The following is a 72,089-nucleotide window of genomic DNA, read 5'->3' on the forward strand; positions in this document are numbered from 1 at the left end:
ATAATTTATCATAATTCTAGTTTTGAATGGAAAGAGAAGCCTGATCGAAGGAGAAAAGAAAATCAAAGTAAGAGCTCACCTGGAGCCAGGTATTTTGCATACATTTATACATTTAAATTTAGGAAATTATCACACAGAGGAAAATAATGCACAGTTTCATAGTTTAAACACTCACCCAGGGATTAGATTCCAAATAGGTCTGATTCATGAGTCTGTGATCATTTTACTCCATTCCAATGATTCTTCTTTTAAATTGGCATGTACTCATTGTTTATAGTGCTGAATCTCATAAAAATCATTCCTTTTAAATACACAATGTACTTTGACCACATCCAACCCTTCCTCTTCTTCCCTCCCTTCCCTTCTCCCAGTCTCTCTGTTGTGCTTTCATGTGGTGTGTGTGTGTGTGTTTGTGTACACACACACGTATAGCTTAATATAAGATCTAGTATCCATAAATCAGAGAAAATATGTGACACTTGTGTTTCTGAGTCTGGGGTACTTAATTCACCATGATTATCTCTAGTTGAATCACCTATTTTAGTTTACCCATGCATCTGTTGATGGATATCTAATCTGGTGCCATAATTAGACTTTTGTGATTAGTGCTGCAATAACATGGATGTGCAAGTATCTCTGTGGTATGTTGGCATTGAGTCAATTGGCTATACGCCTGAGAGAGGTATACCATATGGTAGTTCTAGTCTTAGATTTCTGAGGATCCTCCATGCTAACTTTCATAAGCCCTGAACCAATTTACATTCCTACCAGCCGTGGATAAGGGTCCCTTTGTCCCCACAGCCTACCAGAATTCGTTGTTTCTTGTTTTCTTAAAAGCAGCCATGTTGGCTGAGATGACACAGAGTCTGAGGATATACTAAATTGCATTTCGATGACAGCTAAGGAAGTTGAACATTTTTCAACTGTCTATTGGCTGTTTATACTTCATCTTCTGAGAGCTATTTGTTCATTAGCCTATTTGTTAATTGCATGCCTAGTTGTCTGTATTTGCTTTTTAGTTCCTTATATAGTCTGATATTTTCTGCTATCTATATATCATTAATAATTATTTAAAAAACAGAATAAATATCTCTTAAAATCTGTTTAATCAGATTTGCATTGGAAACTTAATCTCTTTCATATACAATTCTAAATTTCTCCACTGAATACACCAGTTAGGTGTGAATTTGGTCTCCCAAGACAATAAAGAAGCATGTCTTTCCCTGGGCCACATAAATACATTATATAGAAATAAAAAGTTCTAATAATGCTCCAGATTTAAATTCAATCCAGATATTGAATTTTGAAAAAGAAAAAGAATATTTTATAGTACATTAAATAACTAAAATTAAGGAAAATTATCAGAGTAAATTTCTCAACAATTACCTTCTTCCAATGTGAGGAGTAATTTATTATTCTTATTGTTGAGAATGACTGCCTTGTCTCAGTTCCATCTTTCAAATGTGCACACAGACATTGTTGAACATAAAATATGTACAGCACATAACCCCTTAGTATCATTCATCTTGGAAGTTGCAAAGTAAAATCACCCCTTCACAGATTCCTTTCTGGAAACTTAAGATATATTTTTTAAAGAAATAGAAGCATTTGCTATCTAATAGAACAGCTTTCTCTCTAAAGTATATTTTTCCTTAAATTATTTTTTACTTTTCAACCGTGAAAAAAATGAATATACCTTTGTGAATAAATATCTTGCAAAGGTCTTTGCTTCTTAATAAATCCTTCCAAATATTTCAGAGGTAAGTCTTCCTCCCTTTTATATCTTACCTTAGGGAAAATACAACAAAAATAGTTCAAAAAACAGTGCATGGCTGGCTTTCAAGCCTCTGAGATAGACAAATCAATGTCACCACTTGCAAGTCATGTAAACTCATGTGAGCTACATAATCCCTATGATGATCAAATGTTTTCATTAGAACCATCTACACAAAATAACTGTATCATATGTGTCAAATATCTATGATCATAACTATTTGCTGCCTATTAGTCAACAATGGCCATGATTAGTTCTTAAATTCTAGTAGATAAAATTTATTCATATGAAAACTTGGAAATTCTAGAAGTCAAAGCCACATAATTATTTTAATGTTATTATCAACACTAGAGTATAGGTTGAACAGCCTTTATCCAAAATAATTGGACTAGAAATTTTTCAGGTTTTAGATATCTTTTTTCCAGACTTCAGAATATTTATATATGCATAATAAGATTGTCTAGTGGTTGAGACCCAAAGCTAAGCATGAAATTCCTTCTAAAATACAATGATAGCCTGAAGGTAGTCTTACACATTCTTGGTTTATCTGCATTTGGATTTGACCACCAATTACATGGGACCTCAAGGGGGAATTTTCTGCTCAGAAAATTGTGTTGGTAATCAAAAAGTATCTGATTTGGGTATGTTTTGGATCTTATTTTGGTTAGGGACAGTCAACTTATATCATGACTTCTGTAGAAACAATATTTGGAGTAGTCTTTAGGGTTTTTGTTGACAGTCTGAGACCATGAACATCCCCCATCCACATAACATGAACTCAGGACATGAACAGCCCCCGTCCACATAACGTGAACTCAGGACATGAACAGCCCCCATCCATATAATGTAAAGTCAGGACATGAGCAGCCCCCATCCAAATAATGTGAACTCAGGACATGAGCAGCCCCCATCCATATAATGTAAACTCAGGACATGAACAGCCCCCATCCACATAACATGAACTCAGGACATGAGCAGCCCCCATCCATATAATGTAAACTCAGGACATGAACACCCCCCATCCAAATAATGTGAACTCAGGACATGAGCAGCCCCCATCCATATAATGTAAACTCAGGACATGAACAGCCCCCATCCACATAACATGAACTCAGGACATGAGCAGCCCCCATCCATATAATGTAAACTCAGGACATGAACAACCCCCATCCATACAATGTGAACTCAGGACATGGACAGCCCCCATCCATATAATGTGAACTCAGGACATGAACAGCCCCTATCCATATAATGTGAACTCAGGACATGAACAGCCCCCATCCATATAATGTGAACTCAGGACATGATCAGCCCCCATCCATATAATGTAAACTCAGGACATGAACACCCCCCATCCATATAATGTGAACTCAGGACATGAACAGCCCCCATCTATATAAACCCAGGACAGCACTGACTTTAATATTAGAAATCTCTCTGTTTTTACTCCATCTCATCACTTTTTGGTCAAATCATTATCTTTTCTTTCATCAACCAATTTATCACATTTACTGAGCACTAGGTTTGACGTTCTGAGAGTAGAAAAAATAAGACAACTTAGACCTGGTGCTAGAGGTTTTGGGAGTCTGTGGGAGAGTCCAGAACCCTGCCAAAGAAGCAGAGATTAGGGCTCAACACAGAGGATTATTTAGTGTGAATTGAAAGATATAAAAAAGTTCAAAGAACATAAATAACTCTAGGTCAAAAAACAACAGCAACAACAAAAACGACAAATTATTGATGTCACCTCCCACCAGACTGACTGTCTCTACCTTTCATAGGATGTGCTCTGGCAGTCAGCAATTTCCAGGAGGTGGGATTGCAATTTATTTTACTTGGGTCCCAGGAGACTGAAATTTAGGGAGGATGAGCAGACATGCTCTAGACAACTTTCAGAGACAAGGGAGAATCAGAAAGGTTGTGCCTTATCTCTCAACAAAATTGATATGCAAAGCCCAAATACTTGTATACACTATTCAGCATTCCCTCTCACTGCCGTCTTCATACTCAGTCAGGCAGAGCAGACAAAATGGATCTGCCGTACCACATAAATAGTGTCAGATTCACTTGAAAATAGCCTATGATAGTTTTAATCTCACATCAGAACACCATTTTGGGTCATTAAACATCATAAATATGTAACAACTCTTCTCTCCAGTTCCATTTCAAGTGTGTGTGTGTGTGTGTGTGTGTGTGTGTGTGTGTGTGTGTGATAATTCTCTGCAATCCACACTGGGCATCATTTGGTAGCCCAGGCAAGCACCTGACTAGTTCTCTACCTTCTGCAATAGTGGGGACCACCTATAGGGAGAAGAGAAGCAGAAGCTTTAGAAGAAGAGCAGGTGGCATCATTACAGTTGGACAGGGAAGCCTTTGGATTGGGCTTGTTCATAATGTATTGTTGTGATTCTTGGTGGAAATATCATTTTTAAGAATTATTTATTCAGTGTGTGTGAGAGAGAGGGGGGAGGGAGGGAAGGAGAAAGAGAGAGAGACAGAGACAAAGACAGAGAGATGCACATATGTATTGAGAAACAAAAGGCGGCACTGGGTACCCTCTTCTGTCACTCTCCATCTATTTCTCTGAGGCAGGGCCTCATCTCTGACTCTGGGGCTTGTGCTTTCCTGGCTAGGCTGGAAAAGCAAACTCTGGTGATCCTCCTAGCCATGCCTTCATTGGAGCTGGGTAGCGGGTGTTTATGGGACACCCATCCTATCCTCCTGATTTCAGCATCAAGCATTCTTAAGCCTTGAACTGTCTCTCCAGCTGCTTTGAGGAGATTTCCTACGCTTCAGTAGTCCAGTTACAAACTGTGCAATAGCTTTAGCTGCCATTTTAGCTACAAAATGGAAAGTCACTCCAAGAGTTATGTAATAGCCTAAGGACCAAGAAAGAAGGAAGAAACGGGAAGGGAAGGGAAGGGAAGGGAAGGGAAGGGAAGGGAAGGGAAGGGAAGGGAAGGGAAGGGAAGGGAAGGGAAGGGGAGAAGAAAAAGGCTGTTTGGCAAAATTGAGGAGGGACGTGACCAACAGAACTATAGAAGTCTTGACTTTTCGGTGAGAAAGGTATAATAATAACCACCACTGTCAAGTTGATTTCCATAATTCATTTCCTTATATTTCATAATCCTCCTAATAAAATACCCAATCTTTAAGCATTTCCAAACACTAACATAGAGGTAAGATGGGCTTTTTAGTGGTCAAAAATCTAAATACATGATACACAGAGAGAAGTCAACTGATACATTAGTCAAGGTTTGGTCACCATGACAAATAGTGGAGAGAAATGTATTAGGAGAGAGGATTTATTTTTGCTCCTGGTTAGAGAGGTACCAGTCCAAGGTCAGTTGGAGCTGAGCTTGAGGTGAGGCAGAATATTGTGGGCATGGGAGCAGATGGGATGGGAGGCTGCTTATCTCATGGCAGCCAGGAAGTGGAGTGACGGGAAGAGGCCAGAAACAAGGTACCGTTTTTTTTCCAGGATATGCCCTGAGTGCTTCCAAGTAGGTTTTACCCTCTGTTTGCCATACCTGCCAATAATACCATTACATTGCAAACCCATCAGGGAATTAATTAGACCCCTCAGAACCAACTCATTTCCTAAAACCCCATAAGGAGCAAGCCCCTGAAGCATGAGCCTGTAGGGAACTTTCGTATATAAACCATAACACCAAAGGTCAAAGAGAAGGATGAAGCCTAATGAGGAAAGTCAATGGCACTCAGACTAAGCCTTTAGGAAGACTCCCAGAATTTTAAAATAGGTCTGTAAGATGCCTAGTTACAATATACTAGAGTCCATATTTTTAAAAGGTGTGAAATCCCTACTTACAGAAAAACATACTTAAGAAAATTAAGATAAACACTGCCCCATACCTATTAAACTCATCTAACAAGTGTTTCCATTACTGTATGAGAAAACTAAGTTACGTCTGTAATAGCCATTTTAAGTGTAGGATAAGAGTGAGGAACAACCTGGACAGTATACTAACAGGAGAGCTAGTTTTACTATTGCAGAAGAGTGACTAGATTTTGTTTTTGCTTTGAATACAGTCAAGGGTTTCTATAATGGCAACATTTCAGGTTGTAGTTTTAGACCCTATCATTCAGTACTTAGTGAATTATTTATCCATATGTTCCTTTTGTTCATTTGCCAATGGCCACCATGTTCTGGTGTTTGAATCAGATGCCAAGGTCTTGGCTTCTGCCTCCATTAAGCTCCTCAAATAGCTGCATCCAGGAGATGGGGAGAAGGAGCTGTGCAGCAGTGGACTTCGTTCACAAGAACCTCTTTGCCCATTCTGCTTTCTTTGCAGCTGGATGCTAGTGGCCCCCAGCTCTTAGCTCTCCCAATCAAAGCCATCAGAAAAGTCCTACTCTTGCTGGTGTGTGTGTGTGTGTGTGTGTGTGTGTGTGTGTGTGTGTGTGAAGTAACAGACAGAAAGGACTCCTTAGAAATAAAGAACATACTGCTTATAAGATCATTCCACATTCAGAGTTCATGGCCATTTTTTCCTTTGATTCCTCTGTTATATTTCTCTATCCGTGTATCATCTCTGCACATAGTTAAAAGGTACAAAACTATAATGAGTCCTAATCTCTAATTAGCAGAAGTTGTCAATCATTCAACAAAAATGAATTAAACTGCTACTATTGCTACTTCACATTCTCTTCTACTACACTTTTATTTGGTTTTGTTTAAATATTAACCTACTACTAAGTCTGAGCTCAAATATTGATACCAGTTATGTCAATAATTATGTGTGCAACTGTGGTTAATTTCTCTCTGGATCCTAATTTCTTCCTGTTCAAAACATAGAGACTATGATACTATCATGGGCAGAACTGCCTTGAACTTCGATGTTGATATTCTAATTCCCAGCACCTGAAAGACAACTTAAAGACAGAACTTCTGATTAATACATGGTTCCTGATTCATTCTTACTAGTGTTCTAAGAAGAGGAGGTGAGGACTTGTGTATATAAAGATGGATGTGGTGACAGCCAGCAGCAAACCACAGAGAGTAACATCAGAAAAAAGCCAAGTCTGTAATACTTTGCTCTTAAACGTCTGGCCCCAAGACCTGTGAGAAAATAAGTTCCTAGTTTAAGTCATGCAGTTTGTGTTATTTTTATGGCAGCCACTTGTCAAATTGTTGTAGATGTTAACTAAGGCTGCTTTCAGTGTGGTCAGCATAGGACCAGCTTTTCCCCAAGGAAACAAAATATATAAAATATTTTGTGCATGTAAAAACATGGGTTTTTAAAATGTTTCATCACACATTGATCATTAAACAACATTATAAATAAGTCTTCTTGAGATTCCTTTTGAAGGTTTCATTTGTTCATGTTAAGACCAACTTTCAAGGGCATTTACTTAATAATAGTTTTCCATAGCCAACCACACTATAATAGAGTCTCTGAGTCTTTGTGTGACTCCATCTCTGACATGAAATTTAGCAGAGCAATGTGATTCTCTTCTATTTCAGGCCAGCAACTGAAGCAACATAAAGAAACCAGGTGCTACAGATGCCCTAGTGAGGTTCACATACCCTGAAATAATATAGAAACTATATTTAGTTGCTTTTTAAAAAACTTACCTTTCCTTATTTCCTAGTGGTCCCACCACCATTGCCTCAGGAATCTGAATTTTAGCAAGTGATTCCTCAGTTGTTGTATGGAGTGTCTACTGCAGCCTTCCGAACATTTCAACCCCTTGGTCTAACAAGCTGATGAATGTTTAACAAAGGTGAGAAAACTAACTCTAAGACAAAGGCTTTCACATCTAAAGGGATGGGAGGGTGGCCTGAGGAAGGTTATGGGGGTAGCATTTCTCATTTATTAACTGCTAGACAGGAAATGAGGCTTAGAGTATTGAAGGGACGAGGAGAGAGAGGGGAAGAGAGCACATAGATGGATTGCAGAGACAACACGGAGAGGGTAAAGGCTGCACGCTGGGATATTGATTTTAGTGCTAACTCTGTTACAAGTCAGAGAAGCCAGTCATCCAGCATCCTCTGATGGTCACTGGTCCTTTTCTTAATTTCTGCACGGCCTCGATCCAGTCCATCAGAGAACAGTCTTCCTCACACACATCTCATAACCTTTGAATTGACAAATTTAGGATTTGATGACCACTCCCCAAAAACATCTCTGTTCCTTGTTTTAAGACCTTCCCACACATTATGACTTCCCATCCCAGGGGCAAATGCTGCAAGGAACATCAGTGATGATGGAATAACTCAACAGTGTTTGCATCCTATTGTTATTGTGTGCCACATAACAAGACAGGAGCTTTCTAAGGAATGGTATTCACAGGAGGACCATTTGCATTAGGTTACTATGGTAACCGGACTGGCTCTGTTGACTGGTCATTTAATAACTTCCATAGCACTCGACTGCCTTCTAGTGAAATACTTCATTTCATTTGCCTATAATCCACCCCCTCTTCTGTCCATCACACCTTTAATAACCTCCCATCACATCCTCATTAATCTTTCTCCCTCTACATCATAGAGCCTTATATTTTAATATTAGAGCTGGCCATCTTGTTAGCTTGATTTATTGTTTTCCTCTTTTGGAAAGTTCGAACTCTGTTTCTATGTACTATAAATAACAAAGCCTGGCTTGGATGGAATAACAAAGCTGTAATTCAGGCTTGGGACTTTGCTGCCACTCCTAAGGCCTCAGCCACACCCCCAGGGATGTGTTGTCAGGAAAGGCTGGTGATTGAGTTACAGCCCTGCAGTCAATCAAGGCCTTACCCTATTCAAAGTATTTCCATAAATGACAAGTTATTAATGGTTCAAAATGAAAGTCAGAACTACAGCAGATCAAATTTTAGTTTAATGAGGATAGTTATTTCTCTTTCCTGCTTAATTGGGTAGGAACCTTTATTTTTCTACTTTCTAGAAAAATAAATTACAACTAATAAATAAGAAAAAATTGGGATATTCAAACTTTATTAATTATGGTCACTGTTACTGTTATTTCAAACATTGCATGGCATTCTCTACAAAATACACTCATTTTTGGTGTACTAAAAAGTAAAATAAAAACCAGAACAAAAGAAAAGAAGGAAGAAAGAAAGAAGAGAGATTGGAAGGGAGAGAGGTAGAAAGGGAGGGAAACGAGAGAAGAGGAGGAGGGAGAAGGGAGGAAGGAGGAAGGCAGAGGAAGGAGGGGGAGAAGGAAAGGAGAGAGAGAGAAATAGGGAGGAAAAGAAGTTGTTGGCATGCTATCCTGAAGCTATAACTACTACTTCATTACAGAATTCTAGACACTTAAATGGCTGTGGATGTGAAAACTTGGAAAATGACAAAGTAAAAATCAAACAAATTCTGAGACTTAAGCTATAAAGTCAAATGGAGTCACATACCTAAGTCACTCATGTCTCATGAAAACAAGTCATGGGTTTTATATTTGTATAAGACTAAAGAGCTCTCAAAAGTGCTAAAGTGCTTTCTTCTTAAATTTAATAGAATTGCTCATTTTAATTTCTCAAACATTTGATGTCTTAGGACAACAAGCATTAGAAAACACTCAGAAATATGACCAATCTGTTGTACTTACAGAAAAAGCTCCTTGAGAAACTGTCCTTATCCTAAGTAGGGGTCCTAAATCATAGCCTCTTTGAGAATGTGAGGAAAGTTGTGTGCCTTTGCCCAAGACAAAGGACAACATTAACAATGTCTTTCTCCCCCTCTCCCTCCCTCCCTCCCTCCCTTCTTCCCTCCCTCTCTCCCTTCCTCCCTTCTTCCCTCCCTCCCTCCCTCTGTCTATCTCTCCCCTTCTCAATTTTACACTTCAGAGAATTCATGATGTCAGGGTATGAACATTTGTCCAATGTAGTAAACTCTTTTTTTTTAAACCAAATAGCTCTTTCTCTATTTTCTATGGAGGTTACATTTCAGCCAGATAGAAGTGAATGCTGGTGCTCTGTTATACAAATGGGAATGTACAGTCAACAGTCTTAAATTATGTAAATCAAACTAGCTAGAAGAGAGATTTGAGATGTTCTCATCACAGTATAAATGTTTGACATGATGAGCATCAAAACATGGTGTTGAACATTATATTATGTAAAAGTACATAAAAAAATCACAGGGCTTCCCACAAAGATATACAATTATTATCTGTCACCATAAGCATCTAATAGTTTATTTGGAGGTTAGGAAAAATTCTATTTTCCATGAGGAGTTAAATTTTATTTAGTGTGTAATACCTTCTACGAGCAAATATATCCTATTTCAGAGCACACAATGCTTGTTGGAGTCTACTGAATGCAATTCCTGATCAATATTACAAACATGTTCTTGATAGGAACATTAACATAATCATATAATAACTAATATCTTTTGTGGCCAGTATAATAGTCAAAATAAATAAAAATAATAATTGTCATTTTCATAACAAAAATACATAATTAAAAGCAGTCTTTTTGTCCTTTGTGTAATCAGAAACTAGATGTACTCATTAGTCAACCTAATGTTAGTAATTTAGATATGTAATCTTTGAAAGAGTGCATAATATTATATAATGGCTATTGCTAACTAATTCACTCGTATTTGTATGCTCAGAGGCAATGGAATTAGCTGTGAGGCCATGGTTACCTTCCCCAGCTGTTCTTTCCCAGCTCTTGGTGAAAGTGCCCAGTTTTATTTCATCCCTTTACCCCACTCTCTCTCTCTCTCTCTCTCTCTTTTTTTTTTTTTTTTTTTGACACAAATCCATTTATATATTCAGCAGCCTCTTGGAAGTGCTTGTGCTGAGGGCTAGCATACTAGTCAGAGGCCATTCCCTTCCTTAGCCAAATTCCCTTAGTTTTGACAGACAGAAGCCCTTGGCTTCTTCTTTTGCTGTGACTCATGGGATAGCAGTAACTGACTTTTTTTCAAGTTTTCCTATTTCACTCAGGTGAGTTTTAATGGTCAATAGCTGCACCAACCATAGCATGAACTGAGTTCTCAGTTTAAAATAACTGGAAGACATTGCTGCAGCTGGAATTTTCCCACCGAGGAAATGTCAAAGATAATCTAGGACTGCCCTGAGTAAGACAAGTCTCAGCCTCTACAACTGATCAAACGCAGTGACATTCAAGGATATCTAGGATATGTGCCCAAATGACCCAAGGCCTTTCTCCTGCTCTTCCATAATTAGAACCCTGTAAAGAAATTTCTGTAGAGAAATGACTTGTATTTTTTTTTTAAAAATCAAATGAATTCAGGCAGGAAATCTAGACATCCAATCCTTGGTTATAAGATCAAAGAAGCATTACAAAATTTCCACTTGGAACCAGCAACTATTGAGAATAAAAAGCACCAGGATGATACACAAAATCTAGCAGAGTTGAAGTTTTTTAGTTATTCAAAGCTCCCTTGGAGCTTTCTTGGGAATTCATTGAGATCCTTATTAAAACAGCACCCATCAAAATAGTTTCTCCAATGTGATTCCCTGCCCCTGAATTGCCTTTTGTCATTTCATTTGATGGGGACTAATGCTTCATTTTGATCCTGTTATTTGCACAATGGCACTGACTGTGTCTCCAGGAAAATTCTAGGAAATACCCATTAAAGTCCTATAGGCTATGTAATCCAGTATTATCACTTCTGAGTGTGTCTAAATAAATTAAAATTAGTATATTAAGGAAACATCTGCAGTCACATGTTCATCACAGCCCTGTTCACAACACTCAAGACATGGAATCAACCTAAATCTCCCTCAGTTGGTGCATGGGCAAAGAAAATTCGCAATTATATGTAAATCTTATTACTTAGCCACAAAAAGAGTGGAATTCTGTAATTTGTGATAACATGATGGAACTGGAAGACAGTATACTAAGTGAACTCAGACACAGATGGCACTTGTGCTTGATTGAAAGCAAGTTGGTTCCACAAAAGTAGAGAACAGGAAAAATAATGCTTACCAGAGATTGGAAAGGATTTTGAAGGAGACAAGTTAACAAGTCTGGACACACAGAATAATATAGCATGCTCTAATAGACTAGCTTAGAGTGACTACTATTAATTATATATTTCAAAATAGCTAGTAAAGCAGATTTTCAATGTCTTTTTTTAACCAAGGATAAATGGTAAATATTTGAAATGATTATACCAGTCATCTTAACCTGGTCTATCTGGTCTTAACCTGTATACCCAGATTGAAAAGTTACAATGTACACAATAATATATGTATTTATGATACACTGATTAAAGACTTAAAATGTTTAAATCTCTTTAGATGTACTTATATTATTGTAAGTGTATAAATGTATGTATTGCATGTACATGCCTGATGCCCCCAGAAGTCAGAAGACAGCATTGGATCACCAGGAACTGGAGCCATGGATGGTCATGAGCCAACATGTAAGTTCTAAGAATTAAACCCTAGTCCTCTGCACAAAGCAACAAATGTTCTCAACCACAAAACAATCTCTGCAGCTCTTTTCAGTCCTAATAGGAGGCTCAAGGATAACTTTAGCCTACATTTATTTTATACTGTTCATAAAATCTCACATAGTGTATTTTATATGTTATCTCACTAAAGTTTCACAAATCTAGAAATTAGCAATATTTATTTTGTAATACATATAAAAAAGAACCCAGAGGCAAGAAGTAGAGATTTTTTACATTGGCTTGGCATACATAAAAATAGCTAATAATGAGAATTATTCTATCTTTTCTATTCTTTTTTCATTCATTTTTTTAACTACACGTGTTCCTCCCATACTCTGAAACAATCCAACTAAAGAACCAAATCCAGAGATTCTCACTTAAAATCGTATTTTTGTGCTGACTAACTTCTTTTGGTTTTCAAAGTATGTTATACATGTGTCTTTCCAACAACATTCACATTTCCTCCTAGTGTAACACAAATAAGAATATTAATTGAATTTAAAAATCATAATGTCAATAATGGGGAAGTGACCAAGAAAATAAGGTAAGTCTTCAAATACCAAAAGTAATAAAAATTCACAAATCATCAGGGTTAAAAAAAAAATGGGAGTCAGTACCTCCTCAGAGATGCATCCCAAGCTTTGGTACTCTGAGCAAAATAACATTCAATTATAGATAACAACTTAAAAACTGGGATTCTGGGGATCAATTTCCTCCATGAAAGGTAGCAAGAATATCAACACAAACCTCTTTCTGTCTCCATATTCCTAACCTAAAGCTACTCTCACTGATAACGGACATCAGGACCTAAATTCATACTGTGCATGTTGGCAAGGTGGAGCTTTGGGAGTCCAATCGGCGAGAGAGAGGAGGGATTGTATGAGCAAGAGACATTGAGACCATGATTGGAAAAAGCACAGGGACAAATAGCCAAACTAATGGAAACACATGAACTGTGAACCAATAGCTGAGGAGCCCCCATGGAACTGGAGCAGGCCCTCTGGATAAGCGAGACAGTTGATTAGCTTGAAGTGTTTGGGAGGCACCCAGGCAGTGGAGCTGGGACCTGTCCGTGGTGCATGTGCTGGCTTTTTGGAGCCTGGGGCTTATGCTGGGACACTTTGCTCAGCCTTGGTGCAGGGAGGAGGAGACTGGACCTGCCTAGGCTGAGTCTACAAGGCTGGGCTGACTTCCCAGGGGAAACCTTGCCTTGGAGGAGATGGAGGGGGTTGGGGAGTCGATTGAGGGGAGGGCTGGGGATGGGAGGAAGGAGAACGAGGGAATACGTGGCTGATATGTGAAATTATGTTAATTATAAAATAAAAATATTAAATAAAAAAAGGCAAGCAATCAAAAAAAAACCCTCTAAACCAAAATTCTAGCTTAAATGGTCATTAATAGCACTCCAATACCCAACAGAGGCAACAGAAAGCCTTCTCCAGAGGGTATCCTTTGTAAGAAGGACATGTAAAGGTCACATGGGTGTGCCCAATCAGAGGGCATTTGCCATTAGAGGAAACAAGTCACTATGAAAATGTGTCAACAGGAAGAAATAAACTCTTTAGGGTCTAGAATTGTGCAATCAAGATTATAGATAAAGAAACTATCAGGTACAAAATACTAAATATGTTTAACAAAAAAAAAAAGAAGGAGATGTAACAAGATCACCAAAATTCTAGCAAAACTGTCAAGGCAGATTTTAAAAGGAATTGGAAAGTCTTTTCCTAAAAGAGGTGTGTGTGTGTGTGTGTGTGTGTGTGTGTGTGTGTGTGTGTGTATACTATGAATTCCAGATGTTACGTACGCTGCATAAATACGCTTCAAAGGTTATATTCTATTGCAGTAAGTATACATATGAAATGAGAAACTCATCTAATGAGTTTTGTAGATTCAAATTAAACTGGAGTAAAGAGAAATATTTATAAACTGGAAGATAGATCTGAAGAAAGTTCATAGAATGTTGTATGATAATAGAAAGTTATATATATATATTTTTTTTTAAGAAATCAAGAGACAGAAGTTAGGGCTGTGAGTTTTAACACATCCCAACTCAGAATGCTGGGAAGAGAATAAGAGGAAAATGGCCTAGAGGACATTGCCTAGCTTTAACACATCATTCCTCGATGTTAATATTCTCATAACTCCTACTCAGTGTAAAGAAAACATTTATCATAGTCAAATGGATAGTGCTAAAAAAAAAGACAGATTAAAGAGTCAGAGAGAAAACCTAAGGAAGAAGCCTGTTGGTGCCTCAGTGCATGTGGAAATACCCACCACCAAAAGGACAGATGGAGTACAGTTGGAGAGAAGGATGGGCCTGTATATATACACACATGGCAAAGCAAATGTGGTAATATTAATGACAGAATCTAGCTGGCAGTACACAGTACTCACTGTTCACTGTGATGTTCTTTCCATTTATCTGCTTGAAAAAAATCATGGTATAATATTAGAAAAAAAGGAAAACAGCAAAATGAGAAGATTATCTGGACAGGAATCATAATCATTAACTCATCTTCATTATCTCAAAAGGATTTAAAGAACCCCAAATTGCCAGATGTTGGCTTCAGAATGTATACAGGGAATAACTGATGGTGTAGGAGTTAAGCCACATTGAACCCATACACAAACCAGCATGGTAATACTAAACACTTTTGGGGGGAAGGGGAAGAATTTTCTGTAGGAAATACTCTGGGGGGAAAAAACAATTTCTGTTTTATCTACGATATACTTTTCCAAAAAAATTCTAGATCCCACTATATTATAGCAGTTAGGTAAGCTGTGCTCTGGTCCTATAGCTACATGTGAGAGACACCAGTAGTTAAGTGGCAAGCCCTGTGGTTCAGATTAAGAAAGATATTTGGAAGCAAACCCCAGAAGAAATTCTGCAATTGATGACTTCAACAGAGTGAGAGAGACAGTGCCAGATGGTAGAAATTTCAGCAAAAATGCTGTTGATTTTAATGTGTTGTTTAAAGGCTGTGGTTCTGCATAAAAATCCTGCAATCCCAGACACAGTAAACAATGTGACAAGGGCTTGAGGAATATGGTGAAGAGAGAGGGCCTTTTGTCCTGGCCTTGAAGGAATCTGCCCTGTGTGAGCAAATCAGAAACAGCAGTTGTATTTGTTGCAGAGGTACAGCTGGTCAAGACACTTTAAAAGTATGGCTTGTGATCAGTCACAGAAGTGACAGTGAGAATGGACACAATTAGGATACTCACGTCATTATGAGGATGTGACCACTGAAATGGGATGCAAAGTGTCATGGGATGCTGAAGACCAGAAGTTATGCCAGAGGAGAGGATGAAAGAAGAGGGTGGCCTGAACAGAAGCCAGGCACGCACCACTCTCTGAGACACACCTGGCCACACAACGCCCCCAGATGAAGGGATGAGGAGTTAGAAGCAATGCCAGAAGCAGCACTCATAGCAACATGAATGTGTTAAATGTGTTTTCTCCTAAGTAATTTTTTTTATCATTTTATAAGTTGCAGAGGAGAAATAGCCTGCCATTTTCAAACCCTGTGTTGTATTCACAAAATTCTGTGTAAAGAAAATGCTTCTGTGATTTCTACCAAAAGTACCTGCATTGTGTAGATCCAACCAAGGTTTTGGTTAAAGCTGTAGATGTTGACAATAGGTAGGGCAGGACTAGCCCAAACTTCTTCCTGTCTATGCAAAATGGTATATTATTGCCTTTTAAATAACAGCTTCTGCGCCCCGGTAACTAATTCCTTGACTGTTCTTTCTGCTTTTCTACCAACGCCCACTAAAATTTTACAAAGTCAACATTTTGAAAGCAATCCAATTCTTTAACTAGGTCCTACATTTTATTTTCTTAATAGAATAAGAATGTCCAGATGTAGACCATTTATTTAAATGACATATCATCCCTTTGAATTGACATGCAGCCAACTTATTATCTCCAATATTAGAGACTAGATAGAGCAGGTTTAATCAAATCTTACTGGTGATGAGGAAAGCTCACTTCCCTTACTCCATTACCAAACTTCAGAGTTATCAGCCAGCAACTGAAGGGAATAGTTCAGGTTTCTCCGTCTTCTTTTTTATCTTTCCATTGACCCAGTGAGAAGTTCTAATGAGTGACCAGAGTCAGGCTCTGGTGAAACATGTTCTGAGCTGTCTCTCTAGCCCTGGACCTTCTTTCCCTAGTGTTTGTATTGTAGTCATCTTGTCTTGTCCAAAAGACATTGTTTCCCTCTGGTCCTTCCTGACCTCTCCTCTGACTTTGACGTCTTTCCACCCCCTCTTCTTGATGGTTCATGAGCCTCTCTGGGTGTGATGTGGTCTGTCTCATCGTTCCTGTTTCGAGGCTGTAATTTTGGTCAGCTTTCTATTGCTGTGACAAAATACCTGAGAAAAACAAAGAAGAAGAAAATATTTATATCGTCTCATGGTTTCACAGGTTTTGGTCCATGGTCTCTCTGTCCTGTTGCTTTGTGCTTTTGCAAAGTAAGCATATCTGGGCAGAAATGCATGGTGGTAGAAACATGTCCACCTCATGACAGGGGAGAAGGAGAAAGTGACCAAAGAAGGAAAGGGAGAGGAGAAGAGAAAGGGGGAAGGAACACATGAGAAAGCCAGAATCCCAATAGTCTCTTCAGGAACATGGCTTCCAATGACTGAACTTCCTCCTGCGAGCCGCCCCCCCCTCCCAAAAAGCTCCAATTCCCAACAGTAGCACAGGCTGGCATCCAAGCGTTCAGCATGGGGGCTTTGTAGGGCTTCCACAAAGTAGTCCTCTAACCTCCACACGTGTGTCACAGCACACATGTGTGTGCTCACATGCATACTGTTGTAAGAATAATAAATAATGAAAGAGGCAGAGCCTTCTACTGAGTCAGTGAAGTCAGTAGTGCATTGCCCTCAGGAGCATAATTAGTGGCCCTTAAAAAAGAGGTGTATTCTAGTGGAAGCCCATGAACTGTGGACTGGTGGCTGAGGAGCCCCCATGGGACTGGACTAGGCCCTCTAGATACAGAAGACGGTTGTTTGGCTCAAACTGTTTGGGGGGCACCTAGGCAGGGGGATCGGAATCTGTCCCTGGTCTATGGGCAGACTTCTGGAATCCAGTGCCTGTGGTGTGACACCTTGCACAGCCTGGTGCAGTGGGAAGGGGCTTGGACCTGCCTAGACTCGGTGTGCTGGGCTCTGCTGACTCCCCATGGGAGTCTTCCATTTGGGGGATGTAGGGATGTGGGGTGGCTTGGGAAAGAGGGCTAGGGGTGGGAGGAGGGAGGAGGGGAATCTGTGGATAGTATGTGGAGTGAGTAGAAAATTTCTTAATAAAGAAAAATGAAAGAAGAGGTGTGTTTTCATTTTCCATCTTATGAGGAATAGCCTCCTCCAGACACCAATCTGCCGGCACTTTGTCTTATATTTTTCTTTCTTCAGAACTGACACCCATACATGCTCATTACTTGTAAATTACTTATTGAAGGCATTCTGTTTTACCTGTCAGAAAGGATTAAGTCAGTGAGACCCTCAAAGTGAAAAGTAAATTTAACTGGATTAAATGATGACCAACAAATAAATAAATAAATACTATCATCAGTGAGAACTCTTAATTGACATAAACAGTTGTGGGCTAGGTATCTGTGGTGTTTGAAAGAAAATGTCCCCCATAGGGAGTAGCACTATTAGAAGGTGTGGCCTTGTTGGAGTAGGTGTGGTACTCCTGGAGGATGTGTGTTATTGTTGGAGTGGGCTTTGAGGTCTCATATGCTCAAGCTGTGCCCAATGTGGGACACCGTTCATTTCCTGTTGCCTGCAGATCACTGCCTGCATGCTGCTATGCTTCTTACCATAATGATAATGGACTAAAGTTCTAAATTGTAAGCCAGCCCCACTTAAAAGTTTTCCTCTAAAAGAGTTGCCATGGTCATGGTGTCTCTTCACTACAATAGAAACCCTAAGACAGTGCCAAAGAGAAAGAAAATTATTAACAACTAACTACTTGATGACCATAGATACTGACTGATTGTGTCCTAGGCATTGTGCAGAGTTTGTATCTGTTCATGCAGAAAATCATCACAGCACACTATACAGAAGGATGTGTTGTGTACTCCCAAAGTCCATCATCCATACTATAAAGTACCAGAGTTCCCTACAATGTACCCACTGGGTGGTTACCTGCAAAGGATTTGGGGGCATCAGTTTGACCCAAGAAAAGTCACCACTTGTGTGACTTACACTCTTTCAAATGTTAGGTCACCTGAGGAAGACAGTTTACCACAGGCAAATCAGGGTACAAAGATTAAGTGACTCACCATGGGTCATCCTTCCAATAGCTAGTGGGCATTGCATCTAAATCCAATTAGGCCAGCATCTGCAAGGCTTGAGTTTTAATGACCAAACTTCATTCCTAAAGATAAAAAGTAAAACAGGCAGAGGAAGTGAGAAGAGTAAAAACAGAACTAGAAACAGAGAGAGAGAGAGAGAGAGAGAGAGAGAGAGAGAGAGAGAGAGAGAGAGAGAGATTCTGTAGATTGCTCTGGAGACCTCTGACCAGATAATTTTTCCTTCTATAGAATTTCTCTCCTCCCTGTGTTTCATGTCCTCTTGAGAATTCACAGAGAGAAACTTCATCAGGAAGCATCTTCTCATGTAGTGAAAGTAAGGCTTTAATCACTTATTATTGGTCAGCATTGCTGTGAGTGGCATTGCTAGTGTAGGGCTTGTTAGACATGATGCCCTCTTTACTTGACATTGACATTGCAATCTGCTGTTTAAGAGGAAGGAAGGCACACCTGCAGAGCAGGAGATGGGATGCAATGCCATATTCCTCCTCCCTCTGGATGGAAAGGCAGAAACAGAGACCTTTCATCTTGAGAGAATCTATGGGTTGAGGATGGACTCATGGTCAAGGAAGAAATGAAACTTCAAAAGGCTTGGCTTGCCTGTTCACATGCTAAATATGTTAATCCTCCAGTGAGGTCATGATCAGAACTTCCAAAGGCTTTGCTTCTAGGACAGAAACTTAATTTGTAAAGTAAAATTTTCCCATGGTGTTTGTGTGATTTTGCCCATTGTGAATAATGTCTATTAATATGCAGCCTGCTACATTTTAAGTAAACCTACTTCATGACTGCTGGAGGCATCACTGCATGCCCTCCACTATCATGAGGAGCTAGCTGAGGATGCTGTGTCAGAGCAAAGAATGAAATGTTAGTAGAGCTCGCAAAAGCACTGGGGTACCCTCTAAATCAGGATAAAGTCAGATGCATATTTCTTGTGTTCAGAAACCTAAATTTTGTGTTCAGATACAATATTCTGAGACAGCATAGATTTCCAATATTGTACAGGTTAAAATATAACTTCTGTTTGAACATTGTCTCCAAAACTTTTTACTACAAACAATGAACCTATCGTGTGTATGTGTGTGTGTATGTATGTGTGTGTGTGTGTGTGTGTGTGTGTGTGTGTGTGTGTTTACTTCACCTTGAAAAAAGCACCATATAATTAATCACAGAAGGTGTTTTGAGCCCTGGAATATACAGTTTGCCCACAGTGTTATACTCTAGTCTAACTGAATTACCAATCTAATTTTAAAAGGTGGTTATACAGATATATGAAATTATAAATGGGTAACATAAACACTAAGCTTTGATTAATCTCACAACCTTGGAAATACAATTTATCTCTGTAATAAAATTGCTCCAATATGACAGAAAAAGGAAGCAAGCCAGAGTTAAGCCACTTATCCAAAGTCATATAGCAAAGAAACTGTGTAATTGGAATTTCCAGACAGCATAGCCTTCAATCCCACAACCCCTTCAATACTGGGGTTTCTACTGCTGCGCCTTCACCAGTAGCCTCTCCTGGCCTCTCTTCCAGGAGATTCCAACCCTGTCACAGACCATCAAGTCTCAGATGCTCTCTATGACTCTTTCATGCCTTTAGAACAAGTAGCACGTGGGAGAATCTTATATATCATTTGCTGTTCTGCTGATATCCTTAGTTCTATACTGGACCACAACTTTTGTGTGCTGACCCTGAACAAATATGTCCCACGAGGTCTTTCCTCAGTGATACTGGTCTCTTTTCAATCAGGGCTAATTCTTTAGCATCAGCTAATCAGAAAACACAGACTTTAAAAAATTATTTATTTTTGAGATTATAATATATACATCATTTCTCCTTCCCTTTCATCCTTCCATACCCAGCCATATATACCCCCCCTTATTCTCTTTCAAATTCATGGCCTCTTTTTCATTAATTGCTATTCTATACATATATGTATATACATATATATTACTAAATACACAAACACAACCTGTTCGGTCTTTACAATGTTACTTGTATGTTTGTTTTCAGAACTGATCCATGAGGTTCTGGAAAATTTATTGGTGTGCTCCTCAATGGGGAAGACGATTTCTCATGCTTTCAGCAGCCCTTAGTTGGCTGCAGTTCTTTGTGTGGAGTTGAGGCCTCGTGGGCTTTTCTCCTTTTACGCTGGCATGTCTACTGTTGTTTCCCTTGTTCAACTCATGTTTAGGCAGCCATGTTGGTGAGACTTTACAGGTGTAGCTTCTGACATTCCTAGAAGACACAACCTCACAGTAAACTCCTGTATCTTATACTCCTCCTGCTCCTCTTTCTGCAATGATCCCTGAGCCTTGGGTACAGGAGTTGCATTGTATGCATTGGTGCTGGGCTCCACAACTCTTCGTTTTGATTGGTTGTGTGTAATTGGTTTCTTTACTCTTTACTCTTTGGGGGCCCACCACCCAGCCCCCAAATAAATACACAGAGGCTTATTCTTATGAATGTCTAGCCTTAGCTTGGCTTATTTCTAGCCAGCTTTTCTTAACTTAAATTATCCCATCTACCTTTTGCCTCTGGGCTTTTGTCTTTCTCTAGTCTATATACTTTCCTTTCTTTCTTACTCTGTGACTGGCTGTGCTGCTGGGTGGCTGGCCCCTAGAGTCCTCCTCTCTTTCTTTTTTCTTGCTCTTCTTTTCTTCTCTCTTCTACTTATTCTCTCTGCCTGGCAGCCCCACCTATCCCTCTCCTGCCTAGCTATTGACAGTTCAGCTCTTTATTAGACCAATGAGGTGTTTTAGGCAGGCAAAGTAACACAGCTTCACTGAGTTAAACAAATGAAACACAAAGGGATGCAACATACACTTGGATCATTAACCAAATATTCCACAGAATAAATGAATGTAACACATCTTCAACTAATATTCCACAACAGCTGTGGTTTTCTGTAATGGTTTCTATCTTTTGCAAATATAAGTTTCCTTGAAGGGGAATGAGGATTATACCTACCTGTGAGTAGAGGACAAATATTTAGAATGTAGTTAAATATTATGCTGGTTTAGTAAAGTGGTGGTTGTAGATTCTCTTTCAAGATCCATGATTTCACTAGCCCTGGGTAGCTGGCTATATTTTCCTTGGTGAGCAGGTCTCAAGTCCCACTTAGAGAGCTATTAGTTATCATCAATATATGTGCACCATTACTACCCTCTTAAGGTTAATGTGCCATGCTGGTCCTTATTTTGTTTCATAAGTGTTACACTTGGGTAGGACTGTTGGCTTTTTTCACTCCTTTGGAAGCTTGCATGGAGTCTTCTGGTAAAAACTAACCCTCAGGCAGGAGGTTTTCAAATCAGTTCCAGATCAGAGGCCTCTGAGCCTGTGTCTAACTGTGTGGTGTCTTCAGCAATAAAATAATTATTTGTTTCACACTTTCACCTCTGAAGGACAAGTAAAGGCAATAGCAATAACGTGTAATGTTTTGAGAGTCTCTTGGCACACTGACCCAACAATTCAAAAGATGGCTTCTTGTGCCTGGTGTTAGGGTTTTTACTAGATGGTTTTTGGGTCTTGGAGGGAGAATTGCTAGCTCAGATAGGAAATTTTCATTTAAATTATGTATGTATGTTTACACACAGAGACTTACAGGTATTATAGGTCTTCTTGGGGGAGATAATTATAACCTTTCAGACATCCTTACTGTTATTTTGCCTCCTCTCTCCTTCTGCATTTATACCCCTTCCCCACCCTGATTAGAGACCCTTGTTTTTCCATTTTATCCAGATCACTTGTACCCTACTATTCTTTTCTCTATTGTTTCTGCCTCCCCTGACCACCAGTTGGCAATGGTCCCTTTTTACTTTCCTGAGAAACCACAGATTCTTAATACAGAAGATTACACCAATAGCCCTGCTTCTCTCTGAAACTTCACAAACCAAGGTTCAATTGTTTGCTCTTCATCCTACATGCATATCTTCTAAGCTTCCCTAAGAGTTCGAGAAGCTGTGAGCATTGGCCTGAGTTCCAAATGATTCCACAATCTTCCCCCAGACATGCTCATGTCTCTCACGGCCCTACACTGCTTTCCTAGCACCAGTTTCCATTCTGGTTTTTTTTTTTTGTTTGTTTGTTTTTGTTTTTGATGCTATGTTAAACATCATGACCGAAAGCAAGTTGGAAGAGAAAGGGATTTATTTGGCTGACACTTCCACATCAGTCCATCACTGAGAAAAGTCAGAGAAGGAACTCCAGCGGGAATCTGGAGACAGGAACTGAAGCAGAGACAATGGAGGAATGCTGCTTACTGGCTTGCTCATCTTGTTTTCTCCATCTGCCTATGGGTGGTTCCCACAATGGGCTGTGGAGGCAATTCCTCAACTTAAGATCTCCCTTTCCACGTGTCCTAGTTTGTTTGTTTGTTAATTGCTATGATAAAACACCATTATCACTAACAATTTGGGGAGCAAAGGGTTTGTTTGGCTTACACATTCCCATTACAGTCGGCCAAGGCAAGAATCTGAAGGCAGAAACTGAAACAGAACCATGGAGGTCTCCTATCTATTGACTTGCTCTGGGGCTCATGTTAAGCTTTTTTACACATGTAAGGGTCAACTGCCCAGGGATGTCTCTGCCCAAAGTAGACTAAGCCCTCCTACATTAATCATCAATCAAAACAAAAAACAAAAACAAAAACAATATCCCTCTGATATGCTCACAAGCCAATCTAATGGAGGCAATTCCTCAATAGAGGCTCTCTCTTCCCAGGTGACTCTACTTTGTATCCAGTTGACAAAAACTAACCAGAAAAATGAGTAAGAGAAAAAAGCTAAGACCTATGAATGTGAATCACTTGAGAAGGGGAAGGGACAGGCTAAAGCCTCAGAGGCAGAAACAAGGCCTGCCCCAAGTAGGTCAAGACACTGACAGAAGCCAAGGCAATCAAAGGAAAGTGATAGTGCCAGGAAACTGACTAAAAGTTGATCAAATGAGGCCAAGACAGATATGCCAAGGAAGGGGTTTGGAGTTTTAGCTCACTCCATATTTACAAATAGATTCAGCCCTCCATATCTACTTATGCCATATCTGTGGATTCAACCAACTATGTTGGTTAGAAAGTATTTGATTAAGAATTCTCCCTATATAGAGCATGTGTTGACTTGTTTCTTATAATTATTCTCAACACAGTATAAGATAAGAACGACTTGCATAGCATTTAAACTGTAGTAAAAATTATAATTAAACTAAAGATAGTGTCAAGGGGCTGGAGAGATATCTCAGTGATTAAAAGCACCTGTTTTCTTGCAGAGTACCTGAGTTCAGTTCTCATACCCACATGATAGCTGTCCAGTAATGGACAACTGGCCATAACTCCAGTTCCAGAAGATCCAACACATCCTTCTTATCCCCACAGGCAACAGGCACAAATGTACTGCATAGACAAGCATACATACAATGCACTCAAACATAAAAATAAAATTATTTTTGGAAATAAATAAATAAACATAGTGTTGAATAGCCAGGAGGATATGTATAGGTCATATGGAAATACTACCTCATTTTATAGAAGAGACTAGAGCATCCTCAGATATCAGTATGTTTAGGGGTCTGGAAACCAATCTTGTGTGTCAAGAATATATTCAAATGGCAGAATTAATATTACACTTTAATCTCAAACCAGCTAATTGAGGCACTCAGTCTTCAGTGTGTTACTTGAGACACTAGTACATCATGATCAAGGAGGAGAGGGTAAGCATACATAATGAGCTAATTTTCCTTGTTAACATTCCTTTTGAGTTCTAAAGCAGAAGTTTAAATATTTTTATTTTGTGGCACTTTAAAAACATAAGCTATCCATCAACACTGAAAGGAAAGGTGCTCCCTGCCATACCCAATCACTCTGTACTCCCAAGACTCAAGTACTCACAGCAATCGATGGGATTCCCCATTGCTAGAATGGCCACTCATCTTTAGTATCCTTGATCACTAACTTAAGTGCCACTCAGCCAAAGTACATCTCCACAAAATCTTCAGTCACTCTCTTAAATATGAATCCCTTGAGGTATAGATATTAAATACAGTCCTTTGATTTGGAGTCTTCCTCTATCCTGTCTGGAGAAGGCAGGAGAAATGGAGCTATCCAGAGATGCGAACCCCACTGCAACTTGAAACTAAAAGTGTCTTCGCATAAATGCTTCTTTCAGTTAGAGTTCCTTCTCTAGAAATGCCACTTGGAAAACCCAAGGACTATCCCTTTCAAACTAAACCACACCCCTCCTTCAGTAAACCTACCCCAGATTAATTGGCACTAATGCAGCCCTTCACAGCTGTATACAAGATGTTGAGGAGTGCAGCAGAGAAAGGGGTGATTATAGTTGCCTGCACACTGTCACCGCATGGTAAAAACAGACTTACCTCCTTCAGAACTAGCATGATAATGGAATGTAATAGCAGCTCCTCTTGGCAATCAATGCCACGGTGGAAATAGGAGTGGGTCTTGGTGACAATAACAGAGATGAAATGTGAAACAACAAAGCCCTTGCTCTCTGGGCCAGAACTCTCTTGAGCAGCTCATTACTTTAACCTTTCCACCTTCACCGGATATACAATTAGAAACATGCTTTTCCATGGGCATTAAATCGTTCCCTCGCTCACTCTGCCCTCATTAGAACACTTGATGGAGCCCAATTAGCTGATGGTCAAAAACAGATGTTTGTGACTTGAAGAAACAGGGATAGAACATTCTGAGGGGCAAAGGAGAATGGAGAAAAATCTGGCATAGCCTATTTTATTAATCATCTAAAATCTAGCATTTCAAATTTGACATAAACCTAGTTTTTCTTGATAGGAAGAAGTTATGCACAAAAGTGCTAAGTTCTTTAACAAGAGATATCAGTATTTTGTTCAGGTGACAGAATGACATTTAGTTAGACTTATGTGTTGACAAATTTGGTAGAATATCTACATACTTCCTAAAGTCACGGTTCGGCACAGTGAGTGTGCTGTCCTGTGTGGCCATGTGTCTGGAAGTGAGGGCCACATGCCCTGCACAAGGAAGGTTGGCTTCACACCTGCTACTCCACCCTGGCTGCCTTGTATCCATCAGGGCAGACTCACAGCTCTAAACCTACCAGCATGAGGTACATTACCCTATTAGCCTCTGTGCCTCAGTTTAATTTTCCTTTATTAATATAAAATAGATTTATAATATCCATGTGCCAGCTTGCTTAAGAATGAGATGGATTAAAACATATAAACAGCTAAAAATTGTAAGTGACATATAACAAATGATTATGCTTACAATTCTTGGTCTATGTTGCTGGCATGTCGTCATCACTGTTGTCCTCTGCCTGGGGAGGCCATTGAATCTGTTTCCTCGTTCTGACAGTAATCAATGCAATGTAGGTGCTGGCAGGGGCACAGTCTGTGGTGAGGGCTAATTGGAAACAAGTTTTATCCACAACAAAGATGTCAATAATTTTATTATAATTACAGTGGGAGGCATGTAACGAGCTAAATATGGGCCACTAAAGACTTAATACCCGAGATAAATCCTAATCCTTCTTTGTCCTAACAGATATATTTATTCACAGTGTCTGAGAACAGCCATCAGAGGCATCTGCTGAGTCATATATGCAGAAGTTAGATGGGCATCGTTCTGAAGGCTAAATAATAACAGAGCAATGACTCCATGAGCACCAGGGAAATAAAAGCAACTTGGTGTTTTCAAGAGTGCACAGAACTACATCTTAATTCATTTCTGTCCAATACCTGATAGAGCTCTTCACTCTAGAAGTTTTTTATCCTTTAGAGGCTGTGTGCCCTCCTGAACTCATCTACATTATCACCATTTCTGCCCAGGGGTGTTCACAGGCCATGCCAAAGTGGGAGTAAACACAGAAGCCCCACATACATATGTGGGGGAGTGCCTCATTTGTTCAGTTACACATTTCTTTTCTTCTTTAATTCATTAAGATGATTGATAAAGTGCTAGTTAAAATTCTCAACCAAGTTTGGTTTCAAGATGGTACGTGGCTAAGCATAACAAAATATTTGACTTTGTCCCCAAATACCAGTGTCAGAAAACAGTTTAGTTAAGGAGTGTGTGGTGGTTCAAACAAAAATGGCCCCCAAAGGGAGTAGCACTATTGGGAAGTGTGGCTTTATTGGAATAGGTGTGGTCTTGTTGGAGGAAATGTGTCACTGGGAGCAGACTTTGATATCTCATATATACTCAAGCCATGCTCTGTCTTAGAACACTTTCTATTGCCTGCAAGTCAAGACGTAGGACCCTCTGCTCCTTTCCCAGCGCCATGTCTGCCCGCACACCACCATGTCACACCATGATGATAAATGAACTAAACCTCTGAAAATGTAAGCCATCCCAATTAAATGTTTTTCCTTTATAAGAGTTGTTGTGGTCATGGTGTCTCTTCATAGCAATAAAAACCCTAACTAAGACAGGGTGTCAACACCACTACCTACTCACCAAACAGAAATTCACTCTTTTGTTCTTTCAGATCTCTGTGCTATGTCCACCGGGTTCCAAAGTGTCTTCAGCATCTACAACTCCTCTGCATGGAACTATGACCAGCTCTAGGACACTATCTCCTACTCTTGGTATCAGTAAATCTCAGACAGTGTGGTTCATGTTTGTATCAGGTTTCCATTCCAGAAAAGGTAAACAAATAGAATACTAGTAAATGCCAAACACCGTCATTTCTGGTGATGAGATGAGGCAGAACTAACAAGAGAGGGTGATGAAAGAGGGCGAGTTAGGGTTCCCTAGATGGTGCTGACCAGAACAGCTCCCATGAGAAGATGGATTTCTGAGTGATAGGAGAGAACTCACCAAGAGAAGGCAGGATGTGTATGGAACCTCACCGTGATAACATGGCAGGAGAAGAGGTGTGAGGGTAGGACAAAGCAGGCATGATTCAGAAAGGAGAAGAACCCACTGAGTAAGAGGGAAGGAATGCAAGAAACGGTTGGTGAATAAGCTGGGCTCCATCAGAGGTCACAGCAATGTCTGAACTTTGTTTAAGGGCAGTGGGAAGCTGTTGATGAGCTTCGTGTGGGAAGTGACAGTATTGAATGTACATTTTAAAAGAGTGTCCAGGATGCCAAGTAGAAAACATTTTGCCATGCCTAGGTGAGGAGAGAAGCAGAAATCCCGGTTAAAATGCTGTTGAGCAAAAATGAAAACTGGTAGGCTCACAAAATCCCTTCCAACCCAAAGATTCTGTCTTTATTGCTATGGTTCATAAGTGGTGATGAATCCAAGGCAGAGCCCAGAAAATGGAGCCTTAGTGTGAAATGACCACCTAAGAATCATTTGATGGAAGGACTGTTTTTCTCCAAAAGCATCAATTTCCAATGAGACTACAAAAGACACTATAGTTTTACATCCTTATACCCTGCAATCTTCTCAGAGATCTGTGGAAAGGAACCCATAGTAGCACTGGTGTGCCTGTTGGAAGGTTAGAAGCCAAAAGGCCTCTACATCTGATGTTCTAACCACAAATATTTCTAATTGCTTATAATGGACATGAAATATAGGCGGCGTTGAGGTTTTTCTTCCATTGTTCTTTGTTAAGTAATTTGGTTTTTTCAAACATTCCCCCCTTAACTATGACTTTGAACAAGAAATACATTTTATAATGCACCCTGTCCCCTCCCCCAGTAGCAGACAATCCACATTTCCAAGAAATGACATCTGGCAACCATTATCACACTGGGTTCACAGCCGCTCACAGGAGAGTTAAAAGGGCTAAGAGGAAGGACATGGAAATCAATTTTTAACTTTTATTTTAATTATTGGTTGCTTTGGTTTAATACTTGGTTAGTTCACAAACATCTTGCATCAGGCAAGCAGCAGAATGCTCCCTGATTAAAGAGCCAAAAATTTAAAGTATATGTTTCTATCCAAATGATTGACATCCACAACAAACAGCTGGCCTCTTCTGGATACCTGCCTCCACTTATGACTTTCTTCCTTGTGGCAATCTGGTTATTTGGGAAGGGGACATTCAAAACCTTCACCTGGGCTCCACAGCTCTCCTCTTCACAGCCTAGAACGTTTCCTTGTAACCCATTGTCCCTTGTGGAAGGCAAGGTTGACTGATACATGCTAATGCCTATGTTGTTAAGATACCTGCCCCCCCCCCATTCCTTAATGTCCACATGGGCCAGAGAAAAGAAATCACACTAAGACTAAATGTTGAGTTTTTATGATAATTTAGAAATGTTAGACTTTATACACATAACACAAAGGCAATAGAACAGCATAGAAGAAAACAGGGAATCAGTTATCCCATTTCTCTGTCATAGACATCACAACACTCCTGTCTACCATTTTTCCAGCTTCTCTTATAGCTATGGGTGACCTTGGGATCCAGTTTGGCAGACATAAGAAGAATCAGTTATTATGTCTTCGCCCCTCTAACAAAAGTAACAGATGGAGCTACCATCATCTCCTTCTCTTCATTGTCTTCCTCCCTCCCTCCTTCCTTCCTTTCTTCCTTCCCTCTCTGTCTTCCTTCTTTCCTTCCCTACACCACTCCCTCCTTTCCTTTCTTCTTTTCCAGCTTCCTGCTTTGAGCCTGAAGAGTAACTTCATTGTCCATCTTGTAAGGAAAAGAAACAGAATCTACAGAGATGCCAACCTCAAGCCCTGATGCTGTGAGTTGCTGAACTAACGTCTACAGCTGCTGTTCTCCACACTTGTCATAGAGGAGAATAAAGTCCTTTCTTATTTGAGCCAATTTAGTCCATTTCTCATATTTAATATGCAGACAAAAAGATCCATCCTTAACTATAGATCCTAGAAAGATCTGGAGCCCTTGCTTCCTCAGAATATAATCTGACATTCCTCATAGAATTTTCTAGGAAAATAATCTTGCAACTTGAAAGCTAAAGTGTGCTCTATTTCTTGGCAATAAACACTGACATGTGTTGTGACATTTTTTTTATTTAAACACTGTACTGGGCATGGGTGAGAGAGGAAAATAGAGACATGTCAAGGAGTTTATAGAGAGGATTTACCACAAGGACATCTTCATAAAGGAAGAGCTGAAAAGCCAAACAGCACATGGTGAGGGGCAACTGCTTAAGTACCAACACAGCAAGCCCCAGCCACCCCTGAGGCTGTGAGAAAGGTAATGACTGTTGGCCAGAGGGGTCTGAGACCATTAGGGTTGCCACAATGCAAAGCAGAGCAGGAAGGACAGAGAAGGGGTTTAAAAGCAAACATAATGACCAGCACAGACATTTGCTGCTGTTAAAGTGAGGTATGCATAATAATACCTGAATGACTTTTCCCTCTCCATTGAACTTACAATGATCATAAAACATTCATCACACAGAATGCCAGATGTGGGTGTTTCCTTAAGAGGAAAACATACATTTCCCCCCTAATATTTTTAGTACAAAAGCACAAGAAAGTTCTACTTTAAGTAGTTACAAGATTGAGTGATGGAACAAAGACACAGAAGAGCAAACGACCTAGGAGAATAATTGCCATCATAATGGTCCCTTTGATTATCCTGAGATCATCAGGAAAGCATCCCCCTCAATCTGACTCCATGTGCAGCTTCTCTGAACACAGGAGACACCTGATCCTCACAATGCCTACCTCAGTGGAGAAGGAAGAAGGCAAGAGCCGAGGGGCTGAGAATACCAATATCATCTTCCACAGAAATCCTGGAGTCATCAAAGTGTAGAGGTGAAAAAAGACTTAATACCTACATAAAGATGGATTGTGTCAGGAAGGGCTCTGAAGGCTGTTACATGTTATGGAAGGAAAGGAGGTTAAATATTCCTTATCCAAACTACTTGTGTCCAAGTGGTTTTGTATTTTAATCCAAGTGCCTTGCATTTCTGATTTTGTAATATCAGCACATTGCAATAAGGTAGCTGCATGATATGACTGAAGTTACATCACAGAATTCATTTATGCTCCATATGTACCTTATATGCATACCTAACGCCAATCTATGTATTACTTCTGTGCCAGTATGTCCACAACAAACCTTCACAGGTGGTCAGGCATGGAATTTTCTGCCAAATCACATTAGCATGCAAAATGTTCCATGTTTACACTTTCACATTAGGGAAGCTCAACCTATATTTGCCTTCCAGAAATGTATATTCCTTCCTCTCACTTAAGTCTGTGATCTTATGTAAACATCTTTGCAGTTGGAGAATGCACCATGGTTCATAGGGTGGCATATTACAGAGACAATTATGATTATTAGGGAACTCGAAGTCTTCTGAAATTTTTCCTTCTGCTCTGTGGAGCTGTTCTTCCTTCCTCCAGCTCCTGCTCTTACTTAAGGCAGCCCTTCCCTCTCAAAGCCTTCTTTGATCATCAGGTTGCTCTCTCTCCCTGGACTTTCTCATCAACAAGCATACATCCAGAACTGCCCTGGTAAATGATTGTTGGGCAAGTTGTACAGTGCGGGGGGAACTTTTCTCTGGATACCTCTGCCTGCAGAACTTCTAACAGCACCTACTGCCATATCTTGTATGAATCTGAGATGTCTGTCCTTTATAGCATTAAAATGTTGTTAGTACTGTCATTTTTTATAGTTTTCTATGCTATTATAGAATGTTTTTACATCCATTGTTAACTGCTCTCAAAATGCCCCTGTTTCACAGTTGTGTTATTAGCCTTTTAATATCAACATACTACGTAGCTAAAATTTTGGCATGGCTTTGGTCCCTTTACTGAGGAAATCCTCAAAGATTTACTGAAATCCTTGGCTTCTTGCTTAGAGACCAAGCAAACTTGTGGCAGGCTCCTACATTCTCAGCTGCTGTGGATTCAACAACTTTTCTTCAGTTGTTGTGGATTCAACAACTTCTGAATGGTTGATATCCCAACTCTTTAGAAACTGTTCCTACCAAATAAAACCAAGGAAAAGTATTAATCCCATGGGTTAGTTACTCTTCCTGTTGCTATGACAGGGCACCTGACAAGGGCAGCCTAAGGAGGGTTTATTCTGGTTCACAGTTTGAAGGGACAGTCCTTCAGAGCAGGGAAGACATGATGGCAAGGGTGTGAGGCAGATGCTCACAGCCTATCCTCAGTCGACAAGCAGAAAAGGATGAATGCTCGCTTTTTTCCTTTCGATTCTCTCTAGAATCCCAGCCCAAGGCATGGTGCTGCCTAAGCCCAGCTTGGATCATCCCACCTAATTTAAACCAATAAAGAAACTTCCTCACAGATATAGGCCTGTCTCTTCAACAATTGTAGATCCTGTTGACAATCGATATTAATCATCACATCAAGAGGTTTTTTTTGTTTGTTTGTTTGTTTTTTTTTAATGAAGTTTCATTTGGGAACCTTTCTTTCTGTAAGTTCTGACTCCTGCTATTTCAATAACATGTCCCTTGTCTACTTAGTGACTTTTTCCAAAATGTTTCAGTACCTTTCATGAGCCAGCTATGATAGACAGTTCATTTTATGTGTCAACTTAGGTCTCATGGTCAAACATCCTGGGTGTTTCTGCTGGAGTGCTCCTCAATGTGACTGACATTTAAAGCTATAAATTACATGAAGCAGACTGCCCCCCATGGCATGAGTAGATATCATGGATCACTGAATGCCTAGACAGAACAAAAGTCTGATTCTCCTTTGAGTAAGAGGGAGCTCCTCCTGCCATATAATTAGCTTTTGAACTACAGTATAGGCTCTTTCTTACCAATAGCATCTCTGGCCTTTGGACTCAAAATCAATCATTTGCTCTGCAGATTTTAGATTTACCAGTTTCCATAAACATCAACTCAATTTCTGATGCCAAATTTTTTATTTATATACTAATGTAATTATAATACTAAATATTATGTACACATATATTCTCTTAATATCTCCTTATAGTAAGTTGTGTGTGTGTGTGTGTGTGTGTATGTGTGTGTGTGTGTCTGTCTGTCTGTCTATCTGTCTGTCTGTCTGTCTGTTTGTCTGCAGTGGGTAGCCATTCCAGCTTTGACCTGGAAGTTCCAACCCCCATTGAGGCTTTGGTAACAGTCACACCTATAAGGCAGGGCTGGGAGAGGACCCTGAAGACCCAAGATCTGGATGCGGGGGCTCTCTTGGTTCCTGGGCCCTGGACGCAGACTGAGCAGAGTTCTCCAGAGAACACCACCAGACTGTGCCATACCTTTGCCAGACCCTAAAACCTACCTATCCCTTCATTTGTAAGTTACCCCACAAAATAAACCTCCCTTTTAACTACGTGGAGTGGCCTTAATAATTTCACCAATACCTGTCTGTCTGTCTATCTGTCAGTTTATTTTCTATCAGTTTGGTTTCTCAAAACCCTAACATATTAACCCATTTCTTTGTTTTGAAAATGGTGGCTCTTTTTTCCTCTTCAAAGTATTCTTACCTCTCCCAGTTTGCATTTGGCAAAATTTTACCAAGAGCAAACTAGAGAACTCAGTATCACCAGCAAGTTATGCTGATATACTTCTGTGTATTGAACACAAAGATGGTTTGGAAGACAAACCTACTCAAAACACAACTAATGCATTTCAACTGTTATCAAGCTAATCCTATGCTGTGGAATAATCCTTTTGTACACTGTAAAGATTTGTCACTCGAAATGGTTTAATGAGAGCTTATTTGCCAATAGCTAGGATTTAAGGACAGAGAGAATGCTGGGAGGAAGAAGGGTGGGGTCAGAGAGGTGCCAGCAGATGCAGAAAGAAGCAAGATGAACATGACATACTGAGAAAAGGTGCCAAGCCATGTAGCAAAGTATAGATAAAAATATGGGTTAATTGAAAATGGAAGAGTTAGCTAGTAACAAGCCTGAGCTATTGACTGATCATTTATAATTAATTTTAAGCCACAGAGTGGTTACTAGGGAGTGGCCACAGGACAGAAAATTCTGCCTACAAATGGCACCCATCATGGGACACCTACATCCACATAAAACCTGAGAGAGCTTGGGAAAGGGTTCTAGACACACAGAAATGAAGCCTGGCTCAGCTTCCTAGTTTTATGTGTCTCATGCCAGCCATGATACAGAGACAGATCTCACAGCTGATACCTGCAGATTTGAGCTGCCATCTTGAGCCCTGCCAGAACATCATGAGCTAAGTCACTTGGTGGGTCCCTGCAGTCTCTCATAGGACTTCAGTACAGAGAGGTGTCTCCTGGCAGCTGACTGCAGGAAGAGCCAGCCTCCATGCACTACTGTCATACACCAAGCTAAGTTACACTGTCAACAGCTGACATACCAGATTAAAATTCACCTCATGCAATCAAAAAAAAAAAAATACAGATGCTTAGTAAAAACAAATCTAGACATGCTGGGCAGTGGTGGTGCATGCCTTTAATCCCAGCATTCAGGAGGCAGAGGCAGGCAGATCTCTGTGAGCTCAAGGCCAGCCTGGTCTACAGAGGTAGTTCCAGGACAGCTAGGGTTGTTACACAGAGAAGCCCTATCTAGAAAAAAATCAAAACAGATCCAGACAGGGGAAAAAAAAAAAAAAACCTCTGAATGGGTTACAGTGTGTTTAAAAATATACATAAGCTTAGGAGAGAGAAGAGGAGGAATATATACAGTCTCAAATTTAAAACAAAGTTTTAAAGTAATAAGTTCTTTAAAAGGGAGTAAAGTAGTATTTTTTAAAAGCCATGTAAAGATGGGAAATATACAAAAAGAATGGAAACTATATGTTATTTGTTATCTTTACATTTTTTGACTGCTGAGGAAAGAGTAACTGCTAAGAGACATTTGATTATAAATGCTACTGGATTAAACCAATCTATATATTTGATAAATACCTTGACTTCAGAATGGCAGTCAAAGGTATGTTACTTTGGGGAAGATGTTCTGCTTTTATTTCTGCAGAAAATAAAAGGCTGTGGATTTGTTCAAAGTTAAAGATTTGATGGAGGAAGACTGTGAAAATCCTGGCTACAAGCATAAAGTAATAAACCTAGAGAACTACAAGACACATGATGTATATTTCACCTGCTCAAACTTAAAACAAAAATAATCTTTGGCTGACTTGTGTACAATGCACAGTCTATACTTGTATTAATACAGAAATACATGTTACCTTTAAAAGTTTATATCTTTTCAGAACAAAGGGCCCAGACACTAATAAATACAGATGGCCCAGGTGATACAGCATCCAGAACAGTTTCAAAGCTGCTGACTGAGATGATCTAGCTCACAGAATACTCCAGCCCAGACTTAACAATTATCCTGATTTTCTCAAGGTTCCCCCAAATATGCCAGCACCTCTAAAAAGTGGGAAATAGCCTATAAAAAACAACACCCACATTCCTCAAATGTTTGCTATCATTTAAGAGAGAATTGGTTACAAATTGTTATTGGTCTTAGTTTTTTTAAAAAAAGACTAAACAAAAGAGTTAAATTCAAAAATCTCTTTCTAAAGGAAAAAAGGGGAATATAATATGAAAATGATGAGAAAAGAGGGTAGATTACTGACTCTACTTTAATCCCAAAAACAACCATTAATTTCAAAAATATTTCACATTGGTATGGGTTTTGATTGACCGATACAAATTTAAAGTTAATTTTGTTATAATGTATATATATTTTTACTCTTGTTTGATGTATTGTGTTTATGCAACTCTCATGTAAAATGTAATATATAATTAAGAAATACAGATTAATAGTCATCTATAATAGTCAAACTTATAGTCATGTTAGATATGTTTTCAATGTCATAGACATATTTAGATAGATAGATGGTCTTCAAACATTTCAAAGACCTACAGAATATGACATTTAATATGTTTAATAACATAAGGGTTTTCATGACAGTGAGACATATCTGCTCCTGGAAACACCAATCTATTTCAGAGAAGATGATGGGCATCAAAGAAACTCCATATTGGAGTTTGTTTTCTTTGTGGAAAAATCTAGCCATTTGGGGGAAAAAAACTGCCCTTGCCTCAATTGTTGACATTATACTATCCAAACAGGGCCAGCAGGATGCAAAGAAAGCAACTGCCAAACTTTGCCAAGATAAGATGGGACAGTCCTTCAAAATCCCCTGATTGTCAAAAAAGTCTGTCAGATGTACTATAGGCCAAAGTTAGATGCCTCAAAGTGACAGAAGAACTTAGGGTGACTGTCCAGGCAGTCAGATGTCCCTATTGCTAGGTAAAATTGCACATTTCTGGGGTCTTTGTTGGAGTTAAAGACTAAATAATTAGATTTAAAGTTTTCCTTAATTAGGATAGAAAGTGAATTAAGTAGAAAACTTTAGACACACCAAGATAAGATAGATAATAGAGTATTTTCTCTAAATTTGCCAAATACGAATGGACTGGATACTGTAACTGTAATTCTTACTGAATAACTGTTTCGATGTATATATTTTACTATGTTAAAATTAAAACTTTCCTTTTTCATTAGACAAAATGGGGGAAATGGTGCAGACTAATCCTTTTGTACACTGTAAAGATTTGTCATTCAAATTGGTTTAACAGAAAGCTGATTGGCCAATAGCTAGGATTTTCATGGCACAGAGAATGCTAGGAGGAAGAAGGGCAGAGTCAGAGGAGTCACCAGCAGATACAGAGAGAAGCAAGATGGACATGACTTACTGAGAAAAGGTACCAAGCCATGTAGCAAATCATAGCTTTAAAAAAAATGGGTCAATTGAAAATTTAAGAGTTAGCTAGCAACAAGCCTGAGCAATTTGGCTGATCATTTATAATTAATATTAACCCTCTGAGTGGTTACTTGGGATTGGCTTGAGGGACAGAAACTTCCACCTACAATCCTAAGACAAGGCCACTAGTTTTTAAGGCAAACTTAAAAATAACAATCTATATTAATAAAAATTTCCTGATAGGTTTTCTCTTGTCACCAAAAAAACCTTTTTTTTCCTGAAGTGCATGCCTGTTACCTTTACAAAATAATAGAATTTTAGTTTGAAAGGCCAAAGTGGATATTCCTAATTGGTTGCTATTTATCCACATTCATAGATAGATTTATAGGAAAGAGAAAATCCAACACAAAATATACTTAGAGTTAGATTTGAGGTTGAGTCTTTTGTTTTCTGCTGGCCTCATCAAGGCACAGCCATGTGGCAGTTTGGCCCATGCACCAGTAGGAGAAACAATAGCCCAGCTTTCAGACTGTGTAATGGCTTCAATATGAAGCAGCAAATGGGGACAGATCTGTGTTTACTTGTAGAAAGGTTAGCTCCATCATGCTGAACTTGTTTTCTTACATAAAGAAGAATTAAACTACAATGCTGTGGAGTCATCGTCCTTACCTCTCATTTATCAGTGGAAATCTCAGGACGCTTAGCCCCTTTGGATTCACTCTGAATTGTAATTTTCCTCCTCACTCTTAAACCCTAGGAGATGAAGACAACAGTAAAGAATATTTATGTTGTTAGTCTCCTTAGAGACTACACTGAGATTTCTCATGGCACTTACACTAGTTTGAAGACATTATAAAAATAATTCTCATGGCTAATTTTACATGTGGCTAATAATTCCATGATACACAGAGAATAAGAGGAAAGTACTAATGGTGTCTACCTTGTAACAAGCACTTCCCATCATGTTTCACTTGATCATCACAAAACCCAGTGATGTGTTATTGCCATCCTTGTTGCATGAGTGAGGAGGCTTAGTAATTTGGCAGGGCCACCTGGCTAATACATGATATAACTCCAAAAGCCTGACTCCAAAACTTTACTTGCCTAACTTCCTGTGTTATCTAGTCACACTGCCCTGGAATCCCAGCTATTCTGGAGTCTGAAGCAGGAAGATTATAAGTTCAAAACCAGCCTGGGATGCATAGCTGCAACCTTTAGATTATGCTACTTCCAGATGTAAATAGGTAACAAAGGAGAAATAATTCCATTGTTTAGTGGTCCTGTAAAGGGTGGGGGTGATCTCCCAAGCAGAATGGCAAAGGATTTCTTGAGGCTTATAAAGCCTTGTGGTACGGGAACCCACTCTAGACCCTGCCAGAGATGTTGTTATTGGAAATTTTTGCCCATCACTTGATGCTAAGACATGTGTCATTGACAAAATTTGTCCTGAAAGACTAAGTCTGAAGTTGAGTTTGATATTGAAAGTCTGTTGGTAAGGGCTCGGCTAGCTGGCTGTTGCTGTCTTTGGGTTTAGATTTACTCCACATTAAGGAGCTGAATTTTGGTTCAAGGAAGATTCCATTCTGCGTTTGAAGAGAACTTACTCTGAGTTCCAAGACTGCACCTGCAAACTCACACAAATCCCATTACCGTAAGTCCTAGAATTTTTTTAGCTTATTTCCCACAAGCATCTACCAACAGCACATCTAACACTTGCCAAACACACACATATATAGCTCCTTTCTCAGTGGGAGATTCCTACTGTACCTCAGCTTGCCTCACATTTGGCCCATGTCACTGACAGAGAAATCACTCTCAACTTTAATATGAATGCTGTCAGACACAGCCCCCTGATTTGCTGCTGAACTCATACGTTGCTCTCCGGCCCAAATCAGCACTTTCTCCACACGTCTTGTGTAAACCAGACTTCCACTCGGGTTTGGTTGTGAAGATTAATTAAAGTTCGGGAAAAACATGGTAGTGTTGCCAATCCAGCTGCTCCAAGAGGAGGGGTTGTGCACACTGTTAGCACGGCACAGAAGAACACGAGGCATCAATCCAGCAACACCCAAGGGTCTCAGCAGTTCTTCGGCCAGTGACTTTTACTCACGCCACGGTAAGAAATACTATGAATTACTGCAGCAATCCAGTGTCTGCAATGTCCATGCACAGATGTACATAAATCCATATGTATGCATTAATACATATATGTACAAACAAAAATACACATGCACACATGCATACGCATGTAAACATGAACACAGGCACATACATACACACCCATACATAACACTGAAAGAGAATATGTTCGTTATTTTATTGTATTTGTTCAAACATGTTGGGCATTGTATTCACCACCTCCGAAAGTTTAGAAAACTCCTCCCAGGGTGCCCAGCTAGCATAAGTCTGAGATTTTATCTGTCTTGATTCTTTCCTCCCACAATGCTCATCTCTTTTTCTGTGTGCCGTGGTGGCTTCTCTCTCTTCCTTCGTCTGTTTCTGAAGTCAAGCCTCAAGGCCTCTCTCCAGTCTAGCAGGCCACTGTGCAGAGAAGCAGTATTCTATGCCAGGGCTGATTTCCCAGGACTTCTTGAAGGAGTTAAGTGGCTACCCTGTTGTTTCAGAGACTCTCCTAGCTGAAACATACTGGTCCCCTCTCTCCTCAAGCCAAGCACAATTATAGTACCTGTAAGTTTTCTTGTAAGAAAGAGTAACTTAGCTTTTAATTCAGGCTTCACAACTCCTGGCAAAGCTAAAATTTAAGGCAGGAATGAAGCTATGAAATTTAAGCAATAACTTAATACAACAAGCTATGGAATTTTATTTAAAGATTTCTTTCTCAGCTTTCAAATGGACTTGCCGAGAATTCTCAGATGTTGTACATGAAAACTCTCTAGATGATATTAGCTGTTGGTGAATTTTCAACCCTTGCTAATGCTCAGTCAAGAAGGTAATGACTGAGATGGTGAACAGTGCCTGATGCTATCAGGTTACCTGGAATGTTGAAGTCAGCTCAGGACCTGGAATCTAGTTCTGACGTTCCAGTATCCTGGTGACCTTCTTCTTGGGCTTTTAGACTAACTTTCACAGAGTCGATGCTGTGCAGAAACTTTATGTTTCTGCCATAGTCACACCAAATTTTGAGTTCTCAAAGTCAAAAAGACAGCTTTCATTTTTCAGTTTATTTTTTGACAGCTTCATACATGGAAACAATATGTCTTCATCATATCCATACCCAACTCTGGTCTCCTTGTTTCCACCAGACACACAACCCAACGTATCTCCCTCCCACCTTCGTGTCCTCCTATCCCGTTTGTGATACACCGAGTCCAATCAGTGCTGTCTGTCGGATGTTGACTGATCTTGTCGGCTTGATCTTGTACAGTCACCATAGCAGTGAGTCCGAGAGTGTAACATCATTTAACAGCACTCCCCCCATCTCCCAGATCTTCCATTCTTTACGGCTCCTCTTCCATGATGATGTTCACTGAGCTTTGTGAGGAGGTTTAGTATAGACATCCCACTTAGGGTTGAGCCCTCAGAAGTCACTTATTCTCACCACTTTGACCAATTATGAGTCCCTGCATTAACTGCTGACCACTGGAGAACTAAGTTCCCCCAGCCGGTTGAGAGCAGCTTTAATACATGAGTGTGGTAGTTTAAGTGAGAGATGTCCCCACAGGCTCCGGTATTGGAACGCTCCTCCTGAGTTGGTGGCATCACTGGGAGTGGACTTTGAGATTCCTTGCCCCACTTAGAGTTCGTTCTCTGCTTCCTGTTTTCAGCTGAAGAGGTGTTCAGCTTCCTGCTAGCTGCCTGCTACTATGTCTCACCCACCATTATAGACTTCCTGCTAGCTTCCTGCTAGCCGCATGCCCACCACTATAGAATCTCCCTCTGTGACGGTAAGTCAAACTCCTTCCCTAGATTTCCTTTGTCTGTGGTCTTTTATCACTTTAGCAAACAGAAAAGGATAAACATTATTATTTAGAAGGCAGTTTTACAACATGTTCTTTTAGCAAAACAAGAGTACAGCTCCCCCTAGGACCCATGGCTTCCCCAGGATGGGCTTTTCATCGGGTTTATAGTACCAGACATGAATTGTCTCCCGTGTAACAGGCCTCAAATCCTACGAGAAGTTAGCTAGATGTCTCTGTAAATTTCACTGGCACATCTTTCCAGGAAAATTGATGTTGTAGCATTCAGGGTTCACTACTGGGGAATACCATAGATGACTTTTCTACCCTAGCAGCTTGCATAGAACCTTTTGAAAGCTAGTCAGCAAGAAGGAGGTTCTCAGGTCAGTTCTAGCTTGATTCCTCTATATTCTACAAAGTGAGGTTTAAAAAAAAGATACCTTGAGGGCTGGAGAGATGACTCAGAGGTTAAGAGCACTGTCCTTCCAGGGGTCCTGAGTTCAATTCCCAGCAACCACATGATGGCTCACAACCATCTGTAATGAGATCTGGTGCCATCTTCTGGCCTGCAGGCATACATGCAGACAGAACACTGTATACATAATAAATAAATAAATAAATAATTCTAAAAAAAAAAAAAAGATACCTTTCAAATTTATTCATTAGGAAACAAAGATTCTCATTTTTAAAAGTTTTCCAAATACTTTTATGTGGCTTTCTGGAATAAAAAGAAAGCCAAAATCAGATGATTGTCAAGGAAACTCATGCTTTAAAGTGTCTCAGAGCTCTCTCTGGGGGAACTTATCATCATAACATCATTTCTTTCCTCCAGCATCCTACTGGCTCACATCTTCAAATGACCTGAAAACAACACTACACTCCTAGGGAAATGAGAAGTCACTCTCTCATTGAAGGGCAATACAGAATGCCACTTGAGGGGGTTAAAACTATTTGTTTCAAGGTAATGTAGATTCCAATTTAGAGGGACAGTATGTCAAAACACAAATTGTGTGCTGACAGAGAATAAAGAGCCTGAGCAGCTACCAGCAGTGCATGACATTCACGAGAATAAGGCCTGGCAAACAGTAGGTGTTCAAAACTGAGAGCTTCAGATGGTGTCTAGCTGGAAGCTGCTGGTGGTGTAGCATGGAACAGGACTCAGGCAGCAAGAAGGCCTGGTGTAATGTCACCGAGATAAATCTATGGTCTTTGGGCTGTTGTCTTAAAAGAAGTTAAAAATAATGGAGAAATTATAACTGGTTATGCCAGCTTCCATTTGCCATAATCACTTTCTTCTCAAAGGCAGAGGAGAGAAACCTTGAAGAAACCCATCCAAGTGTCATCAGAAAGTGTTTGTCTGTTGCCTTAGAACATAGGAGACATGCCCTCAAACAAGAGCATCCCAGCGCCTCCCTACACCACTCTCAGCTTTGATTGCCTGTACCTCCAGTACAGTATCTGAAAATCCTGCCGGGGCAGTGGTGGAGGTCGTTAATGGAGCAGAACTGGCCAATGAGAAGCAAGGTTTATTTTCAAAATATCTAAGAGGCTAAGAAAGTTGAGCGCTGGAAGTGGGGTGGGGGTGGGTAGCAAGACATCCTGAAAACAGAACACACAGAAATGGGATAAAGATGAGAGAACTGAGTGGTAGATTGGAAATTTGTTAATAATGAGAAGCCTGATTCCCTGGAGGGAGCCCATCACAAAAGGACACTCTGGACCACATTTGAAATACTGCTTCCTACAGGGCTGGTTCTTCCCTCAGCTCATTTCAATGACAATGCGCATTTCTGGCTGAGTGCGAGAAGACATGAAGGGCATCTTTTATTTTCCTAAGAGGAAATTGAACCTGTGCTTTGTGAGACTTCAGCATATGCCTGTGTATGAAAATATGAGCCAAATGCTTTTGAAGAGAAACAGAAGTATGCTGCCCTTGTGACAGAGAAGTGTCCAAGAACAAAGACACGTATCCCTGCATGCAATTTCTACCTACGGATTCTTTGTTGTGATACATTTTATGACCGACTTTAAAGACATTGACCTGTTGATCTCTTTCTGGTTTTTATTGGCTGCATCCTACTTACATAAGAAAAAAATCCCTTAGGAAAAACAGGGTTTTCCTTTAAGACAAATAGTATATACAGTGCCCCAGAATCCGACCAGTCTCTCTCCAATACCATTGCTTTCATTGCTCTGAATGTATAAAATAAGAACAAGAAAATGGCGTCATTCGAGGAAGCTGGGAGTGCTGCAAAGGTGCCACCCACATGCTGCCCCATGAGTGGAATTAGAGAGCTAATCCACAAAGACACTTGAAGTTGCCTCACCAATGCCCTCCACTTGGCTGGAAACTGAGTTATGCCAACAAGTCACTCTTCCAGAGAACGAAATTTCTAATTAACACTGAAAATGCATGGTAGCTCAGTTTGTGGTGAAGACAGGCCATCTCCTCATTCTTCTTAGCTTGAGCCAAATTAAACTAGGAAAGGGGGACAGAATGATTGCTCACGGTGGGGTATGGTGTTTTCTCCTGCACAAACATATAATTAGGCTGTCTTAACCTCTTGGTTCAGCAATAAACACCACTTCAGAGACTAATTTACAGGCAAGAATCACAGAAGGCTGTGGAATAAACTCTCAGAGCTCCAGGCCTCGCTGTGCAGCTGAAAGAGAGCAGCTTCACTATTTCAAGTCAGCAAAAATCCTTCTGCACTTACCACAAACTAAAATAAGATTGAAATAAGGGCTGTCCATTCAAAACATTGAACACACCAGCTAATAAAAAATACATTTGTGACTGGTCATAAAAATAGAGAATGTAATTGGCTATACCCTAGAAATATCTTCCACTTACAGTATTTGGGAAGAGAGAGGCCTCCATAATATTGACTTTGCTAACACATCTACATTTTTCTGTCCTCTATAATTATGCATCCATCAGTGACACCTCACCCCTGTAGCTGCCAACAGTCATTGACTGGGGTGGTGGGAGGTAAGCTGGCTGCATGGCTATATTACTAGTGTTGGGCAGAGGGGAGGAGGGGACCTGCAGCCTTTGCCGTGCCTAAGGCTGAGGTGAGGAGTATCTGAAGGGACATAGCTGTTTTTCAGCTGTCTACTTCGTACCCAAAGTCTTCTTTAAGCATGAAACACAACACAGACCCTGCAGGGGATGCCATAGAGAGGAGATACACCTCTCTGTGGGAATTGTGCTTTCTTCTGACCAAAGCAGAGCTAGAGATGGAGAAGGTGTGGTGTGACAATGGTTGGATTTGGGAACAATTACAGAAGAGTGTGGGGTGTGGACATACTGGATGTGATTCGTGTGGTGTGAGAACTGGAGAAAGGATGGTCGGGAGTGACCCACCACGGGGCCCAGAGACACATCAGTGGGATGAAAAGGCAAACAACCGAGCATATCGTCTCATCTGTAAGCAAGTCTGAATTCCTTGTGGATTATTTTCTATTTATTTCTATTTATTATTTATATACTATGCCCTCTCACAGTATAAAGACGTGTCATGTTTTCTCCCAAGCCCTCTTTCTGCACCTAGTCTTCTTTTTAACCGAGAATTTTCCACGTTAAGGTCTGTGTTGCTAAGTCTTTGGGACCTAGAGGTGTCAATATCCTATCTTTACAGAATGAGCAAGTAAAAGAGAGAAAGAACGAATGAACATCTTCCCAACTGGAATACCAAGCAATGAACCAACCTTAAATTTTCAAGAAGAATGTAATAGTGCTGGCGAGACTGCACTATACATCAAAGTACTTGATGGGCCAGTCTGATGACCGGAGTTTGATACCAAAACCTACAGTGGAAGGAAAGAATCAACTTCTAGGAGGTGTCCTCTGACTGCTGCACACACACACACACACACACACACACACACACACACACACACACACAATTTTTTAAAGACTCGGGTAAAAAGATAAATCCCACTTGAAAGTGATTTTTATAAAGAAAAAACGATGCTGGGCAGTGGCGGTGGCATGCACCTTTAATCCTAGCACTCAGGAGGTAGAGGCAGGCAGAGTTCTCTGATATCAAGGCCAGCTGGTCTACAGAGTGAGTTCCAGAACATCCAGGGCTACATAGAGAAACTCTGTCTCAAAAAAGAAAAGAAAGAAACAAGTAATTATTAGTAAATCAATTGAAATGAAAATAACAGAAAAATGGCTAGATTCATAAGCAAGTATTGCCTAAAGAAATGTTACTGTGTTTTAAAATAGTGTTGATTATAAGAAATAACAATAAGCTACATTTACTTTGAGAATAGAGATTTATCTCTCAAGCACCAAGTTTTACAAAGTAAACCAGGCAATCATCAATTATAGACGGTGGCCTTTTATTTTTTTATAGCATTAAATTGAAATTGGGACACAGGTAAGGATAGATTTTGTATTTTAAATTTTAGACAGTAATAGAGACTCAGCATTTGAATGGTAAAAAGAAAAAAATTATGCCAAATATCAAATTACTTCAAAGCTGGTCCTGTACATGTTATTAGAAGAAATTTTAAAAGCAGAGATCTCTTTCAAAATCTTAGCAGTAACTTTATAAATGCCTAGTCACGCACATGGCTACAAAACTCCAGTTGATATCCTCAAGAAAGGTATAGCTATGCCTAAGATTTTATAATTTTCAGGTCCTACCCACAATGCAGGCGATTACACTTAAATGTTGTGCTTAACTTCTTTACAGTGCGTCATCAGGGCTCCTTTAAGACTTAGGCTTCCTCATCTTTTAAACCATCCATAAGGGACTGAACAGTAGCAATGAGATAAGGTTCTGAAAGTGGAGGTTTTAACAAAGTATATATTTCCATAATAACAAGGTATCTGTGTTTCAACATTACTCCAATTCCTTTGTTTATATTTTTAGTTAAATCCTGCTTTAAACACTGGCAATACTGCAACCTATGAAGTTCATGGAAGGAGTAATTGCTGCCATAGAAACGTAGTAAAATTGTGATGTTTGTGTTCCGTCTTCAAAAAGAATATACCCATATGCATATATTATAAATTTAGATTTGGGGGTGGTCTTTTGTTTATGTGTTTTTTTTTTTTTTATTTTGAGAGGAGTTGGGTTTGGGGACAGTTTGGGACTCTGCAGAGCAGGTTGGCCTCAAACTTGCTGTCCTTTGCCTGCTGTGCCTCCCAAGTGACCGAGTTATTGGAGTTCACAATCATGTCTGGCTAAATTTAGATTTTTAGACTTAAAAGGATGATAATGAGCATGATCTCTAATATTTTTTTGGCTGCTCTTAGGAAGATACGGCCATTATTCCTGATCTTGGAGGTTTTGAGAGAAAGCAATTGGTAAATGAAACACAGCAAATTGTTTGAAAACTTAAAAACTGAGACAGGAAAGTACTTTCAGTGGAACGGCCGATTAATCTAGGCTGTGCAAGGGTCAAACTGTAGGTAGAAAAAGGTAGACAGCCCATGCCAGGTTTGTGGGTTTAAACGGCCCATATGCTCCCCTTTACGTCGGGCTCTGGCAAATGAGAAATCAGGAAGACACTTTAAAACTCGGTCAGGAGTCATTCATGCAGCCTCCACAGGCGAAACCCAGCAACGGTTTACAGAAGGAACAGAGCACTGTACACTCTCTAACCACGGGGAAACACTTGTAACCATAACCACTGGCTTTCACGGATCCTTTAATTTGGGCTGTGGCTGGAGCCAAGGTGAGAGAGCTGCAGCCCATAATGTCAAGGCAATGAACGGTTGCCGTCAAACACGAGGAGATTTTCTATTGTGTAAGAAAAGGGGAGAATTCATCAAGATAAAAAGCAACTTAGTTTAATTATGAGTCTTTTAATGTCTTTTCATAATCAGTTAATAAATACCTGGACAATAAAATTGAATTTAAGCTTTTAATAGGCCACGTTGGCTTGAACCTAAACAACTGGAATTATCAGCTCCAAGCATAGTGTGGTAACGGGCTCCCCATTCAGTGCCAGGAGAAACAAAGCTATTCAAGGGCTTTTTTTTCTGTGCCTCACCATAATAAACGCTTGTAATCTTCCCCCCTCTCTGGCGTGTACGATGCAGATCTTATTTATCACAGTATGAGACACACCTGGCACGCGGATCAGGAAACAACTGTTTTACTTCATTTCTGTCATCACCTTCCAACAGATTTCTTTCACATTCCAATTTGGACGGGAGGACCCGACTTTTTCTCCATAAGTTCTCCATTAACAGATTCACAGCAGAAGGCGCCGTTGGTCCGTTTCCTCTTGAAGCAATTAATTACCCGGAGCTGTGTGTTTTGACTGGGAAGGCAGCAGGCTGCAAGTCCCCAGCCTTTACACGCGTCTGTGAGGGACGTCTTCATCCTCAGCACCAGGCATTTGTGCTTTGCGAGGTAGTGAGACACCACCGTGTGACAGACAGCTCTTCCAGTGGCCATGTCCATCCTAGGGCCACGGAAGCAGCCCCAGAGCCAAGCTCCGCTCCCTCCCCCCACTCAGAAGAGACTGGTTTTCCAGGCTCTCACTTCTCAGGTTCAGGTTCCGGCTAGATGAAAGGTGACTTCGCTTTCCGAATTAGTGAAGAGCCGATCAGACTTGAAGTCTGAGGTCTGTGAGCTATGCACCAATAAACCTTGAAAAGCTTGAATTACACTATAACCCACAAAAATTTTCAAATTAAAAAGGCATATTTAGAGGCCCCCCGCGGATAGTGATTTTATTTAGTTTAATTCCCTCTTGTGGCCAATTAGGTAGACACCCCTGCACACAGGCATATACTCCTAGGGAAAGAAAAAGGAGGTTAGCTTCAGATTTGGGGGGGGTGGGGGGAGTAGTACATCATTCCTCAGACAGACAGAAAGTATTTTCCCCGGCTGTTCTGTAGGAAGCCCCGGTCTTTAGAAACCAGTGAAAATGTGTGTTGTAAGACAGACTTTTGTTGAAGTTCACTCTTCAATGTTCTAGACTCATTTTTCAGGGTTTTCCCTTCAACTTCCGCCAGCCAAATCTGCGAATGAAGGTTAGATTTCCACCCTGATCATGCAGAAGAGTTGTTCAGCCCCCTTCAGTTTTCCTGCGGGCGGAAGGAGGTCTCTAAATGCATGGTTTCCTACAGTTTGTTTGCACCTGGTTTGTAACGCAGTGGCTCACACACCTTCTGAGCCTTTTTGTCTCCATACATAGAGCTAGCTCCTCTACACGAGCTCAGCTTGACAGGACAGACCCTGCTACCAAACTTGTTCCAGCCTTCTCCTCATGCTCATGTGCGCTCTCCATCAGAATTACAAAATTTGCCCGGTCCTCATCTGGTGACAGGCTCCATGTGCACCATATGAAAAAGGAGTTAATAAAACGCACATTGGAACAATAAAACAAGGTCAGGGGCGACAGTTTGGCTGAAGGTCTTTCTTTAAACGTGGAAAACAAAAGAACAAGATGGTTTTAGCAGTTGCAGCTGTCGGGGAGACAGCTGAAGTCCCTGCTACCTGTTCCATGTGACCCTCAGCACGACTGTCCTCTGCCTAACCCACACCTTTCTCTGAATCATAGGTGTCCCAAGCTTTAGAAAGGTTAGGTAGGGTCAGAAGGAAGTCCTCTCCCTGCCCCTAAAATGGTTACAGGGATTGGAGGAACAGAGCGGCGGGAAATAACAAAATCAGGCTGAGGGTACAAGGGCCTGCATAAAACTCCAGGCCCTGGAAGGACTGGAAGTCAGCAGCAATGAACGGTGTTACTGTGTGTGCCAGAGAACCCACCACCGGGACTGTAGGTGGTAGGTTTTTTAAAGTAAGTACTTTAAAAAAAAAAAAAAATCTGTGGTTGGGTCTATCTGATGCCAACCAAACTGGAAGAAAGAAAACATTGTCAGCAAGCAACTGCTTGCTCTATAGACCTCAAGCATACCACTTGGCAGACGTGTTTGCCTATTGAACTGACTGGTTACTTTGGCAACACTTAAGAGTGTACAGTGCACAGAGGAGAACGTTATCATTTTCAAATGAAGATGAAAGAGAAGGCACTTAGTAACTATGTCAGAGATGATGATAGTAGCCCACAAGCCCATTAATATGTGACCATAAATTGGTTTATCAGAATAGCCACAGCCCCAGCAAAAGAGAAGAAGACTTCATAGGTTTGATAAAGGACAAGACCGGGTCATCTAAACAGGAAAAGAGGGCCTTGCAGACACAGACTGGATACTATGGCGGGGGCAGGGGAGCAGTCAGGCCATCAAGGCATCCATAGGCTGCCACCAGACACCACTCCTCTACTTTTGGTAACGTCTCTTGAACTTGGCATCTTTGTTAAAAAAAAAAAAAAAAAGAGAAGAAGAAGAAGAAGAAAGAAAAGAAAGAAAGAGAAGAGAAAAGAAAAAGAAGAAGAAATGATCATTTCACTTTTTCAGACTGTCAGACTGAAAGACTCAGAGGGCAGAGCACTTAACTACCCCCTAGCATGGAGTAAACGCCTAGCTGAGATACACACTCTTGGCCAGGTCTTATCTGCCTCAGCCTGGGTGAGTCACTGCTCAGTCTGGTGCACTAGAGACCAGGTTGTCTTAGGAAAAGCCCATCTTTGAACAGGAGTGGCCTACACTAGAAGTGGAGAAAGGATCCAGGCCCACGGGTACTGAAATTCCACTCATATAAGACACGTGAAAGGTGGAAAGAACCTTTCACGTGGCTTTTATCTGCCTTCCATGTTGGCTTCATAGGTCAGAATGTATCCCAAACACTTCCCACATCATCATTACTCAGTTGTGAGCTCCACAATAGCAATATCACACAGGAGCCTGTTTTAAATGCAGAATTTAGGACTGGGCTGTGGCTCATAGGGCACTTAGCTAACATGCACAAAGCCCTAGGTTCAGTCTCCAGCACTGTAAGAAGGAAAGAAGAGAGGGAGGGAGGGAGGGAGGGAGGGAGGGAGGGAGGGAGGGAGGGAGGGAGGGAGGAAATGAATCTCATCCACAACCCCAGGCACTACCATTAAATAAGATTCTGGGATAATTTGGAAACCATCCTTATGCACATTAAGGAGAGAGACTATTTAAATGTTGGGCCAATTAGATGAGAACTTCTGAGATCAGAATCCAGACATCCATACACTTCAGAGACTGTTGTCTGTGGGTAGTTTCGACAGTCTCATGTAGTCTAGGCTAGCTTTGAACTCTCTATACAACCAGAACTAACCATGTCGTGTCCTGCCTCTGTCTCCTAAATGCTGGGATTACATGTCTGCACCACCTTGTCTGCCCATCAGTACCTTTTAAACCTTTCTAGATCATTCTGATGTGCTACCAAGTTTCAGGACTGCATTATCAAAAGTAAAACTTAACCAAGAAACATGGAATAAAAAAGGGCAATCGTTCTTGAACTAGATCCCTTGAGAGAAACCCTAGTTATGGAAAGAAAACAGATATTTTCATATTTACACCCATACTTATACACTTCTAGGGTAACAGAGTGCCCGGGTGGGCAGAACATTTATTGGCATTAGGCACTGTGTTTATTGTTGCTGCCCATTTTCCAGTGATTTTAGAACTCTGTAGGGGAGGTGTTGTGACTTTGAAAGAGCTATTTTTATAATAGAATTGTTTTACTTAAAGGTTTATGTAACATGCTGTACTATTAAACAGTAAATAAAAAACACTGATAAACCCCAGGTCCCCCACAGGTAGCTTGGCACATCCTTAATTATCCAGTTTATGAGCAAATTGCCACCTCAGCTTTGGCTTTCAGCTTGTTAGGTGCATGTGTGCATGCACAAGCAGCTTACATGCAACATTCCCTGCCGTTTTAGTGTTTAAAGGAAATGGCCCAACTATGAAGGGGCAAGGGAGGAGTTATAAATAAAAGGAGTGAGATTTTGGTTGGAGACTTGGTGTTTTGGGCTTTGTTTGCAGCAAAAACTTGGTGTGTGTGGGGGCGTTCCACATTAGGGCACACTCATAGGTGGAGAGGCATTAAGTTAAACCCATCCAGCTGTTATACTGAGGAGTTTGAGGGAAAGGTGAAAACACACACACACACACACACACACACACACACACACACACACACACTCCCCTGTGCTACAGCCTACTTACTTTCCCTGCTGAGCAAATGTAGCTTTTACCCAATTAAGCCTTCCAAGAGGAAAATCCTCTTTTGCCTTTGTCATTCAAATTGAAGATAAACACCAATCAGACAGCATCAGTTCCTTTTGTTCTATTTACTGCTTTACAAATGTGTTCCTTTGTTCAGTCTTCTGAGTGTTTACACCCCTCTCTAACCCGAGAACTCTTAGAAAGTATAGCTTTTCTTGGAGTGTCACGGAATCAGAGTGCCTTGCAGACGCCCCCGATGGGCTCCCCCTGGCGTTAGCACCTTGAATCTCCTTGCCAGCATGAATCCCTCTGCTGGTTCACTGAAGGTCTGGAAAGATTGGCTGAGATACAAGTGGTAGAAAAAGAGTGGGCACGCTAGTTTCTTTAGGAATCGCCGCCTCTTCTTACAAAATTTCATGAATTAGCTTGATGAGTGTGAGAATCTTTTTTTTTACCTTTCCTCTGTAGGAACCAGCATGGGCATCTGTGGGCTCTCCCCACATCCCCAAGTCATGGGCTCAGAATGCTTCCACAAGGCATCCAAGTATCACAAACCATTGCAAGCCCCTGCATCCGGTATTGATTAAACAATGTCTGGAGCTGGCAAACATTATTAATATATAGAATGCTAGAGAGATTGATTGCGCTCCTTTCATTTTTCTTCTTCCTGCCAGCCCCCTACAGGAGAAAGCCCTGCAGCTGTTCCGAATCCCATTGCCAGGGTCATATTATAGCTTGTTTTGATGTTTGACCAACAAGTTCTGTGCCTCATACAGGGACAAGCCAAGGAGAACATCCCGAGTTCCAACTGAAGGCCAAGGCACAATCACTCTGTCAGGTATTGTTAGTAAGTCAGGACCATAAAAGATAATAAACTCTCTCCCATCTTTTATGACGGCACACAGAGATCAAACATTTTCCAAACCAGAGCACAAAGCCCCCAGGACCAGTTCTCCCTGACAGATGTTCATCTGCTATCTTGGTATTGACGTGTTACTTAATTTATTGACCCACAGAGGGAAGGAAATACAAAGACCCAAGAAGTCTGGTATTGTACAAGCTATGAGCTTTTGAAATAAACTGAATACTCTATGCATGTTTTAGGAACTATCTAACTAGTGTTCTTTTACTATTTTTCTGTCTCAAACAACTTTAAACAAATAAAAAAAAAAAACAGAAGAGGAGTTGGACAAAAAAGCTTTTGTTGTTTTTATCTTTTACTCAATGATCGATACACTTAATGATCCATGACACTTTTGACCACAAAACACCTGATTCACCTTAGGTTTCTTAGGTTGATTAAGAATGGGGTGAAACAGAGCTTAACAATGGAATGTTACACACTTTTGGTCTTTCTCACTTGAATCAATTCTGCATAGCTAGACGGAGCATGGTGAGGCAGAACCCTGCACATCTCCAGGATGACCAAGCCTTAAACAAAGAGAAGACCCACACCCAGCAGTGTCCAAAGTCCTCCTTCAGGGAGGCACAGCAGCCTTCATTCATCCCACATGCCCTCAGTCCTTTTCCATCGCAGCCTGTGTCCCAGGCTGACTAAATAAAATGCTCGTTTCTCCTTCCACCACTGTGACTTTGCTCATAAAGTCCTTGCTCTGATCTACAAATAAAAGTCCTCTAAGAGTCGGGCACGATCAATTGTGCTTCCACTAATTACTCTAGGTCTTTATGTAAATCTCCCAGAGATCAATTGTGAGTACGATTCCCCTTCTACACATCTCCTTGAATAAACCATCAACTATTATACATCTTTTGGCCTCACCCATCCCTTCCATGTCTCATATCAAGGATGTAATAATACCCTGTGGTGACTAGTATTACTTATACACTTGATGGAATTGGAATCACCTGAAAGAAGGGCCTCTGGAGATGATTGGGGGTGGTGGGCATCTTGATTGCATCAATGGGGGTGAAAAGACCCCTACTGTGGTGGCACCACTCCTTGACTGGGATCCTACACTGTATCAATAAGAAAAGGAACTAAGCAGTAACTCTCAAGGATCACTCACAGCTTTCTGACTGTGGGTGTGATATGACAAGCTACTTCAAACTTGTGCTGGCCTGACTTCCCTGTTAGGACAGACTACAACTTTGAAACATGAGCCAAAATAAACCCCTCTGTCCTTCCAAGTTGCCTTTGTCAGAGTTTTATCACAGAGACAGGAAAAATAACTCAGCCATACCTCATGTTCCACAAATGTTTGTTTCATTCATAAATACCATACTCATCTTTGAAATTCTTTCCTCCAAAGCCTTCTATGATTCCACTTGAACTGTAAATAAGGACCAAACTCATTGAACTTCCATTCAAAACCTTCCAAATACATGCCTATACATCTTTAGAATGTACCTAAATGACCCCAACCTGTTTAAAAAAATCACCTGCCAAAACTGTTTTCTTTCTGTATCCCACCACACTCGTATATAGGCCCCAGCTGCCCCTGCTCGCCACCCTCCATGCTCACACCCACCTGCACATCTCCATTAATTATGAGCTCAAACAACAGCACCATCTTTCTTCTCTACGAGGCTTTCACAGGCAACTCTGGCTTCAGAGATTGATGAAGTTACATAATAACACCTGGTATGTCTTCTAGACAATCCTTAGAAATCTTCATTACCATCAAGTGCCATATAATTTTGAAGGTATGAATTTTGTTTCCTTCCTTTTTAAACTCCCCATTGTTCCACTCAGCACTCATCAAATATTTTATCACTTTTCTTTAATATACACTAAAGCATAGTGTTTGATGTGTCAGTTGAATCAAGCAAAATGTTATTCCACCTTAGGTTCCAGGCCAAATGGTTTGCCTGTCATGAATAATCAGAACGTCTTATTGTTTATCAAGGATGCTTATTTTTAAAAGTTAATGACTTATAAGAAATCACAGCCTAGCACACAAATACATCTACACATAACTAAATACATAAATACATAACTAAAACCACAATTCTGACTTTAATTCCTAACCATCTTTTACAGGAAGCAACCTAATATTTGCCATTTTATTTCAACATCTTAAAAAAATAGTCATCACATCCAAGCAACAGTTTTTATAACTTACAAATGAGACACAATCAACTAATGAGTTACTGTTGAAAAAATATCTCAACTTTAGAAATTTCTAGCTGATAGAAAAACTCTAAAAGCTTATAAAGATAGAGATATGTAGATTTGTGGAATCTTGTTGCTACCTTGTATGTCCAAGATTACAGAATACAATAGCAAAAAGGAAGACTTCCAGGAAAGACAGCAGACTAGAAATTTCCACATGACTCAGTGAAGTAGAAGAATCAGAATATGAAAAATAACTAGACTCTACTCCAAAGAGAGAAAGAAAGAGAGAGGGGGAGGGAAGAGCTTCAGAAATTCACAAAGGTTATGATAGGATATCTGAAAAGCACAGAGAAAAAGAAAGATGACATAGTTGTGATTGTGTGGCTCCCTGGCTGGGGTGGGAGAGGGGAACAGAACTCTGGGAAAAAGAAAGAGCAAGTCATTGCCCCTGGACAAGTCTGCAAATGGATCAAATCCAGTTGAGGTTTCTGATGAGAAATTGGTTCCTCCAGCAGTTAGGTCAATGGGAAGGAATCCCATTTTGTCATTCTATATGTCTTGGAGAACAATGGCTGGGAACCATCTTCAGACTGAACCTATGTTTCTAACTGAGTGACCCTGAGGACCTGAGATCAGAGAGCAACCATAAGTCAGGGAATCTGAATTGAACCTGGCCACAGCCTTAGAATGAAAGGCAATTGTAAAGAGTGGTCAGGCTCAACACTGACAAGCCACAAAGTGCTGGTGGCAGGAAGCCTTCCTTGTTTTAATTTTTTATTCTCCATTCATTCATTAAATTTCATTTGTGCATGTTTTTTCAGTATTGCACAGTGTATTCATCACTTTTCTGATGCTGTTATAGAATATCCTAACAAAAAGGCAACTTACGGGTGGGCAAAGGTTCTGACTTACGGTTCCAGGAGGGATGCAGTTCATTGCTGTAGGAAAGGCCTGACAGCAGCAACATGGATCTGCCTGTAATGTTTTATCCACACACAGGAAGCACAAAGAGGTGGGGAGGTGAGGAGAACCAGGCAGTAAAGATTTAAAGCCTAACCCAATATTATACTTCCTCCAGCAAGGCTCCACTTCCTAGAGATTCCATAACCTTCTCAAACAGCACCACCAACTAGGGACCAAATGACCAGATACATGGGGCTATGAGAGACATTTACCATTCAAACCACAACATTCTGCCCCTGGCCCACCATAGATTCATGGCCATCTCATGACAAAAACAATCAATTCTTTTGACTTCAGAAGTTCCCTTAGTCTTTAACAGTCCCAACACTATTCAAATATCCAAAGACTCTTCGGGGATTCAAGGCAATCTCTTAACTGTAATATCCTATAAAATAAAAAACAAATTACATGCTTCCAACATACAATGGCACAGAGTACATTCACTCATTCCAGGGGAGGAGTGGAAACATGGTGATGAGCAATCAGACTGGCACAAGACCAAAACTAATCAGACCAAACACTAAATCCTGTCACTATGGCTCTGGCATTTGGGACTTCAGTTTCAAGGGCCTAAGTGGATCAGCCTCTCCAGCTTTGCTGCCTGCAATACACATTTGTCTCTTGAGATGGCTCCACTTCCCATATGCGGCCCTCCTTGGCAGATATCCCACTATTGTGGCATCTCTGACATCTTTGGGTCTGCATTGCAGCTCAGGCTTCACCTTCACAGCATCATACAATGGCCTCTCAGGGCCTCCTCTCAGGGCCTCCTCTCAGGGATGCTGACCCTACACTGAGAACATGAGGAAGGATCCTTGATTCCTTCAATCTTGGGCCTTTCTTGATCGCTAGCTAATACTTTCTGTTCTGTGTCTTTTTACTATGAATGAAACTGTAAACAAATAAGAAAAAGGACTATTTCCTATACTTTTCCTTACCTCTATGATTAAACTGAAATTATGAACATTGAGATGTTGCAATAGATATTAAAGACATAAGGGAAAACAGAATAATCAGAATGGAGGTTCTTCGGTGGATGACAGAAAGTAACCCTTCATTCTCAAAAAATCATATGCAAGAGGCAGAAATATAGTTATACCAGAGCTTAACTTCTGCCAGAGAAGGTTCCAACCTCTCTGAGGCACATTCTTCTCTTGAATCCTATTCTAAAACTTCCCATGCACATGCAGGCAGCATTAACTGGACTAAGTGTGTTATTTAAAGAGTCACATGAAATTGGAAGGAGAAAATTTTAGGGTACTCTAGGGGGGACCTAGAAGGCAGCAGAGGTGGGTATGTTCAAAATACATTGTATATATGTATAAAATTCTCAAAGAATACACAAAAAAAATAGACATATTAAAATCAAATTAGCTGGGCGGTGGTGGCCTTTGGCCTTTAACTCGGGAGGCAGAGGCAGGCAGATCTCTGTGAGTTCAAGGCCAGCCTGGGCTACAGAGTGAGTTCCAGGAAAGGCGCAAAACTACACAGAGAAACCCTGTCTCAGAAAATGGAAAAAAAAAATCAAATTAGTGACTCACAAATCGTTGCAGAGATGTGTTTAGAGGTGATGCTGTTCTTGTACAGGGAGAGAACTCCATGAATATTGAGTTCCAATGATGCAGAAAATATAAGAGTGCAAAGGAAAGGTGCTAAGTGTCCAGGGAATTAAAGAATATAAATCCTATGGTCATGAGGACTAGCAATGAGCTATAAGATACTCCAGGTTCAAAAAATGAAAAACAATTTCAGTTGCTTTTGATGGCTGCAAGGGTCTTTCAACAATGTACCTCCTTTAAGTGTCTAATTTCCTTTCATGGTTTGTAAATATTTTTTCTTTTAATATAAATTCACTCTCTGAAAAATCATAAATCCTAAATTCTTGTTCTGCTAATAGCACAGTGTTGTAAAATTTAGGTAGAAATGGATGTGGTATTTGATACTAAAGTGCTTACAGAATGATTTAGTGAATTCCATATGGTTAAAGCTATTATTCAAGAGATTTCTAATGAATAAGCTCTTCTAATAAGTTTTAATTTTTTTGCAAGTCTAACAGAGGATAAAATGTTCAATGGGAAAGTGAATATTTGTACAATCAAAGAACTGTAAGTTACTATTGAGATCAGTATGTATCAACACTGCTGTTAACTACTTTTCTGCAATGATGTATTTGGGAAGGTTGGTTATTACATGGAAAAAGATTATACTCAGGGAGTGTAACATGAACAAATAGAGCCTGCTGGTATCTAGGTAAAAAGAGTTGAGAGCCAAGGAAAAAGTAACAGCTGGAAGTCCATTGGAGAAGGCCCACTTGGTACAATAAAAGCTGGGCAACCTCAGCTTTAGAATTGATTGCCTATAGATTCTTAATCTTTCTTAATCTAGTAGCTCTTCAGTTTTACTTTAGATTTTGTCCCTACAATTTTATGAAACAGAAAATTATTGAGAACATGTTAAGCTAAGGTGGGTGTTTCAGTAAAGAGCAAGATGCTTCCACATCCTAGCTGGAAGCAAAGCTGGTCAGGGAGGAGAGTCAAGACGTACTATTTTTTATGTGAAAGTGAAGCCGGGATTTTGACAAACCACATAAATAGTGGAGAATAAAGCTGAAAACTTCCTTCTGTCATTCTGGTGAAGCCATCTTCAATTCAGTCCCACCTGGGCACACCTGTAAATAAATGTCACAGTGAGAAAGAAGTCTTCACCCCTCTGGTCTGTTAACATTTTCCAGTAATGTGACTTTTTAATTAAATTTGTTCTTTGATAATTTTATACATGCATGTAATACATCTGATTAGTATGATTACAAAGAATGTATTTTAGAATTATTTGGACAGAAAACATACTCTGTGTGTATGTGTACACATGTGTATATATGTGTACACATGAATATGTTTGTTCAGATATGTATATGCATATGTATGCTGAGGACAAAAGTTACTGTTGGGTGTCTTCCTCAACCTCTTTTTTTTTTTTTTTTTTTTTGAGCCAGGGCTTCTCTTGGTACCTGGAGTGAACCGGCTCAGCCAGTCTAGGTAGCCAGCCAATGAACCCAAAAGATCACCCTGTCTCTGCCTCCCCAGCACTGGGATTACAGTGTACCTCTTTGGGTTTGTTTTCACATGAGTTCTGGGGACCAAACTCAAATTCTCATGCTCATCCAGCAAGTACTTTATCATCTCAGCCCTCTCTCCAAGTCACCAAAGCATTCTTTTTCACTTAGCAAATTTTCTAATGCCTTTTGGAGCTCATTGAAAAAAAAGATTAAACCTTACTTGTAAGATTCCAGATCTTGAATTATATGCAGCATGGTCCTGAATTAAAAATAAAAACTTGGGTTTATTCAAATCCATTTGTTTGGAAATAAATGAAGGCATATGTATAAATTTAGAATGTCTTCCAAATAAGATCCCAGCTTTTTTCCAGAAGTCCTCAGAACTATGGGTTCTTCTACCCCAGCTGTGGGGCTGGTGAGGCTGCTGTGTTGGGGTCTAGATGCTCGACTCTGCCCTTCAAAGGAAAGTCCCCAAAGACAAGTAATGCCTTTTGTTGACAATAGTCAGAGTCTGCCTTCATGCCTTCAAAACTGTTTTAAAAGTGAAAAATTATGTTTATTGGGCTCGCCTGGTGTCACAGAAGAATTCATCCACTTTTTCTTTTTTTCTTTTTTTCCCTTTCTTTCTTTTTTAACCTATTTTTTTTTTTTGCATTCCTATGAGGTAGACTGTATCCGCCTTTTTTTTCTGATAGAAAAAGCAAGTCTCAGAGAGACTTTGGGGATTTGATGTAGCATAAGGATCTACACACATTTTCTAACTTGAGTCTTTCCTGGTCCCCACTGTAATGTGTTTTATGTGGTAGTCCCCAGTACCAGATGTCCAGACAATTCTAACCCTATGTCAGTTAAGAGCCAGGCAAAGTCTAAATCTTCTTTATATATGTGGCACTAGGTTCATTTTCCCAGGAAACCAACCACATTTAAAACTGGAGCCACAAACCCACGGCATTCTCAAGCCTTCAGGTCTCACCTTCGAAGCCAATGGCCTCAGAAGAAAGAAGCAAACTTCTTCTTTTTTTTTTTTTTTCATTTTTCTTTATTAAGAAATTTTCTACTCACTCCACGTATTATCTACAGATCCCTCCTCCTCCATCCTCCCATTCCCCAGCCCTCTTTCCCAAGCCACCCCACATCCCCACATCCCCCAAATCAAGGTCTCCCACGCGGAGTCAGCAGGGCCCAGCACACTGAGCCCAGGCAGGTCCAAGCCCCTTCCCACTGCACCAAGGCTGTGCAAGGTGTCACATCACAGGCACCGGATTCCCAGAAGCCTGCCCATAGACCAGGGACAGATCCCAATTCCCCTACCTGGGTGCCCCCAAACAGTTCAAGCCAAACAACTGTCTTCTGTATCCAGAGGGCCTAGCCCAGTCCCATGGGGGCTCCATAGCCACCAGTCCACAGTTCATGGGCTTCCACTAGTGTGGCCGGTCATCTCTGTGTGTCCTCCCATCATGATCTTGATGTCCTGCAGTATCGCTGCTCTCTCTCCTCAATTGGATTTCCGGAGCTCAGCCTTGTGCCTGGCCATGGACCTCTGTATCTGCCTCCATCAGTCACTGGACAAAGGCTCTATGATGACAGTTGGGTTATTTGCTAGGCTGGTCACCAGAGTAGACCGGTCCAGGCACCCTCTGGGCCACTGCCAGCAGACCAAGGTGGGGTCAACCTTGTGGATTCCTGACAGCCTCCCCAGCACCCTGCCTCTTCCTATTCCCATAGAAGCAAACTTCTTAAAGACACATTTCTTGCACTTCTAAGTCCCTGGAGTTTCCTTCTGTGATAGAGTAGTGAACAGAAGTAGCAGAATTCTGTTACCTTCTCTGAGGGATGAGAGTTCCCATGTTTCTTCCTGGGATTACAGAAGCCTGGCCCCATACTTAGGAAGTATGAAAACTAGGCCTAACAGACCAGGTTAGGAAGAGGTTCAATGGCAAAACCTAGGGACTCTGCTGTACTTTCTTTTCAATCTATTCAGTATAGAAACTTTTCATTCCTTCCTCTTACCCAGCCTTGTGGCTCGTGCCTGATCCCCACCCCATACACACACACACACACACACACACACACACACACACACACACACACACACACATTGCAAGATACATTCCGTCATGAGTTCTCCCAGCCCAGAGCAAAACAAATCAGGCAGAACCATATAATTTATCGCACCAAACTGGAATTACCCCCACCCACTTAAAAAATCTGGCTTCCTTTCAGGGTAACAGCAACTAGGCTCTGGCAGGGCTCAGTCAACGTGGGTGATCTGTGACATGTGGCAAAAATACAGAACTCATCAGATTTAATAAAACAAAGTTCCACACACTATTGGAAGGCTTCTCTCAACAAAGGCCTTAAAGAGTTACGGCAGGCAGTCCCCCAGCTTTCAGGGGGAAGCAACCTCCTCGGAGTACAAAGCTCCTCCAGGACTCAGAAGTCTTGAAAGACCAACTGGCTGTCCCTAGCAGACAGGGGAAGTGCTAGAGACAGGAATAAATGCCAACAGAACAGATGTGCCCATTGTGAAGTAAGAGTAAGAGGATCGCCAGTGTGTCCACTCTGGGCACGGGAATGTCACGTTTCTTTGCTCTGCATTCCACAGCAGACAGAGGACGTGTCCTCTGCTGCCAACCAACCACAGTGCACCAAGTAGTCAGCAGCTGGTTCCCCAGAGTGAGTCCAAGAAATGACACTGGAGTCCAAGTCACTAAGATTCTCCCAGGGAAGCTGTGGGTGGCCTTGATGCCTACACAACTGAAGTGCATATTTGAGAGAATTCGTTTTAGAGGCAACCACTGGGAACCCCCAGGACAAGCAAGTGCACTTGTCAAAACTGTGTCACAGCGTTTCCTCATCTTGTGAAAAACCAGTTGCTGTTAGAGAGATAGAAAAAGAAGCCAAGAGCCAAAAACTTGGTGACTGAGGGCACAAAAGAAGCCCTCGGGACCTTGGAAGTCTGGTCTTTAGACAGTAGTCACTAAGGCTTCAGACCACTTGTCAATGGCTCTGCTTGTGCCTCTAGTAGCAACAGGAAAAGACGCAATTCCTCACCTGTCCCCCAGGCACCTGGCCACAATTCAGAAGGTATGCGCACTGTCCCTTCACAGATTGGGAAGCCCAAGTGATAAGGATGTAAGGTGACTCACTAGAGCCTGGAACTGCTGGAGCCCAGGATTCAAGCCCAGGGCAGTTTGGCTGCCCATGCATCCTGCCACATCTTTGCTGTCTTGAAGGCTGCTGAACAGTGAACTAAACCCTGAGGTAGAAAGCCAGTCAGCAAAAATCCAACCTGTGTCCTATAAAAACAAAGTCAAGCACTGTGAGCTAGGATGGTCCTTTTACACAGATTGCTATAGTCACACTTTGCTGATGACTTGCTCCAGGTGGTCCAGTGTCTCAGGAAGGCCTTGCCTCCGATACATTAGGCAAGCTGCTGGAGAAACTGTGGGGGAACCATACACATAAAATAGGGAATTATGTGATGAATAAAAGTTATTACTGTTAAGCCAGAGATAATAACCTAAAGTGATTTATTTAAGGTTTTCCGCATCTAAACTAAACTGATGATATGGTCTATGAATGACCATTAAAGGGGATGGATGTTATGGTTCTTAAGGAGTCTGTATTTGTGGCTCCCCTCTCACTCAGTGTATTTGGAGAGATGATGTGGCATGAAGGCAGCTTTTGTAAGACAACCCATGAGGAGTCCCAGCTCACAAAGCCCAGCCTGCAGTCAGCATCACCTGAAGACACAAGGGTGGCCCCTCTTACAGAGTTTTCCATGCTCTCAGCCCTGGATTCAAATCTGAATCAAAGCTGAAGGCAGACAGACCCTTCATTGCCAATGTCAATGGTTCTAAGTCACCTGGTCACTAAAGCTAAACTGTGTCAGAAGCTGGTGGGGGAGGGGAGATTAGAGTCAGAGTCACTCCCCAGCCTTAGCCCTTACCTGTCTTGACTCCTGACTGGAATCTTCATCTTCCACCACTATCAGTACTTGGGAAACACCTGCCTCCACTTCTTCACGCTCAAGTAACTGTCTGCATAGATGCTTCCCACATTTATGGAAGGCACAGGTATTCTGTAGCCTCAGTATACTTCAGAAGGATTGGAACACTGTAGATGTAACCAGCTTGTTAAATAAGAAACACAGAACCAATTGCAGAGTTAAAAACCACGAGGTCAGAGCAAGAGTGGAAAACCTTACCCTTCACTGCTTCTGCTGTTCTTCCTCTCTGCAAGAGACCTACTTCTGTGTGTCCTATTTAAAGACTTTCTGTTCTGTTTTCTCATTGGTTGTAAACCCAGCCACATGACCTCCTCGTCACTGCCTGTTTGTACAGACCTCCAGGTCTTCTATGGTTGATATTGAAATTAAAGGTGTGTGTCTGCCATGCTGGCTGTGTCCTTGAACACACAGAGATCTACCTAGCTCTGCCTCCCAAGTGCTGGGATTAAAGGCGTGCCCCACTACTGCTCGGCTTCTGCTCTGGCTTGCTCTGACCTCAAGGCAACTTTATTGACATACAAATAAAATCACATTTCAATACAAATAAAATATCACTATAGAACACTTATGTGCCTCTCCTTGAATCATCTGAGCATTTAATGAAAACTGTTTTAGTAAGGCAGACATTTAAAGAGATAATTGACATGTGATATAAATTCCTCTGACTTCAATTATCCCAGCCTCACAATATCATACACTGCTTCCTCTAGCCATTTGTACCAGTGACATAAGGGCTGCTATAATCTTGATACTCCTTTCCTGGAGTACTCTTCATGTTTCCCTGGCATACCACTTCCCAGGACATCTTTATGCTGCCTTACATCCAGTGAGCCAGCTTGGCAATGGCATTCCCCTCTATTAAATCACACAGAAGACTACCACATATGGCTATTGTGACCAGTTGCCTAATAAACTGAATAACAGAATAACCATTTATAATTAGAAATTATGAAATAGCTTCCTAGAGCTGATGCTTTATACATTTTCATAAGGTTAAGTGAAAACACCCCTGCTAGATGCTTCCTGCAATCACTTACTTGGAATTTTTGAAGTTGTAGTTGACTTTTGGATGGCATCCATCTTGTTTTCTCAAATACTTGCTCTACCCCAAGTTTCTGTCACCAGCTACACAATGGTGCCAAACATTAAGAACATTGATTTTTTCACATCTGTCTCTGCCACACTTAATCTCCACATCTGCCAGATGTGCTGGACTCTGTTCCTTGTTCACAATGCAAACATAGGCTATTGCTGGGGTTATCTAATCCCTGAAGCATCTTTCTTCTGTCTAACCTGTCAGATTCCCCTTTTTCTGACTGTGACTGACTTTATGTATCACATAGCCAAAAAAGGAAAAAAAAAAAAAAAGATTGAGTAATAACCCTTGCCCCCTAACCCAAAACCCAACACTTTCTGTTAAGCCGGAAGAAGTTAAACTAAAACTAAAATTCTTGGTCAGAGTTCATTTTCAACACTCTTGGGACTTTCTAAAGGAAACTCCACTCTAACCTTAGCTGTCAGCACATCAGCAAAACTGTTCCCAAACTCCGAGAGAGTTTTCTCTGAGCCTCCAGAGAACACTTAGGGGCCAAGCTTTCTCCAAGTCAGCTTCTTCATTCCCTAGCCGTATGCTCAGGCCACTCTTCTCTGGATGTCTGCTGCTCCCCATCTTGGTGGTTCTCCTTCAGTTGGGACCTTTTTCTCTCCTCCCAAGCATGAAAACTCCAACTACTGCCTGAATACCCAGCTCTGACTCCTTGTCCCAAACAAAGTTTATTTTTCCCTTTAAACCACAAACTTCCCTATTAGATGCAGAAAAATTAAAATGCAAATGTTGAAATAGAGCTCAAACTATTGACAGAATATTAACAATAAATCTTAATTTACTTATCACCTAATACACTCCAGGTATTTGAGATGCTCTGTGTTGTAACTGCCTCAACACAGGTCACAGAATTGGGAGTCTGTGCTGAGGGAATGAATCTTCCTAGGGTCATATGGTCAGCAAGCAAAGGAGAGACTCAGGGCGAGGAGCTTCAGGTTTCAGAGTCTATATTTTTTTAAGCCATCACTAAAATAATTCCTTATTTTTTTCAGGAACACTGGGGCTTCTAATAGAACAAACAGGGCAAGTTAATAACAATTCATTAACAGCTGATTTGTTTTTCTCATGAGGCAAAGACTATGAGGCAGTGTCAAATGGGAGTGTCCTTTTTATTTTATTTTATTCAAATATACACAGCTTAAAACATACTATGTCAGTAATTCTTAAAACCACAATCCATGATACTTATTGAGTTCTACAATACAGCTACAAGTCACTTGTCAAACATAAATCTCCACCAATTACAGAAATAACAACAGAAATAATTGTTCCTATTCCTCCTTTCTTGGCAATCCCACCTTCCTTCTTTCTTTCCTTCCTTCCTTCCTTCCTTCTTTCCTTCCTTCCTTCCATCCTTTGTTCCTTCCTTCCTCCCTTCCATCCTTCCTTCCTTCCTTCCTTTCATTTTCTATTTTTCTTTTGTTGAAAATGTATTTTCTCCATACATTTTCTATTTATGGTTTCCTCTCTCCCAACTCCTGCCAGTTCCTTCCCACCTTCCTCCCATCTGAATCCACACCATTTCTGCCTCTCCTTAGAAAACAATAATCTAAGGAATAATAATAAAGTAAAATAAGGTAAAACAAGAACAAACAAACTGGAATAGAAAAAATAAACAAAAGAAAAAGAGCCAAAGAAAAAGCAAGAGAAACACACACACACACACACACACACACACACACACACACACACACACCTGTACACTCGGGGATTTCATAAAAACACAAAACCAGGAGCCATAAAGGACCTGAAGGGCTAAAAATAATTCAAAAAAATCTATAAGCTCTGACAAAACATTATGAGACAAAGAATCTCCAAAGATGTCACTGAGTTCTTTCTGTGTTGGCCACCTACTGTTGGGCAGAGGGCCTGCCCTTAAGAGTGGTTTGTGTCTCCTGTGAGACTCCATTGGAAAGAACTAATTTTTTATTTGGAAGTGTTTATCAATTGGAGATAGGGGTGAGGGCATGTGTCCACTTCCCCTCTCAGCACTAGGACCCCATCTGGCTTAGACTCCTGCAGGCTTTGTGCATGCTGCCACAGTCTCTGTGAGTTCATGTGTGTCAACCTGCTGTACATAGAGGGCCTCGGCGTCCTCCACCCCCTCTGACTCTTACAGTCTTTTCACCCCCACTTCCACAGGGCTCCCTGAGCCCTGAGGAAAGGGATTTGATGGAGACATGCCATTTTGGACAGAGTGTTCCAAGGTGTCTCACAACCTCTTTATCCTGTCCATCTGTGGGTCTCTGTACTTGTTTCCATCTGCTCCAGGAAGAAGCTTCTCTGATGATGATTGAGCAAGGCACTGACCTCAGTACAGCAGAATGTCATTAGGAATCATTTTAGAGTGACATTCCTTTAGCAGAATGATAGTATTTGTTCCTGGTCTATCTGGTCTCAGGTTTTCGGTCACCCAAGCAGTTCCAGGGATGGTTGCCATCTCACAGAGTGAGATGCTGGTTGGTTACTCCCAAAATTTTGTGCCACTATTGCACTAGAGCATCTTGCAGACAGGTCATCATTGCAGATCAGAAGGTTTATAGCCAGTTTCCTTTGGTAGTGCACAAATTACCTTCCAGTACCATGAACACGAGTCTGTAGGAGTGAAGGTTCTAGGTAGGAACCAGCTTGATTGAAAAGAGTTGTATACTGCTGTCTTTAGCAATAGGGCCTACTGTCAGTGTTTGGAGAGCAACCAGTAGCCTGTGCAATAGCCTGCGGTTTGGAGGGAAAGACCCCTTTTCCTTTCTTTTCTTTTTTTTTTTTTTTGTTTGTTTGTTTGTTTGTGTTTTTTGAGACAGGGTTTCTCTGTGCAGTTTTGGTGCCTGTTCTGGATCTTGCTCTGTAGACCAGGCTGGCCTCGAACTCACAGAGATCCACCTGGCTCTGCCTCCCAAGTGCTGGAATTAAAGGCATGGGCCACCACCGCCCAGCTAAGACCCCTGTTCTTAAAGTCACTGGGTCATCTTGGAGCTACAGATAATCTCACTCCTCTCACCCACATTCCAGCTCTCACCACACGCCTGGTGATTGCACAACTCATGCCATATGAAATCTCCCAGAGCACATTGTTGTTTTTAAGGGCACACCTCTGCACGGATTTATTAATAAAATCAACCTGAATCAGGCTTTGGGATTGGGAATCTCTGGGTCTGCTACTGCTTTATGCTTTTGGCACTCTCATTTTTAATGTTTTTTTTCCTCTTTTTCCTAAAGGCTTTGATATCTATGATAGAAGGTAAAAATATTATATTGTCTCTTTCTACTAAAAGGAAACTGAGTCATGAAACCAGATGCTCCCAGTTTTATGGCAAATAATCTCCCTCTGAATCCAGTGTAAGGAAAAACTGAAAGTACTTCAAAATATACATTCAGTTCCAACAACAAAACTCCCAGATGCAGCAACCAGGAAGAAAGTTTTCTGCTGAAATGTCAACATTCTCTCATTAATGCCATCTGGGGTACTGGTGTCTGGGATGGAAAAGGGATTACAGACTAAGTTCCGACTCCGGGAGATAATGCTGAGATGATTGGGAGGGTTGAAAGATGGGCTCAGACATGTTTTGCATCTGCCACCCTTTGGGTAATGTATAATGAAATAGTGTTAGTTAAGGCTTTGTGGCTTCAGACTTTTAGAGATTGTCATAAGGAACTAACCCTAGAAACACAGATCTATCTGTTCGCAGAGAGGAGTCATAGTCTGTCACTTGATACTGGTGTTTCACCACCAATTTTTATCTAAAGCAACTAGAGTTTATGTTCTCCCTTGCTTATCAAAAAATAAAGTCAAAAATCCAAAGATTGCAGGGGTGCAGAAATTCTGGATTTCTAGGAACGGTCACTCTGTTGACAGTTTTAATGCAAATAAAAGTCAACTAAAAGTTCCCATTGTCAGAAGGGACCAACCATAGGGGAAGGAGCCTGTGGCCATAGAGGATCCCCAGTAGGGACAAATACCAAACAAGGACACCTGAATGGAGATTCAAGCAACCAGTAGCAGCTGTAACAAAGCAGCAGGGACAGGAAATACATGCCCCTGGTTTTGACAGCTGACTTTATTCCATGGTTCAATCTCAGGCTCTCATGTACATTAACACCATAACAACAGCCCTAAAATACTGAGGTGAAGAAACTTGACCCAGGTCAAAGAACTAGCCACACTTCCAAACAAAGCCTATTTAATACACTCAACTGTATAATGATTCAGATTATTTAATAGTTTATATAGCGATGGATAAGTGAACTAGAGAAGTAACCTATTAAGAAGAGTCATCAAATGCCACCAAAATTGAAAAGCTGATCTCACGTTGTGATTTTAAGTTAGTATTGCATCTAGAAGTCTTTCCCCTACTAGGTTCTCACACGTCCTTTCTTCCTTAAAATTATTAATGCTATTGTTTAACTCTAATTTCTTGAGTTATTGATAAACATTTGTAGAATGATATGCCCTTCATCTTTTTTCCTAATGACAAAGAATTGAAAGAAAAAAAAAGGAAACTAAAAATTATACTCTTTCTTTGTTCTCTTTCTTGACTCCTGTATGGAGCATTTTAGACAGGATTCTGGCACATATCACAAAACATCTTACTCAAACCATTTTCAGCAGGAAAAAGTAATTTATGGACTGTTGTAATAAAAAAAAGGAACTCACACAGCTTGAGTTAGGGCTCAAACAATGAGCCACTTTTCACTCTTCATTCCTCAGCACCACACTGGTGGTGTAGGTTCCAGATCTGGCCTCCGGCTGGATAAAAAGATGCCCACAGAAATTCTCCCTCATCTCCTCCAATCTTCAAGTCCCAATAGAAGGGAGTCTACATGCCCCCACAAGCTTCAGGACATTTGTTTCATTGGGCAGAATGTATTGCTCTTTCTTTATTACATGCTCACCATTGAAGCAGTCCTTGCTGATGAGGGACTACAAAGAGCGGGCTGACTTAGGGAATCTATGCCTGCAGTGGGGTCAGCCTGCCCACACCACATAAATGAGAGGAAGAGAAAGCATGAAGGAATTTGAGGCAGCATAGGCACCAGAAGTCAAGGTGGCAAAATCAACAAAGACCCACCTCTGAGGAGTCCCAACCATCTCTTCATAATAGCAGTTCTCAGAAGTAGAGTGATAGTAGGTAATAACCCACAGAAACTTCCAGAAGAAATCGTCATGATTAGAATTGGTGAGCAGGGCCTGAGGTGTGCTCCAGAACCTCCCCACAGGGAAGGGGAATCTTTCTCATTGAATAGGAATTACGTCGCCTCAAAACAAACCAAAGCTCCAGAGGGAAGTACTCAGCTCCAAATGAAGAGTTATGTTGTTTTAGCCAGTGTGTGGAAACTGGACACTATGAGTTCATCACTGAAATATGCACAGTGGCCTCAGTGGGCAAGTTACGTGAACATTCAGGCTGTCCTCTCAACACACAGCAGACAAGAAATAAAGTCATTCTGAAATAGAAAAACATCAAGATATATTCCAGGAGGCAAAAGATCTATCTAGAACATCAGAGGAGATATTTAATTAAGGTCCTGAGACTGATGGCAGGAAATCACAGTCCTCAAAAGCAGTCTGTTCTTGCCACAAATGGCATGCAGAATTGGAAAATCTTCCTTAGTAGTGAAAAAACAGTCTAAGGGCCATGAGTAGAGATGGTAACCTTGACGGTTGCCAATTCAACCAATTTTAAATATTTGAAATATCTTTCAGCCCCCGTCGAAATAAGACAGAGGTTGTGATTTCTGAGACAAGGACATTTCTGTGACACCCCTTGCATGCCCCCAACACACACACACACACACACACACACGCACGCACGCACGCACGCACGCACGCACGCACGGTCCATGTCTCTTACTAAGAGGGTCAACAAAACAGCATGTTTGAGATAATGACCTCTAAGCAGCTTAAGATGACTGCCTACAAGACCAATATTTAAAGGCAGGGACATATGCTAGAAAGAAAGAGAAACAGAGGCAATTGTACATTTTAAGACAGGAAATTAGTGATGGGTGAAAAATGAAAGATTGTGAATTTTCCCCCACTGAGCATGTAGTATGAAGGAAAACACAAGACAACACAACTTCCTCTAATCTAATCTAAAGAGATGACCTTAGGCAAGCCAGCTGGTCCCCCAATTGCTTCATCTGTATAAAATTAGATTCAAAACATCCTTCTAAGGAAGAACCACTCCGTTCTCTACAGCAGAGAATCTGAGTTATGAGCTCAGCTCTGTCACCCATATTACTTATGTCATTTCGGTCAGATTTGAGAATCATTTTCAAGATGTTTGTTTTTCTAATCATCCCTTTATATTTAGTAATAAATACTTGAATGTGAGACTCAGGCTTGTGTTTGAATTAAGGGAGAAATATGGAGAGGAAATGGAGTAGAAATAACACTAAGGAAAGAAACAGTGAGCACTCTGACACTTGTTTTATAACCACAGAAATGTCGGTACTTAAATTTATCAGATGACTCTCAGGAGAATCCAATAAAAATACTTGCAGATAAATTTGTACCCTAGAATAGCATTAACAGAAACATAAGTTCTAGATGTTCTGTCCCACAGAGCAAAGCACTCAGGCAGATTCTCTTGGGCCTCCTATCAAAGATGGAAAAATTCAGTGTATTCATACTGCTTGCCATGAAATACAGGCTGTCCTCTACCTATGGATGGTTCTTCAGCTGTTAGGATTTGAATATAAAAATGCCCCATGAAGTTTCATGTGGTAAAGTCTTGGTGGCCAGATGGTGGGCTTTTGAAATAACTCATAACTTAATTAATGGACCCAATGGTAAGTTCATAGCTTAATTGAGATACTTTAAATATTCATAGTTTACACCATTTTGCTTAAAAATGAATGGGTTTTGGATGAATGAAGTCTAACGTGCTCTTACAACCTAAATGTTTGGTTTAAATATACACAAAAGCAGAGTAGTGTAGTGGTCTCCCTAACCAGACCAATTCACTTTGAATCCCAGGCTTGCTACTGACAATCAATAACTATGTGGACTCTGGAAACATGCCTGTATTTGCTGACCTTTTTTTTTTTTGCTGACATTTCCTTATGAATATAACAGAGACAGAAACAGAAATAAAAATAAAAATGCCCAAAGTTAAAGCTGTTAAAATACCATCTGCCAAAAATCATATATATTCCAACAACAAAAACAGACTTTGCATGTTCTATTATTATATGTTTGTGTATATAAATACATGCATATATGTAACAAATATAATCAAAGAAAATGAGGCTATCAACTTGAGAGGGAGGCATGGGAAGGGTTCATATGAGAGTAATTGGGAGGGAGGAAATTTATGGGGGAAGTGATATAATTCTATTTAAATTAACAACATTTAAAAATTACCCTTAACAATAATGCTTAAGAAATATTATTGATATTAATCAAGGAAATATTAAGTTCTTAGGTTTACTGAAAAAAAAACTTTTAATTACATTTTTTAAAAGGTAAATTCAGCTTTGAAAAGACATGGAGCAAATAACAATCTTGAAAATGTCCGTGAAGCTTTAAGGTAGAAGATCAGGGTCAATCTATCATCCCGTGTGATTTCCAGGACAACTGAACTAAACACTGAGCATAGGCTCTCCAGTCATATACCCAAACCCCAAGGCGGGCATATAGTGCCAGTGCCAGAAGAGCAAGGTGCCTTAGACAAGCCTTTCAGCGGGTTTGTTTCTCAGAAATTAGTGTGGTGTCTATCTCTTTAACTTCATTATATTAAAAATGGACGCCAAGAGGATAACAAGGCATTCATTACATTATAGCCAAGCATTATCATTCAATAAATAATTATTGGGGCTCTTACATGCCATACTCTATGGAGGACAATAAGCTAAGAGGCAGTCCCCATGTACACCAAGAGCTCACAGTACGGAAGGGTGAAGGTACCCTGGTGCTAGCCACATTCATCCTTCTTCCTCATTTAAATCAATGTCCTGATCCCTCCATTTCCCCCAACAGAAATTTCTCTCACACCTGCATAGGACAGGTGTGGGAGAGCAGAGGGTACTCTGGTGGGAAGGATAAAGATGTTTCTATCTAAGTCCTCCATTTATTTCCTTGCCCCAATTGGCACTGGATGAGCCTCTCTCTGGAAGACACATTTCCCTGGCAAGAACTAAGCAGCTTGGGGTACTGATCACTCAAGTCATTGGAAGGGCATGTGTTCAGGGAAGGCAGGTGAAGTCTTTGAAACTCATGGTGTCTAACCTACCTCTCTAGCCTGAAGTCCCTCTGTTTCTGTTCTATCCACCCACCCTTCGCCAAACACTACAATTTGCTTTCATTCAGGCTATGTCCTCCTGACCTTGTCTTACTTTTCTCAGTCTTTAGTCCTTAAAGAGTCATCTCAAATACTCTTTCTCCATCAGGCATTTCCAACTTCAATATATAAAATTCCTCATTTATGGAGTGCTCACAGCTAAGTCTGTGTCAGCTCCAAGAATCTATAATGTTCTGGCTTACAACAACTTGGGTACTTCTCTGTCTTCAGTAAAAACTAAGCTGCTTCAGAATAAGTCTGTGTTGGATTTGTCTTGCCTTGGTGCACAAAGCAGAGCCCAGGCTAGCCCATATTATCAATTTACTCAAATACTCATTGGACACAAACCAAGTGCCAGACACTGGACTAGAAATTCAACATAAAATGTAAATTACTTCTTTGTCACCATAGAATTTATATTCCAGCAACCAAGTAGTCAATGACTAATAGATGTCAGGTAAGTTAATAAAAGAAGTGCCATGTAAAGTCAAGAACCCTTCTTACAAACCTTATTCTTACTTTTCTATTTTCTCTTTTAAATGTATCTATACAGTAACAAAAGGCTTCCTAGTTATGAAAATAAAGGCTGAAAGTGAAGACCAATAGTTAAGAAAAGAGATACTTCACCTTGCAGCACCGCAGCCTGTGGTTAAGGAACATGTTTACACCTGATGCTTTGACATTTATGAGCCCCCAAAGGCAAGCAATGGCCTCTCCCAACGTCTTGTAAAATGGTAAGGCTTTGTCTAAACAAATGACTCTCTCCTCATAATGAAGATAATAGTAGTAATAAATAGGTTGCCTTTGCTGGACATTTTTCCACCCATAGAAAACACTGAGAAATTGAACCTTATAAAGTGACTAGCCTCTGTCAACAGCCAGATTAGTTTTAATAATGAAGAAGGGCAAAGACTCCCCTGGGGATTCAGCTCAACCTGGTAGATTCAGTCCAGGCAAGTCCAGTCCCCTCCTTCCAGGCTGAGCAAAGTGTCCCTGCATAAGCCCCAGGTTCCAAACAGCCAGCTCATGCACTAAGGACAGGTCCGGGTCCCACAGACTGGGTGTCTCCCAAACAGTTCAAGCTATTCAGTTGTCTCACTTATCCAGAGGGCCTGATCCAGTTGGGGGCTCCTCAGCTGTTGGTTCATAGTTCTTGTGTTTCTATTAGTTTGGCTATTTGTCCCTGTGCTTTTTCCAATCTTGGTCTCAACAATTCTTGCTCATACAATCCCTCCTCGGAATGGGCTGGGGGGGAGGCGGGGGGGGGGGGCAGGAGAGGGGAGGACAGGGGAACCCATGGCTGATATGTAAAATTTAATTAAATTATTTTTAAAAATGAAGAAGGGTAGGCTTTCTCCTCGGTATGAATTCTTCTAAGACTGATCCAGCTAATTACCAATGCTCACCAGGGTTGCATCTTCACATCCTCCTGAGTTATTTTACACAGTTGTGCAGCTTTGACTATGAACCTGAGACTCCTGTATCTGAATCCTTTCGAGCTACAGATTCCCATTTCCAGCTAATGCTGACCTTGCCACCAGGTATAGCACAGGACCTCCCAAA

General features: G+C 40.7%; 1 long non-coding RNA gene across 1 annotated transcript; it reads right to left on the reverse strand.

The window, feature by feature from the left end:
• Positions 1-13,911: 13,911 nt before the first annotated feature.
• On the reverse strand, positions 13,912-36,788 carry LOC118587181. Its single transcript, XR_004945440.1, has 4 exons — positions 36,717-36,788; positions 25,744-25,878; positions 18,455-18,549; positions 13,912-16,538 (listed from the first exon to the last, which is right to left on the reverse strand). It is a non-coding gene; the product is annotated as an uncharacterized LOC118587181 (long non-coding RNA).
• Positions 36,789-72,089: the final 35,301 nt, after the last annotated feature.

The sequence above is a fragment of the Onychomys torridus genome, chromosome 7 (genome assembly GCF_903995425.1).
Source record: "Onychomys torridus chromosome 7, mOncTor1.1, whole genome shotgun sequence".
Taxonomy (NCBI): Eukaryota; Metazoa; Chordata; class Mammalia; order Rodentia; family Cricetidae; genus Onychomys; species Onychomys torridus.